General features: G+C 37.0%; 3 protein-coding genes across 4 annotated transcripts in view; 1 reads left to right on the forward strand and 2 right to left on the reverse strand.

Annotated features, from left to right (window-relative positions):
* Positions 1–3,622: 3,622 nt before the first annotated feature.
* On the reverse strand, positions 3,623–35,769 carry LOC135156579 (uncharacterized). Its single transcript, XM_064109087.1, has 10 exons — positions 35,611–35,769; positions 35,118–35,172; positions 28,815–29,021; positions 28,161–28,262; positions 26,635–26,676; positions 25,616–25,867; positions 23,217–23,441; positions 17,913–18,087; positions 13,130–13,263; positions 3,623–4,521 (listed from the first exon to the last, which is right to left on the reverse strand). The coding sequence occupies exons 1-10, from the start codon at positions 35,620–35,622 to the stop codon at positions 4,238–4,240; spliced, it is 1,488 nt and encodes a 495-aa protein (XP_063965157.1). The 5' UTR covers positions 35,623–35,769; the 3' UTR covers positions 3,623–4,237.
* A 6,723-nt stretch (positions 35,770–42,492) lies between these two features.
* LOC129275953 (uncharacterized) lies at positions 42,493–55,386 on the reverse strand. 2 transcript variants are annotated; one of them, XM_064109549.1, is made up of 9 exons: positions 55,347–55,386; positions 52,029–52,414; positions 50,088–50,299; positions 49,193–49,282; positions 47,967–48,117; positions 46,645–46,827; positions 44,474–44,776; positions 43,808–44,010; positions 42,493–42,813 (listed from the first exon to the last, which is right to left on the reverse strand). In XM_064109549.1, exons 2-9 carry the CDS (start codon positions 52,396–52,398, stop codon positions 42,664–42,666), a joined length of 1,662 nt encoding a protein of 553 aa, XP_063965619.1. In that variant the 5' UTR covers positions 52,399–52,414; positions 55,347–55,386; the 3' UTR covers positions 42,493–42,663. The 2 variants fall into 2 exon arrangements, with proteins under 2 accessions (XP_063965619.1, XP_063965620.1); XM_064109550.1 differs by lacking the exon at positions 55,347–55,386 and adding an exon at positions 50,558–50,605 and having other exon boundaries at positions 42,581–42,813; positions 52,029–52,425.
* A 9,730-nt stretch (positions 55,387–65,116) lies between these two features.
* Positions 65,117–72,089, forward strand: part of LOC129276691 (MICOS complex subunit Mic10-like) — a 12,689-nt gene continuing 5,716 nt past the window's right edge. The window contains exon 1 of the mRNA XM_054913089.2: positions 65,117–65,255. Within this exon, the coding sequence (XP_054769064.1) occupies positions 65,171–65,255 (85 nt within the window). The 5' untranslated portion in view covers positions 65,117–65,170. The remainder of the gene's footprint in view (positions 65,256–72,089) is intronic.

Consider the following 72,089-nt stretch of genomic DNA (forward strand, 5'->3'; position numbering starts at 1 on the left):
TCACTCTCTCAGCTCATATGCACTTGATCGACTTCCATCGAGGATTCGGGCTAAATTCCGCCCGCCACTTCCGGGGACCAACCAACGTAGTATTTCGATGAAGAGCACTCCGTCGATTCACCGGTTGTCCCTACGATACACGCGCGCCTATGGGGATTGTGAACTGTAGGAAAAATCGTATAAAATTACACTTTTTGATATTTCTACGAAGACGAAGTTATATAGAAAATGAAGAATATTACAATCAGACCATATCCCTAGAAAATTGCTTCAAGAAATGTCATTATGAAGAGGAAATGGACAAAAATTTGTGAAGAAAAATCACGAAAAAGGAAATCGCATCATGAATATTCATATCATGGGCGGTCCTACATTTGCATGTTATAGCGAGTTTTCCATTATTTAATAAATAATGGAATTATTTAATAAATAATGGCATTATCTAATAAATAATGGCATTATTTAATAAATAATGGTTATTTGTATATAAATAATTATTATTTGTATATAATGGCAAACTGTAAAAATTGTTTATAAATAATGATAATTTATAAATAATGGGATATTGAAACAAAATTATTATTTATAAATAATGAAGTAGATATTTCATTATTTAACAAATAATCTTTATTTATAAATAATGGAAAACTCGAACATTAAATAATGATTATTTATAAATAATGAGAATAATGGTGCACTCGAAAAAATTATTTATAAATAATGAAGTAGACGTTTTCATTATTTAACAAATAATCATTATTTATAAATAATGGAAAACTCAACAAATTATTTATAAATAATGAAAAACAAATAATCATTATTTATAAATAATGAAAAACAAATAATCTTTATTTGTAAATAATGAAAAACAAATAATCATTATTTATAAATAATGAAAAACAAATAATCATTATTTATAAATAATGAAAAACAAATAATCATTATTTGTAAATAATGAAAAACAAATAATCATTATTTATAAATAATGAAAAACAAATAATCATTATTTATAAACAATGAAAAACAAATAATCATTATTTATAAAAAAATAATGAAAAACAAATAATCATTATTTGTAAATAATGAAAAACAAATAATCATTATTTATAAATAATGAAAAACAAATAATCATTATTTATAAATAATGAAAAACAAATAATCATTATTTATAAATAATGGAATGTCGAACTTTTATTATTTACAAATAATGAAGTATTACTTGGAATTATATATAAATAATTAGAAATTATATTTTATATAATAGTAGTTATTTACAAATAAAATGTAAATTATATATAAATAATAGTTATTATTTGATAAATAATGATTATATAACAAATAATTGTTCTATATAATATTGGTACATTCGGCGCCTCATACAGATCATAATGCTCACAAACTTACAGCGGCCGATTGTTCTGGGCCGACCTGACCAAATTTAGACGGCGGTGTGAAAGCAAGTCCGATCGGTCGCTGAGACCGTCCCCAGCTACCATGATGTGAAAGCAGTATGAGTCAATCAATTCCAGTCAGACCGCAGGTCCCTATGCTAATGAGCAAAAAGGCCAGATTCATCCAAATCATCTCGTGGCTGAATCCTCCTCCTTGCAAAATCTCGTGATTCGTGAGATTTTCTTTCTCTAAGAATTTACCTGTTTTAACCTCAAGTTAAATGAAATATTATTGCACCATCAGATAGAGTAAATGTTACTCTTTCATATTGGTCATTTATTTTGTATACAATATTTTGTTAAATAAGTAAATTTCTGGCCTGAAAATGTGCCTCAAAACTGAATTTTCTCCCTCGGTTTTCTTTTGCAAATTGTGCAAAACTTTTTATTTTGAGCCTCGATGATATCTATATCACCATAAAGCTGAACTTCTGTACTTTCTCACAATGTCACTCTTGATATGCGGCACCTTTTAATCGGGTCAAGATCACACTTTTCCCACCAAGGTTCAAGACGAGATTTCTGAAATTTTGTACTTGCATGAAATCCAGAGTTCTGATTGGCTGGGTAAGGTTCACAGAACAACAGGCGCGGGGTATTTGAGGAGATTACCACATGGGAAGTGTGACCTTCCCATGAACCCAGGCACTGGAACCGTTGGAATTGGCCAGTGTGTGGTCTCTTTGACCAATCAGAGTGCAGTATTCTTGTTTTCAAGCTGCTTTATGTACTTGGCAAATGAAAAGTGTAATCTTGACCCGATTAAACCAATTTTTATTTTGAAACCTATATCATTTTAAAGCATACATATTCAGCTTTATCATGATCTAAGAATCATTTGGGCTCAAACAAAAATAAAGTGTGAAAATAGCAGCTTTCGTCAGGTGAAAATAATTATTTTGTAGCATATTTTAGATCAAAATTTTAACCTATATTACAAAATCTTTGAATAAATTCAAACACATGACCTGAAAGAATGATTCTTCTTTTTTACAATGATACCAAATTCATGAAATTCGATGCACAAGTAGAGCAGCAATGACCGAATGAAAAGAGGTGTTTTGGTCCGCATCAAGCTCATTAAATATGCAAAACATCTCAAGTCATGAATATCACTTGGATGAAAGAAGCCACTTTCTTGGGACCTGCCGTCTGACTGATTCAAAGAAGATCTGACAACTTGTCAGAAAACAAAATGTTGATGAAATGTTCCTGTGCAACTAGACCAGGGTTTAACCAGAGCCTAAACGAGAGGTTTAGTTCATATCCCGAGTGGATACCATGCGCGACCAAAAAAACCCCCACGTATTTAAAGGATGTCTTTTTCAAGATAGGGCACGTTACGTACGTAACGTAATAAGGGTGTCAAAAACACTAAAATAATGAAAAAGGGAATCTATTTCGCTAGGAAAGCTACGCGTGTTTAGGGTCAGGGTAAAAAAGACTAAAAATGTTTTATAAAGAATGTACTTTTTGCCCCAACAGTCAACGTGTTTAGAGTCCGATTTGTGCGAGGTGGGAGGTGGGGCCGTACTCTAAACCCAATGATGTAGGTATATGGTAAAACCGACGTCCGTGACATATAACAAGTATATCTGCTGTACTTGTTTAGGGGTGCATTTTCAGAATATGGAAAATACTTGTTTAGGGTGCTTTTCGAGACCCCATGGTCGCGCATGGTATCCACTCGTCAATGGAAGTGGCACCCGGGGTTCATATTGTGTGGAATTGTCACGACTGCTTATTCTTAATATTATTCACGGTAAAATACGCGTATATACCAAACAATTTATTCTCAGTGAAATCTATTTGTGTTGATCCTCATATGATCCCATATGACCCCCGGGAAAGGTGACTAATGGGTTGGTCATTTACATCACTTTAGTGACGAAGGGTACAGTCATTGTATGCCTTCTCATTTGGTGCGTCACAACACTGCCCATGGTATGCGTCAGTACCTTGGGTGCGTTATCCAGGCTTTTCGCATCCACAAAACGGGGACATTATCGATATGCTCTCAAGCAAATCGGCAATTGTGTTACTAGCATAGGCGGCGGAAGCGGGGGGGGGGACGGGGTATCCTGTCCCCCCTAAATTTGAGATGGAGGGGACGGACTCCCCCCTAAAATTCATGTTGATAACCTTTTTTTTTTTTGCTTTTCAATTTTTTTCCTGCGTCCCCCCTAAATTCATGTAAAACCCCCCCCCCAATTTTTTTTGTGGTCCCCCTTAATCTTTTGTTGATTACCTTTTTTTTTTGCTTGTCCAATTTTTTACCTGTGTCCATCGAAAAATTTCAGGTGGTCCCCCCCTAAATTGTTTTTTCTTTATACGGACTACATCAATTAAACTAAGGATACCAAGCTCATTGGTTTAACGCAAGTAAACGTAACGTTCGGAATTAACCAGTTCTATGCTAGCAATTAGTCGGCTGCAGTCATTTAGACAGGTCTAGATTTGAGATAAAGTTAATGCCATAGCCTAGCCTATCATTTTGTCATTAATGATAGTGTTTAAGAATTGGATCTAGATAAAGATCTAAGCCTAAGGCCTACAAGGGTACCGGCAATTTGAGGGTGCCGATTCATTCATGGCAATTAATCGAGGTGGGGGAGGGGGGGGGGGGTCATACGGTGGGTCATACATATGACAGGTGTATTAAACTAAGTTATTTTTCTTTATCTTTTGACCATAATGTTCTCGGTGAATGAGGTGAAAAATGGCAACCCATATAAGTGTAGTCTAAAAACGCATTGGCTTGACCAGCTGGACCCCCCTTGCCATCCCTAGGGTTCAATATAAGCGATGTGCAGTTGATAAGGTTCCTCGAATTGATCGATTTCTATCAAATAATACTCTCGATTGATACTGTCATAGTTCTTCATTACTGCAATCCCAATCGGTTTAAATTCCTTCAAGAAGTATACGTCGTCATTGTTGACGCTGATGTCTCTCGTCTGTATGTTACTAATTAACAAAGTGCGATTGTTGTAGTAGCCTAATGGCCGCACATCCATGTAGAAGTTCTTTCCCGTATTGGAGACGGGAAAAAAGGCACGTCGTGGGTTCCCTGAAGGAGAGAATATACCCAATAATACCGTAATATCCCATTCATTGTCATTTGATGTAGGTACAGGGAATTGGAATTGGTCGTAGCTATTGATGCAAGTTAAAAGGTAAGCTTAGTGAATAAATTAGGCCTAATATTGATGTAGGTACACCGACTCGGTCGAAGCTACTAATGAAGTTATTAATGTATTAGCTTAATGTATTACATAAATTAGGCCTAATCCTAGTTTCCCGAGGGGTCACTCTCCACATGGACTGCTACCCACCCGTGTCCGACAACCTCAGAAATGCACCCTAAATGGCGTAATGACAATATGACCTAAGTGGCGTAGACATCAAAATTGTAAATTTGCAACCCTAAACGGCGTAACCCATGAGAAAAGCCACCCTAAGTGGCGTGAACAGGGAAATCTCCTAATTTGATACCCTAAGTGGCGTAGACATCAAAATTGATTAATGTGATACCAGCTGTGGGCCGTTTGGGTAACGCGTGCTGCCTAGTATAGAGCCATGTGTAAGAGACCAGCTAGAACTCTATGGGGGTAACTCTCATCATGGACCTAATAGGTCCATGCGCTCATTAAGTGCTGCGCTGGCCGCGCCGGCATGTAGGAGGATTATTTTGTATCCTTTAAAATCGCCCTTCATGGTGTTTATGGCTTAGGTCTGCTCCCGGGGGAGCGTTTCATGAAATGGCTTGTCGGACGTTTTATCCGACAAGTCACATTTTATCCGACAGTTACCATAGTAACAGTACCTCTCAGCCAATCAACATTAGAGAAAGATGTCAGATCTGACAACTTGTCGGATGAAAATGTTGATGAAACACTCCCCTGGTCTCCTCAAATTTGCCAAAATTTGCACCCATAAATGGCGTAATTTTCATAACCAAATATATAAGCAACCATAAACGGCGTGAAGAGAGAAAGAAATCCGCTCCAAAGCTTCGCATATTTTCCGTTACGCCGTTGATCAGCTACAATGAGCCGCAATTTTGGTGAAAAGCGGCCGCAAAGCGCTGCCGGACCATCGCCTCTGCGCTAGCGCACCCGGCGCCCGTGCCGCCGGGCTAGCTGCATGCACGTATGCCCGTTCCATAGGGATGAATACGCACTCACACGCAGTTCCAAGGACCCCCGTTTTCACAAACATTTGTAGTTTCAAAGCCCGTTCCGAGGACCCTCCTTTTTACAATAAGCCCGCTTCAAGGTCCCCGTTTTTTGTCTCGCCCGCGGCACAGACCTACTACTTTTTTGGTCGTCGAGTACCCCCCCCCCCCCGGTCGCCTTCCCGCACAAAGGCCGACGTTTGCGCGCACTGCACGTCGCCTTCCCTCGAAAAGGCCATTAGCGTGCAGTGAACAGTGCACGCTAATTGCCTTTGTGACGGGTGCGGAAAGGGGACGTGTGTTAAGGTCTTAAAAGCGACTCGAGCTTAACGTGTAACTCGCCGGATAAGTTCGCGATAAAGTGTTCCATTGCAATTATAATGTACGCGCGCGCACTGAATGGCGAGTTTGTGCGAGAAAATCACTTCAGTTCAGTTGTACACAGTACCACGACGGTACCATCAATATTCCATAAAACACGTGAGAAAGAATAATACAATTTCAGTTTATGTAATATAATTCGGCGCGTGAATTTATACAATCTACGGTCTAACGCATTTCATTCGATATTCGTATGTAATTGCCTTGAATACTCTTGCCCAGGCGCGGACCATGGGGGGGGGGGCCGAGGGGGCCTTGCCCCCCCCCTTCGGCCAAAAAAAAAGAAGAGAGGGAAAGAAAGAGAAAAAAGAGGGGAAAGAAAAGAAGAAAAAGAAGAAAGGAAGAGGGGGAAGAAGGGAAGGAAAAAGAGAGAGGAAAAGGGGGAAGAAAAGAGGAAAGGAGAGAGGGGAGAGGGGAGAGGGGGAATTAAAGGAAAAGGAGAAAAAAGAGAGAGGAAAAAGGAGGAAAGAAGAAAAGAGAGAGAGAGAAGGAAAAAGAGAGAGGAAGAAGGGGAAGGAAGAAGAGGAGAAAAAAGAGAGAGGAAAGGGGGAAGAAAAGAAGAAAAAGGGAAGAGGGGAAATGAAGGGAAGGAAAAGGGAGAGAAAAGGGGGAAAGAAAGAGAAGGAAACAGAGAGGGAAAGGAAAAGGATAAAAAAAAAGAGAGAGAGGGGAAAGAGAGAGAGGGAAAAAGAGGAAAGAAAAGGAGATAGAGGAAGAGAAGAAAAGGGAGGGGAGAGGGGGAAGAAAAGGAGAAAAAAGGAGAGAGAGGAAGAGGGAGGAAAGAGAAAAAAAGAGAGGGGAAAGAAAAGAAGAAAAAAGAAGAGGGGAAAGAAAAGAAGAAAAAAGGAGAAGAGGGGAAAAAAGAGGAAGAGGGGGAAGGAAGAGAAGAAATGGGAGGGGGGAGGGGGAGAAAAAAGAGGAAGAGGGGAAAGGGAGGGGAGGGGGGAGAAAAAAAAGGAAAAGGAGAAAAGAGAGAGAGAGGAAGAGGGAAGAGAGAAGAGAAAAAAAGAGCGAGAAAGGGGGAATGAAAAAAAGGAAGAGGAACAGGGGGAAGGACGAGAGGAAAAAAAGAGGAAGAGGAGGAAAGACAATGATGTTCGAACTGGGGGCCGATTTGATGTTCGAACGGGGGGGGGGGGCGAATTTATGTTCGACGTAGGGGCGCTATATTGATGTTCAAACTAGGGGGCGCCAAATTGATACTCGAGTTAGGGGGGCGAAATGATATTCTAACTAGGGGCGCCAAATTGATGTTGGACCTACATGTAGGGGCGCCGAATTGATATTCGAACTAGGAGGGCGCCGAAATGATGTTCCAACTTGGAGGAGACAAATTGATGTTCGACCTAGGGAGGCCAAATAGATGTTCGACGTAAGGGGGGGGGGAAGGGTTGCGCCGAATTGATGTTCGACGTCGGGGCGCAAAATTTATGTTCGACATCGGGGGGGGGGGGGGGGGGGTGCCGATTGAATGTTCGAACTAGGGGCGCCAAATCGATGTTAGAACTAGGGGGCGCTGAAATTGTGTATGGGTAGCCTATAGCTTAAAAAAGAATGAAACTAGTATAAGTTATACAAGTTGCATTCTTTTTAAGCCATATAACCTATAATTGCATAGGTTACAAAGCACATGTTAACATCGTCAACAATGTTAACAATTATGTTATGTTACATTACATCACATAATAAAAATGTTTACATTTTGCCCAGGGCCTACGTCTTCATTGTTCCGGTGCTCGCATTGTCTGTTTAACGAGATACAGTACATAATCCTGGGGGCCGTTTCATAAAGCTGCTCGTAAGTTAAGAGCGACTTTAAGAACGACTGGTGATCATTTCTTGTGGTAAATGATATTCACAATTAAATGTTCATTGGTGATTATTTAGCATGCAAAAAAGGTTCACCAGTCGCTCTTAAAGTTGCTCTTATCTTGCGAACAACTTTATGAAACACCCACCTGTTCTACTAAAACATCCCGTTTTCAAGTCAATATAAACCAAATATTTTTCCTAGCACTTGAGTTATCATTGTTTTATGTAGTGACATATGCTTCTTTTTCATGACTCAAAAAGTGATTGCCCTATGTTAAGATCTTCGTTTATATGAAACATTTCCTGTCCGTGATTACGTTCGCATTAGTGGATTGGTGAGATATGTCTGCTCCTCATAATTCCTAAAATCAGTCCTTAAAATGTCCCTTCTGATCTGAATATCAACAATTTTCAGCTCGCGCTTCGCGCTCGCATCAATTGGTTAGTAACGTATGGTCCTAGTTAATTCCTTCAAAGAAACCTTAAAATGCCCCAGGTCTGAATTGTCTAAATTCTCAGCTCGCGCTTCGCGCTCGCAATATTTGATTAGTGAGATGCGTATGATAATCATGATTGCAATGACTACAAAAATTGTTTCATGCGTTCAGATGTAATTCTAATAAAATCAGCAAGCGCTTGGCACTCGCATTAGATGGCTATGGTGAGATATGCATACTCATAATGGATTCCTAAAATATATTCCTTAAAATCTCGCTGTTTGGGGTCAAAATATACGAAAACTTCAGCTCGCGCTTCGCGCTCGCAATGTTTAGCGAGACAGGTACCTGTCATGATTACCAATTTGATTACGGTCTATGAGAAAAGATGAGCATGAGAAGACTGAGAAAAATCTAAAATTATCTTTTAACCAAGACGGCGATTTAGCTAATTTATAGAGAAATGCTATGCGCTGAGCTGACAAATTTCCGAGGCCAAAATCAGAATAAACTAAGAGAACGATATCTTTGCAGATCTTGCTTTTCTTCTTTTACAAATAAACAAGTTTTCCCATAGAGTTTTTCACCTTAATAAGAATTTGTTTTTCTACTATTTGAAATGTTAACTTTCACCTCTGACATGGCAATAAATCCCCACGTTTACAACGTATAATCCTACTCTGTTTACTATTATGAAAAAAATAATCAGTTTATTAATGATTCAAACCACTGGCGTAACGAAAGAGACTCTGGCTCTATTCTCAAAAGTTCTAAAACTGGGGGGGGGGGGGGGAGGAAATAAGAAAGAGAAAGAGCTTGAGAAGGGAAATGGTTCAATGAGTCATTTCTTTTTTTATATGTGCACTAGGTACCAATTAGTACAAGTGCAGTACACAGGGGAAAGGCGTGCACCCCATGAAAGTTGAGGCTGATAATAGAGCTTTTCCCGCTCAATTTCAGATTCAAATCTTTTATTTCAATTTTTATATGTTAAGCGTCAACGAATTTAAAATCATGGTGATTATTCGGCGATTGTATTTCATGTGCATACCTACTTTTCCTGTTAGTAATATTTGAAATAATGTGATGGAATGAACTGGAATATTTTTTCTATAATAAAAACACGGGTTGATGGAGACACCCCTTCCGAATACGCCATGATTGACATACAGATGATCACCCATGAAATTTAATGAAGTTGAAAATATTTTTGAAAGGGACAGCAGTGGCGGATCTACTTTCGCGAGGCACAATTTTCTTCTTTTTTTTACTGCAGCAATGTGTCTTGCGTAGAAGTAAGCATCAATGAAAATGCTCACATAGTCAACATTGTCATGATTGTCGGTTGAAATAAAAAATATATAATAGTATTGCTCTTAAAACCTTTGTAAACAAAACGTAAAAACCCATGCATAAGATGCCAAAAAATGTTTTTATGGTGAGAACTATGGAAATTGTAGAAACACTCTATGGGCTTCTGGTTAAGTTTTTTCTCCTTTTTTTCGTTTGTAGTCCATTCTAAAAATAAAAATAAAAGAAATTCAAGACATATAATAACCTGATGAATATAAGTTCCCTTATGTGTTTGCCTCCCCCCCTCCAAATGAAAATATGTTAAGCATTGCCCCAGCCTTTACTTTTTCAATCCATGTTATTCTAATTTGTAAAATATTCACGCACAAACCACTCTATATGCTTCTGGTTAAGTTTTTCATCCTTTTTGGTTTGAAGTCCATTCTAAAAATACAAATAAAAAGAAATTTAGGACATATAATAACTTGTTAAAAAAGTGCAGCATATTTTTCATTAAGAGCAAATCATACATGTAGGAGGCAATCGTGTGCTTGTGCATGGAGAGGATCCTATGCGTGCATCCGATCCCAAACAACACAGAGGCAAACACAGAGGCAGTGCGCGCACACACTGGACACATTTTCAATAAGCTAGGGAGTGAGTTACGCTATAGCAGTAGTTAACACTTTAAGACCTTAACAGACGTGCAGTCCGCGGCCCGCCCTTGTACGGAAAGGTGGTGACGCGCAGTGCGCACTAACAGCTTTTTTTCGGGAAGGCGACGCATAGACGGATAGTAGGGATTTTGTCTGGTAATTCCACTCGCGTGTAGGTTTTTTTTAAGGGGGGGGGGGGGGGTAAGCCCTGCAGCTATTACACTAAGTTTACGGCCGATTCTGGTCGCGGAGGCGAAACATCGAGCCTCCAAATCAGTTCTATGATGTCACCATGCTAAATGATTGTCTCACTACTTCCGCTGCGAGCTCCTGGCGGCACATGATTCGACGTGTATACTCCGGATATTAATTTTGTTCTACAGCCGTTTCCTATCGGATTTCTTGCAGCAGGGTTCGGGTCTGGTCAATACAATTTTGATTCGATGGCAAAGTAAGCTATTCTCTTCATGATTACCCTGCTCTGAATTAATGAATCAATCCACTCTTCAAACAGCGGACTCATGAATAAAATATAGCGTTCTTAACCATGACAACAGCCAGGAGTAAATTTTCGGCGCACGTGTCAAGGACGTGCATCAGCATTGGACATTTGTTTGATATACGCAATAAATAAGCGTAATTTATACAGGAAATCTGCATAAACCATGGGTTCAACCGAGGGTTTTAAAAACCAAAGTTTGTGAATTCGGGCCATTGGATCCGACTTGGCAAGTTAAACTCCGAACTTTACGCATTTACTACGGGCAAACTCTATAACCATGGACCTTAATGCTATAACGTATACTAAATCCTTTGGAAATGCAAGTCAAATCACAATTGAGATCTGAGAGGCTACGCAGGCGCGGATCTAAGGGGGGGGGGGCAGTCGGCTCCGGATCACAAACATTGCACAGAATGTTCAATTTTCAGGACAAAATACATAAAATTTCCTAAACAAATGGAACGCTACTGGCAGTCTCCCCTGCATTACGCGATTCGATATAGCAGCAGTGCTGACTTTGACAGTTATCGAATAATTATTCACAAAATAAAACATTCAAACGATAATAAAATATTCCATTCAATTCAAATAAACATTTATTTTCTTCCATTTCATTACATTTTTCGTAAACATTGATTCATACAAAAAATCAATTTCTTCTGAAGAATATAAATATGTACATGTAGGGTTTACAGAAGAAGGCTATATTTGGGTCCATTGACCCAAATAATGTGTCCATTGACCCAAATACTGTGTCCATTGACCCAAAATGACCTTTGACCATGATCATGTAATCTAAGATGTGTGCAAAATAATCATTACCTTGATGTCTATGTTACATGAACTAGATCAATAAACTTTCAAAGTTACGATGGTAATTCAACAAATACCCCCAACATGGCAAGGTTAATTGACCCTAAATGACCTTTGACCTTAGTCATGTGACCTGAAACTGGCACAGCATGTTCAGTGATATTTGATTACTCTTATGTCCAAGTTTAATGAACTAGCTTCTTAAATATTCAATGTTACGATGGAAATTCAACAAATACCCCTAACATGCCCAAAGTTCATTGACCCTAAAATGACTTTTGACCTTAGTCATGTGACCTGTCACTCAGGCTCAATTTTTTAGTAATACTTCATAACCCTTGTGTGTAAGTTTCGTGAACTAGGTCTATATACTTCCTAAGTTATGATGACATTTCAAAAACTTAACCTAAGGTTAAGATTTCGATATTAATTCCCCAACATAGTCTAAGTTCATTGACCCTAAATGACCTTTGACCTTGGTCATGTGACCTAAAACCAATGCAGGATATTTAGTCATACTTGATTATCCTTATGTCTAAGTTTCATGAACTAGGTTCATATACTTTCAAAGTTATGATGTCATTTCAAAATCTAGTAACCTTAGGTTAAGATTTGATGTTGACGCCGCCACCGTCGTCGGAAAAGCGGCACCTGTTATATAGTCTCGCTCTGCTGTGCAGGCGAGACAAGAATTTATTCGCGCTTCACGCTCGCAATATTTGTGTTTCTGTTTATGGTAACTCCTGTAGGAACTCGGCAGGACAGCTTTTTTGCTGGTAAACGCCAAGCTGGAATCTAACCAATTACTTATAGTACGTCTAGTTTAATCAGTCACTTGGCTGATCTTATAGACGATAGATATTGCTCTCGGGCGTTTTTTATTGAAGTGGAGACAATGGCAGAGTGGGGATTCCAACCCACAACCTTACGATTATGAGTCCTATGCTCTAACCACGAGACCACATGATGGTGGATAGGGACGGTTCCATCGGAATCCCTTGACTCTGGTAAAACGACATATTTGCAATTGTTAGTCCGTGCAAATCTTCCGACGATCTGCTGTGCCAGTCCACCAACTTTCGACAAAGCCTCTCAACTCTCTATTGTGATTTTGATTGCATTTTCAAAGGAATCAATGTGTTGTAGAGTTTCCTCGTAGTAAACACGAAAACTACCTGTAGTCGAATTCGGATTGAGTGTTGTTGGCGGCCTTGACTGGGGGCTTTCAGAATGCGTAACAAAAGAAATGTACATACTCATTGCTGATTGGCTGATAGCCCATTGGTAACCCACAGCTATGGCTGCCATAATTATGATACATCGCTCTGAAGTGGGATTGGTCTATTTGTAAGTCGACTTAAGTTTTATCTTGCCATGTTGACGTTTAACTTTATTTTAAATTTGACAAGATATATCTCGCTTTACGCCTAGGCTATCAATTCGACTTCACAAGACAACGTATCTCGCCATGTTGGCAGACGAAATGACAAGATAATGTACCTTGCCATCTCATCAGGTAGATGGCACTTTAAAGCTTCTGCATTTTCTAATACAGGTTGGTTAGGAAAAAAAGAACATTGATATTGGATGTATACCGATATACTCACTGGTAAGATCGATGTTCAGACTAGTGATTATCTCTTCGAAAATTCCACCCTCTAAATATTCAACAATTTGACGAAGCCTGGTTCCATTGAGAAATGTACGATAAACAAAACTCAGTGATGTCCAATAAAGGTACCTGAAAAGCGGGGGAAAACAAATGCGTTTTCTCAGGTTCAATGCCATAGCTATTTGGGATTTTTAGCCAGCGACGTACGAAGGATTCTAGAAGAGAAAATAGTAATGCCAAGTGCCCTTGGTGACGAAGACAATGAAGAATGCTTTGTCAAGACTTCGTGTATAACAGTAGTTTAGTCTTTCATTCTGGTAAAAATGATACATTAGCAATTTTTCATCAGCTCGGAAACTATGGAATATATGCTAGTGCTTGCCTATCATGATAAATGCCTACTCGTAAATCCAGAAGCGAGAAACTCAGCCCGGATTTCGCAACGTCTTTAACCAAACATCCAACACTAAGTGCCTTGTTAACTCCTCCAAGAAACTAAGCCCCATACCATATTCTGAAGATCTCCTGAATAAAGACATGCCCGATCAATAAACCCATTATTCCTTCAAAAGCAATACCATAAATCATGCATTTTTGCAATATCATATTTTTTATTGAATGAGGAAAGCATCACTTTTATTTAATATCCATATTTATTTTTAATGATATTTTAAAACTTGCTTAGCTTGCTTTTATTGTTCTTATTTTACCACTTCCTCGTTGTCTTATGTATATTTATTCTCATTGTCCAAGTAGCAGTGGCGTAAATACGGGGGGGGGGGGCATGGGGGCATGTGCCCCCCCCCTAATCGGCTGGCCCCCCTCCCCCAAAATAAAACGGGGGGAAAGGAGAAAAAGAGGAAGAAAGGAAGAGAAACGTAGTGAGAAAGAAGAAATTATTGTTCATTACAATGTTATATAATATTATAATTATGTTATGTTAATGTATATTACATAAGTAACATTTTGTTTATATAACTTTATGAAACATAATTTGCTCAGGGCCTACGTACTCATTGTTACTGGTGCTAGCATTTTCTGTTTAACTAGATATTATATAATAGATAGATAGATAGATAGATAGATAGATAGATAGATAGATATATATTTTTTCGGAGCACTATAGTTTTCAAATATATTTCAGAGACCTGACGTTGTCGAATCAAGTCAATATACACCAAATATATTCCCTCGCACTTCGAATTATTGTTTTATGTAGTGACATATGCTTCTTTTTCATGACAACTTAAAGTGATTGCCCCATTTTAAGGTCTTATTATAAAACATTTCCTGTCCGTGCTTATGTTCGCATTAGGGGATTGGTGAGATATGTCTGCTCTTCAAGAATTCCTAAAATCAGTCCTTAAAATGTCCCATTTTTAAAATCTGAATATCATAAATTTCCAGCTCGCGCTTCGCTCTTGCATCATTTGGTTAGCCAAAATACGTTTGGTCTTAGCGAATTCCTACAAACAAGCCTTAGAATGCCCCTCTTCAGATCTGAATTTCCTAAATTTTCAACTCGCGCTTCGCGCTCGCAATAATTGAAGTGAGATGCGTGTGATAATCATGATTACAATGACTACAAAAAGTGCTTCATGTGTTTAGATGTAATTCTAACAAAATCAGCAAGCGCTTCGCACTCGCATTAGATGACTATGGTGAGATATGTATACTCTTGATGGATTCCTAAAATACAGCGCGTCCCCCAAAAAAATGTCCCTCTGACAAAGGACTGAATTAATTCTAAAATGTGGTAGTATTCTCAAATAAATGTTCATGAGTATAAGAAAGCTCATTTCATGATCTAACTTCTATGAAAATTTCATTGGTCGCGCTTCAGCAGTTTTGAATACACACTTTGTTACGTAACAGTGGTGCATTTTAGTCCATTCCAAGTCTGCATCAATGATGCTTATCTGCATTGTCTATGGCATGTTAACCCCCATTTTTACATCCAGGATCTGAGCAGGGACATTTCCCTTATCATATCCAGGCTCATCAAATTATAAACTTGGGCATGTTCAGAAGGACAAGAAACATTTTTTTTTTAATGATTGATAAGGGGAATCAGTGCACCAACTGGAAAGAAAATGCATGTGAATGATCGATGAGTAAAATAAGCTGAAAAATAAAGGGGAATCCACAAATTAATGACCCTTTGCGAAAAAGGAACTTATCAGAGAAAAAAATTGACCTTTTTTCTTTAAAAAGTTACATTGAATTAACTTGACCACAGTAGCTTATTAACTAAAAAAGTAATAAAACAAAATGCAGTATTAGGCATGAATTAGGCATGAAACAGACATTTGTTTTGCCCTTCTGAACATGCGCAAGGTTGTGATTTGATGAGCCTGGTTAGATCATGGAGATTTCCCTGGTCAGATCAGGGAATACCTTGGTCGGAATGGTCAAAGGGGGTTGATATGCTAGAAAGTGCAGAACACACATGTAGTGCTGCATGCATGCAAACTTGGAATGGGCTGAAAAGCACCACTGTTACATACTAGACTGTGTATTCAAAACCACTGAAGCGAGACCAATGACATTTTTATAGAAGTTAGAACTTGAGATGAGCTTTCTAGATCCATACTTTCATTGAAAATAATTTTTATTTTTTGAAGTAATTTAGCCGCATATAAGAGGGATATTTTTTGGGACGCGCTGTATAGTCCTGAAAATGTCCGTCTGGGGTCAATATATACACAAATTTCAGCTCGCGCTTCGCGCTCGTATTGTTTGTTTAGCGAGACAGGTACGTATAACAAAAAATTGCTTATAATGTCCTTGTTAGGTCTGAATATCAACAATTTTCTTCGCGCTCGCATTGCCTTTTAGGTGATTTATATATCTTGCTCAATATGGAGCTTAAATATCAGATTTTATAGTCAATATACAAAACATATTTCAGCTCGAATATTAGAACTTTCATTATTTCGTTTTATTTGCAGATTGATTTTTAAAAAGTGCTCTGTAAGAATTTATATTTTATCTTCTGAATATTAACATTTTCTGCTCGAGCTGCGCGCTCGCAAATTTTGATTTGTCAGGTACCTATTATTTCCTGTATTCCATAAAGTTTCCAAATATCCCTATTCAGGTCAAATTGTCAAAACGTAATAGCTAGCGCTGCACGCTCGCATTGTGATTGGTGATTTCAATAATTTGATATGTATATCTCAATAGTAATTCTATAACAAACTACTAAATATCCCCATTTCATGACAGTTTATCAACAATTTCTGCTCGCGATTTGCGCTCGCATTGATTGTTGAAAATATATTAACTAATGCATCTTATTTTATAATTACAAAAGTGCTTGAAATGTCCAGTTTTCAGGTCATAATAAATTAACAGATTTCGCGCTCTCATTAGGCTTATTAAATTAATAAATAAGACATTAATTGCCCCTTTTTTCAGAATGGAATATCGACAAGTTTCATCTCCCGCTCAGGAAGAAAAATAGAAAGATAGTCATCATTTTCGTATTATGACATAATGATCTTAGAATGTCCCTGTCCTATGTCAAAACTCAAAGTAATAATAATGAAACATATCAGATCTTTTATGATTCATATCCACCTCATAATTTTCCTACAGAGTGCTTGAAATACAGAGCTTAAATTGACCCTTTTTTCAGATTGGAAAATCAAATGTTTTAAGCTCGAGCTTCGCGCTCGCTTTATTGATTTTCATGATGAAAAAAGGTATTTAGAATGCCCAGATTCTAGGTCGAAATCTGAAACACGCGCACGCATGTTTATTCAGATACGTAGCTGTTCTCTATTTCAATCATTATGAGCCTATATATCCAGTTTCAGATCAGAATATTATAAAGGTTTCTGCTCACCCTTTGCGCTCTCATTATTAATGTAGGAAGATACCAAGTTACACCCAATTTTTTTCATGATTTACAAAACATGAAGAGAGTGTCCCGTTTTGAGGTTTGAAATCTCCTTTTTTCCGCTCGCGCTTCGCGCTCGCATCAATTGTTTGGTTATATACTTATACCGTTCATGATTACAAAAAGTGCATAGAACGTTAATTTTTTAGGCCAGAACGCATTATAAAATTTTCTGCTCGCGCTTCGCGCTCGCAGTAATTATCTGGATACATACGCATCTTCTTCAGGTTTACAAACATTGCCCAGAATGTTCAACTGGACAAAATACATGAAATTTCAAAATTGTTTAGCTCGCACTTCGCGCTCACACTCTTTTAATAGGGCTTATGAAATTATTACACATTTATGTTGTTATAAGAATAAAGCTAAGAAATTACTGTTGGGACATGGGCGTTTTGCCCCCCCCCCCCAAACAAAAAGAGAAGAAAAAAATCCACGATCACGAAAAAAAGAGAAAAGGAAAGGGAAAAGGGTAAAATATAATATTATTTTCCAAATATTATGTTGAAATTTATCACGAACTTGGATTTTTGTAATAAAAATGTCAAAATTTTTGCTCGCTCGTAACTTCTTATTAATTTTACGCGATACGCCATTTCAAGCCTCCTCAAAATTTTTGGCTCATTACGCCACTGGGACAACCCCTTCAAAGAAACAAACAAAAATCAACTTTGAGCGGCCGATCGGGGAAAATATGGGTGAACAAAATTTCGGCCCCCCCCCTATTGGTGGAGGCTGGATCCGCCCCTGTTAAGGTATTTTTTTCACTATATGGGTTATGATCAATCCCAAGGGCGCAATTTTGACATCTCAGGGTATGATCCTCTGTGGACAATGTTAACACCCATTTTCCATGCATGGTTACAATACATACCCTTGGAATTCGTCAACAGTCAAGGCTCTCGGCATGAACAGTGAATCGATCATATCCGTTTCGGTTGGAGGAAAAGGACTGCCATCTCTTACCGACATGTTTGTAATTCTATCTCCTTTTCGATAAGCAACATAAAGTGTCCTTGCATTCCTCGCGATAGCAACGCCATTCGGTTCTACACACAATGTATACAATTTTATATTTAAAAAATATAATTTTGGTGCACTTTTATCAAAGGGACACTCAAGGCCCGGGGGGCCACTTCTATTTACGAGTGGATACCATGCGCGACCATGGGGTCTCGAAAAGCACCCTAAACACGTATTTTCCAAATTCTGAAGATGCACCCCTTAATAAGTATTGGCGTCTGAAACCCTACCCTTAACAAGTGTCGGAAATAAAACGATACTCTTGGCAAATATTCCCTGAAATGAACCCCGAAACAAGTACAGTGATGGGTCCGTCGGTTGTCTGTTTACCATAGAGCTATGGTTTTACCTTTACACTCCATTTGGTTTAGTACGGCCCCATGCACCTTCTACACCTCGCGCAAATCGGACTCTAAACACGTAGTGCTGGGGCAAAAAGGACATCCTTTATAAAACGTTTTAATTTTGTTTTATCATCCCCGCAAATATGACCCTAAACACGTAGCTTTCCTAGCAAAATAGATACCCTTTTTTCATTATTTTTCATTGTTTTTGACACCCTTATTACGTACGTACGTTACGTACGTAACGTGCCCAATCTTGAAAAAGACATCCTTTTTACGTGGTTTTTTGGTCGCGCATGGTATCCACTCGTCAATGTAAGTGGCCCCCCGGGGACTCAAGGCTAATCATTGACATCCGAAAATAGATAAATTGATCGAGCAATTGTAGTCTGACATGCTTTTCACACCGCATTTTTTTTACCCCAAATTATCCTTCACCCCGGAATATCCTTTACCCCATACTGTCTTCATTGGTTTCACACTGTCTTTCTTAACCCCATACTACATGTATTTGCTTAGCCGGGGCTAACGCCTTAACACAGCTCATGAATATTGATGATTTTACCATACAGAGCGCGATTAACGTGCAATTTCCACTTCTGTGATTGGCTAATGCTTAGTCCCACTTTTCCTTATCCCAGTTTTTTTTCACACTGCATCTCTAAGCAGGGGCCGCGTAAGCGGGGGGCTGGGGGGCTTAAGCCCCCCTCTTTTTTCCAAAAATATGTACAAAAACGTAAAAATTACCATACGATTGTAATTTTTTGCATGGTCAGCCCCCCCCCCCACTTTTGGCTCAGTCCCCCCCTTTGAAAACCGTTCCGCGGCCCCTGCTTAGCACCGCAATTGTGGTGCTAGCACCACTTTAAGCCGGCTAATCCTGCTATTTACTGTGCTAGCCCACTTTGTTAAAACGTAGTGTGAAAACGAATTTGGTGGGGCTAAGACCCCCCCCCAACCTTAGCCCCACCAATTTCCCGGGGTTAAAGAAAAAAGTGCAGTGTGAAAAGAATTTGAGAGTTTAATTAGAAGATTAAAAACAACGATTTTTTTTTTTTTTTTGGGGGGGGGAAAGATATGCAAGAATATATGCAAAGTGAGGCTTGTTACGATCGTCTGCGTTCGCGGAGCGGGGATGGCCGCACCCTTTCGAGAAAACCGGGGGAGCTTTTCTCGAAAGGGTGGGTTAAGGGAGGGGAATTAAATACACGCACCTTTTCGGGACAACCGGGGGAGCTTTTCACGAAAGGCTGTGTTTAATAGTTTTCTGAACCAGTCGTTTCTATGAAAATTTTTCATCAAATAATAACAACAATGTGATATTAATAGACTATTGGTAGAGGTGCACAGATGGGGGGGGGGGGGGTCTTTGGGCGCTCCCCCCAAAAAAAATGACGACTAAAAAAAGAGGGGGGGGGGGAAGAAAAGAGAGAAAAGTGACATATGATGTCATTTTCTCAATATTTTTTTGTCAATTTAAACAATATAATAGCATGGTGCAATGCCAACAAATTGACAATCAATGTTACGAAAACTAAATATATGTTGTTTAAAAATAGACGAAAAAATATTTTGATATCAGGACAATTGTCACTGAAAGGAACTTTATTAGAGTGTGTTGAATCAACATTATTTCTTGGTATATGTATCGACAAAAACCTTACATGGAAGAAAAAGGTTGACATTGTCTGCAATGTGCTAAGCAAAAAAGTTGGAATACTTTATAGATTGAGGAATTATGTAACAAAGAGAATCTTAGTTATGTTATACAACTCATTTATTATACCACATATAACGTATGGTCTGGAAGTATGGGATGGGACGTGCAAAACAACCATGAACCCTATATTATAACTTCAAAAACGAATAGCTAGAATAATGACGTTCAACCATCACTTATCACTCTGCTCCTTTATGTTATGATCTAAATATTCTCAATATTTTCTCAGTATTTATGCACGATTTAATTAATAATCGGTTGCCGCATAGTTTTATTGATTATTTTTCATTTATAGACCATCCTTACAATACAAGAAATAGAGAAAAGCGAAATGTTAATCTTGACCAAAAAATACCAATTTGGGAAAACAATCAATTTCATTTTCTGTTCCTACTTTATGGAATCATCTACCAAGTAATATTAGAAACACCCCCAGTTGTAAGATATTTAGCAAATCGTTAAAATTAATGCTACTGGAAGATTATAATTAATTTGGTATGGTAAAATACTGCCTGAAAACAAATAATTCTTTATAAAGATTTTGGGAATAATTAAGATATTTTTTTCTTGTAAATAATGTAAATATGTTCACTGAAAATGATCGAAATTTTCTGCAACAGTAATAAGTAGAATTAGTACTGAATTTGATGTACAATATTGAGATTGAGTTAAATTTATTGTTTAAACTATGATAATGACATTATTTGGGGCTAACCTCTATTAGCATCTTGCTATTATGTTAGCTCCAATTACCAAATGTTTTGTTTATATGTGATGTACTATTCCTTGTAATTGTACCTGACAGTGATATTTGGTAATAAATTCAATTCAATTCAATAAATAAGATTTTCATTAATTCCTAATAATTAAATTGCCTCTTTTTCCAAAAAGGAATATCGACAAGTTTTGTCTCGCGCTTAGGAAGAGGAAGGAATAGGAAGAAAGTCATGATTTTCATTGGATGACAAAATGTCCTTAGAATGTCCCGGTCCTAGGTCAAAATAATAAAAATATCAGCTCGCGCTTGATCGCGATCGCATAATATTAAGTGCGATCCACATCCATTTTGCAATTTTCCTACACAGATATTAAATTGGTGTTAACCCCTTTTCAGATCGGAATATCAAATATTTTCGCGTTCGCATTATTGATTTTCATGATTAATATGTATTTAGAATACCCAGATTCTAGGTCTAAATCTAAAAGACGCGCACAAATGTTTCAATATGGAGACACACAGCTTGTGTTAAAACATGCTTAAATTGTCCAGTTAAAGATCAGAATATCAAAAATTTTCTGCTCGCGTTTCGTGCTAGTGTTATTAATGAAGGAAGACATCCTATAACCTATCATTTTTATGATTAACAAAACATGAAATGTGTTTTCCGTTTTTAGTTCTAAATCTCAAATGTTTTCCTCTCGCGCTTCGCACACGCATTGTTGTTTATATACGTATCCTGTTCATGATGAAAAAGAGTGCTTAGAATGTCAATTTTTAAGTCGGAATGTCAAACATTTTCAGCTCACGCTTCGCGCTCGCATTATCTGATTGCTGAAATATGTATCGTCTTTATGGTTAACTGCGAGTCCTTAACAGGTCCCTTTTCGATCAGGCCAGAACATATATTAATATTGAAAATTTCTGCTCGGCTTCGCGCTCGCAGTAATTATAAAGTTACATACGCATCTTAATGATCAGGATTACAAACATTGCCCAGAATGTTCAATTTTTAGGACACAAAACATGAAAAAAAGCTCGCCCTTCGCGCTCGCACTATTCATTAAATAGGGCTTATGAGATTTAATGTTGTTTTATATGCATATACTGAAGAAGTGACTGTTGTAGGACTACCCCTGCAAATAAAATCATTTTTGAGCGGCCGATCGGGGAAAATTTGGTTTTACAGGTTTCGTAAAAAAAAAGTTGTGAAAAGTTACATTGAGGGATCTTCATGCTAAATTATAATCTCTGAGGTTAAAAAGCAAACTCCAGGGGCGGCCCGTTTCATGTGTCCCCTAACTGCCCCCCCCCCCCCCCCCTCTGGGAAATGATTTGAAGCTTTCTTGATACCTCAGATATTGGGATTCAGTGTGAAAGTTGTTCTAGAACACCGACATGAGAGGGAATTTATCTCCAAGTTAAATTCTGGTGGCGTTTTTACGGAAGGGGGGGGGGGGCAGATGTTGATTGCGATTATGACTATGGGGGGAAATAATAAAGCTGAAATCATCGAATCAGTGAAAAACAAAATTTGGTCTAGTACACCGACATGCCCGGGGGGGGGGCCACTTACATTGACGAGTGGATACCATGCGCGACCAAAAAAACACGTAAAAAGGATGTATTTTTCAAGATAGGGCACGTTACGTACGTAACGTGATAAGGGTGTCAAAAACACAAAAATAATGAAAAAAGGGTATCTATTTCGCTAGGAAAGTTACGTGTTTAGGGTCAAATTTGCGGGGATGATAAAACAAAATTAAAATGTTTTATAAAGGATGTCCTTTTTGCCCCAACACTACGTGTTTAGAGTCCGATTTGCGCGAGGTGTGGAAGGTGGGGTCGTACTAAACCAAATGAAAACCGACACCCAAAGGACCCGTGACATAACAATAGAATATTCTTGTACTTGTTTAGGGGCTCATTTCAGGGAATATTTCTTAAGAGTATCGTTTTGTTCCCAATACTTGTTAAGGGTCGGGTTTCACACGTCAATACTTGTTAAGGGGTGCATTTTCAGAATATGGAAATTACGTGTTTAGGGTGCTTTTCGAGACACCATGGTCGCGCATGGTATCCACTCGTCAATGGAAGTGGCCCCCCGGGCCGACATGAGAATAATTCCATTCCTAACTCACGCCTAAGTTATTTTGGGGACGGAAGAGAAAAAAAAGAGGAAAAAGGGGGAAAAGAAAAGATCAAAATAGTGTAAACAGGAAAGACATGAGACCTTACTTAAGTAGGAAAAGTAAGTTGTTCTTTCGCCCCTTATCAGAATTATAACTTGCCGCTGCCAAGTGCTGTCAGATGTGTTTGGCTGACCAGACCCAAACGCGGTGTCTGAGCGGTTTTGGATTGACTGTCTCTTACCAGATTCAGCGTTGCGTGCGGTAACTGCCTCCATGTTTCCCCCATTCCAGTCAGAGCGGTAGACCCTTCTACTTGTCCAGTCGGACCAGTACAACCTCTTATCCACATCATCATATGTCACGAAGTATGGATCGCCACTTGAGGGGATTTCATTGAACACCAAATCGTCTAGATCGGCCATGAACATACGTCCATAATCCGTCACAAATATCTTTCTTGATGGTTCTAGATTGAATGAAAGGACAAGAGCCGTGTTCCTGGGATTCTATTCCTGCCTATGTAAACTAATGATTAGAAAATAAAATTGTAGACCTATATTTTGCGCGCAATAGATTTTCATTTTGAAGACCTGAACTCATGAATACAAATTCGCCTTTATATAGTCCTTAGGAATTGTAGAAAGAACAAAATCTAGACATATTGATAGCATAGCGCATAAAAAACAGCTTTGGATCGATCGGGGGCTGCAATCATGCACTGCAAAAAATCTGGTGTTGATTTAACACCAGCCCGGAATCTATGTGTGTCCTCACCAGAGAAGTGTTAAACAACACCATTTTCGTTTTGGTCTCACCAGATAGGTGTTTGTACCACACCAATTAAAACAGCATCGGTTTGATTCCAAACTGGTGTTGTTTCAATACTTCTCTGGTGTGGACATATATAGAGTCCAGGGGAGCGTTTCATGAAAGAACTTGTCGGACGTTTCGTCTGACAAATCCTGTTTTATCCGACAGTTACCATAGTAACAGTGCCTCTCAGCCAATCAAAATGAAGGAAAGATGTCAGATCTGACAACTTGTCGGACAAAAATGTTGATGAAACACTCCCCAGGCTGGTGTCAAATCAACGCCGGAGTTTTTGCGGTGTGCCGCGCCACGCTTATGTCGCCTGTGGACACCATGCAGTCTTTTGCGTCCCGATATACAGTGGGTATAAAAACAAGTAGAGCGCCTTTGGCAGTCTGGCCTGCAGTCCGCGATTCAATATAGCAGCAGTGCTGAATATAGAATAATTATCAACAATTAATAAAAAATACTATGTTCATTTACCCTAAATGACATTTTACATTGATCATGTGACTTAATAGACTTGTGCAAGAAGATCAGTGATATTTGATTACCCCTATGTCCATGCACATTTCCTGAACTATATCACTAAACTCTCAAAGAAATGATGGCAGTTCAACGAATATCCCCAATATGGCCAAAGTTCAATGACCGTAGATGACCTTTGACCTTGGCCATGTGACCTGAAACTCATGCAGGATATTTACTGATGCTTTTATTACTCTAATATGTCCAAGTTTCTTAAACTAGATCCATATGCTTTCAAAATGTTGACATCTAAAAAAACCCAACTTAACCTTGATTAAGATTTCATTTTGATTCCCCCAGCATAATCTTAGTTCATTGACCTTTGACCTTGATCATGTGACCTGAAACTCGCACGGGATGTTCAGTGATACTTGGTTACTCTTATGTCCCAGTTTGATAACTAGATCCGTACACTATTAAAGTTATGATGGCAATCCATGGCTAAAGTTCATCGACCCTAAATGACCTCTGACCTTAGTCATGTGACCTGGAATTCAGGCAGGTTGTTCAGTAACACTTGATTATCCTTACATCCAAGTTTTATGAACTAGGTCCAAAATTCTTAGTTATGATGACATTTAAAAAACTTAACGTGATGTTGACGCCGCCGCCGCGCCGTCGGAAAAGCGGCTCCTATATAGTCACGATCTTCTATGCATGCAAGACAAAAACACTTTGAAATAATCCTATACAATAATACTTTTGTAATATGCTGAAACCTTTTCAACATTTATAAATGGCATAGGCCTCTTTAAGTGAATGACGATATGACTTTTCCGTTTGACTGAGCTCCAATTAAATTATTCAAAAAAAGTTCGTGAAAATGATTTTTGCAAAACTTGGAAATATTTATATGGATAAAATCAGCGAACTCCAATTATTAAATCAAGCTTTCCAAGGAAGAGTGCCGATTGCAGCTTTGTGAGCAAAAGATACTTCTTAATAAACCATTTATCCACTTAATAGACGTGGATATGATCATGAAACTTTGTAAAAAAATTAGAAGATGAATATGTAATTCTAATCCTCGCATGCTTCCGGAACCTTAAATCTTATGAACCGATGAGCATTTGTAGTAAGAGCAAATGTCGTGTTACCTTTTGAAACTCACAATAATTTGATATTTTGAGGACAGTTTGAGATTTTGGAAGAGGAGTAACTCGCATATTTGCATGATAGGAAACAAATTCGAAATAACAAAATCATTCAAAAAGTTGTTCATACATAACGCTTAGTTGGAGCCAAATTGAATGTTGGTTCGATTTAAAGGAGCATAATATGTTATGTGCTTACGATACATACTATAAAATACGGAGACGTGGAACGAACATGATTCATCAACCCAGCCAGTGCCATCGGCGATTGTATAGATGACTTCCACCGGTTCATCAGTGACATTGAAGAAAGATCCTGGGCTGATGTTAGGCACGATGGTTGGTGTCCCGGATGGATTGGAGATGTTCGGTGGAATCCAGAATACTTCAACGCCATCATATCCTACCTTCACTGATTGGTTGATGTTCCTTGGGCAGTTGTACACCACGGGACTAGTAGCTATAGCAAGATACGAGAGTTCAGCGGGAATATATTTTTGATTCGATAAGTTTACAATGTCAGTGGTTTAAAAATAAGGCCAATACACACTCTTTAAAACTTGAGACCCAATCATGCCACTCTATAGGACCATCTTTAAGATGTTCTTGGATACGGTGGAGCACCTGTCAGACCAAGAGGTGCCTAAAGATCACCCGTATAAGATTCCCCCAAATCTGACATTGCCTAAGTGAACCTTTTCTTTCGTCTCAGTAGAGTGAATATTGATCCTTGATAGCAACCCACGTGCTCATACAAGAAGCATGGGTTCTGGTGCCATACCCAAACAAGACATATGAAAGTAGTGCTATCTTCACAATTATATCATTCTTATTTATATTTATATTGTTACTCTATACCTGTTGCATATACTAACATTATGATATGTGTAGATATATAAAGAAGATGATGATGAAATTATGAAGAACTAAAGAATAAATGAGACAAAGACGAAGAAGGAGGCAAAATTAAAAAGGAAGAAAAGGGAAAAGAAGAATAAAGGGGAATAACTAAATGAACACATATCCCTAAAAAGATTCCAAAAAAATTGATAATGATTAGAAACGAAAGAGGAAAAGAACAATAAAGGGGGAGAAGAAAGGAAGAAAACGGGTAAAGAAGAATAAAGAAAAGCAACTAAAATGAACACATATCTCCTAAAAGATGACAAGCAGAATAAGACGGTATAACATATACAGTATATAACTTTTGTTATATAACACAACTACCTTCTGTTTCCGACAAGGATGAAACGGTTGAGTTTGGTAACACTATACATCAAAAATAAAGAAAAGATAAGAAATCAAGTTCAGGTTTCTTTTATTTCATTTCGACTCAACATATTACACAAATATGAAATAATAACCATACAACTCAATTCAAGGGAATATAGTACTATTCAAACAATTCAATTCAATCTATTTTTTCATTCTTCAACATAATACAAATAAATACAAGATAAATTAATTCAATTTAAATAAAAGCATGAAACAAAATTGAACATTGAATAAATTATATACATATTCAAATATAAATTAACATGCATGTCAAATTTAAACCACTATAATCAATATAATTAAATAAAATTAAATCAATATAATTATATATCATGAGAAGAATGGAGGGGTCCACTGAAAAGCAAAGCTTGTAAATTGTGGACCCCTCAAAAAGTAAGGATATAATGAATATTGAAATATACGTAAAGGAATACATGAAGATAACGAAAAGGGCAAAAAAAAAATTATATACAGGATTGTGAAATACAGAGACAAAAGACAATAACACAACACAACACAGGTACATGAGGGTGGACAATAGTACGATGACAACTGCCTAGAATATAGAAAGAAAAATAGAGATAGGGAGAGGGATGCAAGGCTAATCTGCTGCATATTATTATGTCTACACATACATACACATCATGTATATGACCATATATACGCATACACATACATATACACACATATATATATATATAAATATATATATATATATATATATATATATATATATACATACATATACACCCATGCACACGCAACCTTACACACACACACATTATACGGACATACACACATACACGCATACACATATACAATATAAAAAGTAGAATATAATGTATAGACAAACTATAACTTTTGTATTTTAAATCTTATGTCTAACTGGAAAAGGCTTCATGTTCTGTATAAACATAAATAATAGACTAGCAATAAAAGATATTTTAGATGTATGTGACCATACAGTTATGATATATACGGTGAGAGTAAAACAAAATGTAGAACAATCTCAATGAAAAATCTGCAAGACTATTTTTATTTATCTTTTTAATAAAATAAAAGTTGAGGAAATGGAGTTCCATTGTTTTATCTATAGTCTTATAATCAAGAAACAAAGTGAAATTATGGATAGAGTGAGGCACACCAACGAAACCTACTCCAAAGATTTTTGAAATATTCATATTATATTCATTCTCTAATGTTATTATCTAATTGGTGTAACGAGTGCGCTAGTCAGATTGGGAAAAAATAGTACTGGAGAAAGTCTTGTACTACTGCGCGGAGTACACTTTTATTTGAAAATGTAAGTGCATTTCTCCAGGTTAAAAGAGGATATGCTTAAACTTAAAGACAAACATTTGAGTCTCAGTAGGTTTTATTAAAAATGACACTTCAAAATACATTCATGGCATAGACTGAAGCTAACCAGATATGCATTTAATTACGTCAAGAAAATTCATCGTATTATGAAAACTTACTTGATTCACACCTCCCTCCTGTGTAACGGGGTGAACAATGGCAAATGTAGCTAATGACAGACTCCTCACACCAGCCGTTTATACATGGATTCATGAGGCAGTCTTCAGTGACCATTTGTGAGAGAAATAGGTAGCATTTGAAAAGGCAGTCTAAGGACATTGCATTTAGTTCTATTTCACCATGTTCACTTCATTGTGTTTTCCAATTTAAAGAAGAAACAAAGGGCCTTGCAAGCATCTAGCATAGGGTTTCAGTAGCAGTATTGAATTTATCAATGTACAATAAAAAAATAATAAATACCCAAAATAAAACCGTGCATGAAAAAATGCATACACTTATATCAATCAAGCGTAAGGATGGACAGGAATGACTAGGCTTATACAGTTATATATGAATTTCCCTAGAAATGCATGTACATTTTATACAGCCCAATGTTAAATATATCAATTCATCGTTTTTTAAAGATTTCCGTTTTAACAAAGCTTGAAGAAATATTTCAACAAAGATTTAATATCTTAATCGCCGACGTTCATTTTATAACATTGCCTAGAAATGTAATATCGCCGTTTCATGTTTGTCTTTATTGGGACTCCGGATCAGAAGAACCAATTTGCTGTTCTGTAATGGTAAATGATAAACCGTATCTAAAATACCTGGAAACTGACAGATGCGCAAACCGCTCTTATTTCGTCTGCCTGAGCATCCTGAGTCAAACTTGAGAGTCGGGATGAGTTTTGGAATGGTTTTAACAACCCCCTTCTCGGGGTGTTCTCTCTCAGAACATGTTTCGAACATCGGTAACGTGTAGTTGAGATTGTATCCATCGCCGATGATCTCTTCTGCAAATGCGCCATTGCAGACTGATGTTTTTTTTAATTAAAAAAATAGGTGGAAGCGGTAGTTGATTGATTTTGATGTTTCCAAAGCTTCCGATTATTTCTATGTATATGTAAATATAAATATATATATATATATATACAGTCAAACCTGTGTTAGTGGCCACCTGTCTATAGTGGCCACCTGCCTATAGTGACCACTAAAACTGATTCCCATGGCGGCAGATTGTGTGTATAGAACCTGTCTATAGCAGCCACATTTTGTCTTTCCCTTGGGTGCATATAGACAGGTTTCACTGTATATATATAAATATATATATAAAAGAAGAGGGCCCTTTGCATAACGTGTATTACAGCGCGTCATGTTCTATGTACACTTGTAAATAATTGTATAAATATATATATATATATATATACATACATATATATATATATAAACCCCTCAAAAAGTTTGGAAATCTGAGTTTGGCAATTAATTTCTCCCAGCGCCCAATTTTACACAATGCATATTTGACATCATTCAAAAGATAATTCAATTTTCTTTAAAATGATACCATGCTTGTTATGATCATGCCATAACGAAAAGAGCAGGATCAAGTGTTTAATGATGTCTGAATTGAAAAGCTGCAAAACGAGCAAAAAAAGTTTGGAAATCTGAGTTCGGCCATTAATTTCTCCCAACTTCCAATTTTACACAAAGCATATTTGATATAGTTCAAAAGATCATTTAATTCTCTTTAAAATGATACCATGCTTGTTATGATCATGCCATCACAAAAAGAGCAGGATTCAAAAGTGTTGGATGAGGTCTGAATTGAAAAGCTGCAAAACGAGCAGAAAGGGTCAATAAAAAACATGATTCTTTTGTCTGTGTCAATAGAGATGAAAATCCATTCAAGTCAAGCCCCTGCTTCTTCATTTTTGATGTTTTGTTGTGGTTTATGTAGTGATCGTTCGGTGAGATAACATGGTTTAAGTCGTGGTTTGAAACACCCATGCATGTTTGTTTATTTGTTATGTTTTTGCTTGTGCAGAGGTGTATTTGATTCCATGTTAAGCTGAGAAACTCACTCATCACCACGGAAAAAAGAACAGTGACATTCAATATTGTGTCATTTTGCAACTTTTGAATTTTGACCTTGCCCCACATTTCAAGGCACTGCACCCCCATGTGCACCATAATCATATCATGTAGGGTATCATTTTAAAGAAAATTAAATGATCTATTCATTGACATTAATTACACATTGATATCTACTAAAACCCAGGAGGGGTTATCGATCAAAGTCAGATTTCCAAACTTTTTTGAGGAGGTTATATATATATACAGTGCGTCCCAGAAAAAACGAAACCGATATTTAGCGATGATTTATCATAACTTAATCACAAATAAAATAGACAAATGACCTACCAATGTAAAGCTTAGAATCTCCTCTTTCATCTGATATTACTTAGATTATTCCTCATTCACGCATGAGTGAGCAAAACCAATTTGTAGGACGGATACCAAAAACTCATTTGGCGGGGGGTATATGAATTTCAAAAAGAAAATCACATGTCCTAAAAGTTCAATATCTGCTCTTTAATTTGATAACTCAATTACAGAAAATGGTCAAGAAATAACAAAGTTCTGGTTATTTGAAATAAGGCTTGAATTTCAATAATAAGGTCACATGATCAAGGTCAAAGATCATTTAAGGTCAACGAACTTTGGCCAAGTTGGGGGTATTTGTTGAATTACCATCATAACTGAAAGTTTATGGATCTGATGCATGAAACTTGGACATAAGAGTAATCAAGTATCATTGAACATCCTGTGTGAGTTTCAGGTCACATGACCAAGGTCAAAGGTCAATGAACTTTGGCCATTTTGGAGGTAATTATTATTTTGCTGTCATAACTTTCAAAGTTTATAGATATAATTTATAAAATGTGGATATAGGGGTAATCAAGTACATGTATCACTGACAAGTCTTAGGTCGCATGATCAAGGTCAAATGTCATTTATTGTCAATGAACGTAGTATTGTATCATTATATGAATGGTGTTTTTTTTGAATAATTATTTTATAGTAGTTTTCAAAATCAGCACTGCTGCTATATTGAATTGCGCGATGCAGGTGAGACTGCCAGAGGCACTCCACTTGTTTAAATATAACATTGGATTTTGATGTTGACTATAGACCCTAGCCACTTTTCGCAACCAAGAGTACGGCAGCATTAGATCTGCAGTTCGTGTGCAAAATTCTTATACAGCGACATGTCGAGATCAACGCATGCGACACGAACCGCAGATCTAATGTTCCACGTTGCGGTTGCGAAATTCCAAATTTTCACATGTCACTATACAAATTGCGTTGCAGGACAGTTTTTTTACGACGGCGCTAAAATTCTATTCCAACATCAACTAGCGTCGTCCGTTTCCATCGTCAGGCGAAACGTGGGAATAAAGGTTTACACGGTAAGCATACAGATGGGTAGAGTGACGGGTGCCGGGCTGACAAGATCATTTAAATGTCTTCATTTTGATCATAAAAAGGTTTTAACAACGAAAGAAAAAAAAGAAATTAAAGTTTGTACAGTTATGATTTTTATCATCGGCGTAGAGCCTATAAAGGTAGTTTGATACTCAAAAGTACAAATACCCGACTACTGAACGTGATCGTGAGTATAATACGCCTTACCAGATGATTTACCTGAACTTTATCACTTATTCTTTGCCGACAGTGACGAAGAAGAGGATGCGTGACAAATGTATTGGCGCCGACAAAACCCAAATAAAAACAGATCCGTGTTTTAATCCTACTCACAAACGTGATGTTTTACTGATATCAAACACAAAATATACTTTTACTATATACGCTTCGGCAGAGAATGGATTATTTATTTGTTTTTTTATTTATTATTTATTCGGCACTTCAAACATATTTAAGATTTACAAAGCAATATCAAACATTACCTAAAATGACATAAAAATTATACAGGTACGTGCAATATTTGATAGCAGTTTGCCCAGTGCATCACTTGATGGCCAGGGCAGAGGAGAGCAAACTTAATCACTGTGGCCTAATGGTCCCTCCGCCCAACCAACCGATGCACCATGTAATGTGAGCTATTAAATGCCCTAATCGCAAATGTACAAAACTATTAAGATAGCGATTTGTCCTACATCTTGCAGACTGGAGTCGTTTCCATTTTATGAATAATATGATATATAAACCACACATTTTTCTGAAAGTTTTTGTGGTGGAATCATTGCATAAACATGAACACGTTAATTATAACTATAGCCCGTTTCATAAAGGACTTGCAACTGCTGTAAATTTGCCATTATGGCAACTACTATGGTAACCTTGATTCTGATTTGCTCATGAGCCTTGTTACCATGGTAGTTGCCATTATGGTAAAGTTACAACAGTTGTAAGTCCTTTATGAGACTGGCCCCAGATGAAGGGATACCATAGTAATACCATGGTTACTATGGTAATACCATGGTAATACCATAGTAATACCATGATACTTAATGGTACTTTTGTACAAACGAATGTATGGTACTCATGACTCATGACATGGAAGTACCATGGTAATGAATAGTACAGCCTTGGTAATACTATGGTATTACCATGGTATTATTACTATGGTAGATCCATGGTAACTGTACTGCCTTCATATGTCAATTTACCTTACTATAGTAATATTATGGTATTACCATTGTAAAAATACTATGGTAAAACCATGGTACCTTTTTATAAGTGTACAGCCATATTCAAAACGTTTAGCAAATTTTTATTCCGTGCTACAAAACTTTTCTTCAGTATAATATTCAATCTATATGTATACATCATGTACCATCCTAAAAATATGATAACAGATCATGTATGCAAACAACCGCGTTATTATTCATCCGTTGTTTTTTTTTTCATGAAAGTACTTTGCAAGGTTATGGTAGTAGCATGGTATTACGATGACAGTCAAACAAGTACCATAAAGAACCACATAGTTCTCACAGAAAACAATGAAAATACTACGAAGTACCATGAAAGTATCCATGTGTGAAGATGGCACTGTGTTCAGTATATCAACATCAACCTCGGAACATATGGTACATTCATGGTCATGATGGTAGTACTGTGGTACATTATGGTACTTCTGTATTTTCAACTAGTACTTTCCGTACAGTACTTCTGTGGTAGTACTATGGCCGTACTATAGTACCATCGTTACTATGGTAATACCATGGTAATTAATGGTACTTTTTACAAGGGCTATTTTGTTACGAAGATACATATTTTTACACATATATCAGAAAAATATAAAATAATCATGAGTTTATTGTGATAAAATACGAAGGGGGAGGACCTCGCATCATCATCAGCCCATCTATTTAATACCCATGATGTCATGCGCATGTCTTCACCAAATATGAACTTGAAGTTCATCGTGTTCATTAGACAAGGGGAGTGTTTTAGAAAGCTGTTCATAAGTTAAGAACGATTTTAAGAACAACTGGTGTGAACCTTTCTTATGCGCTAAATAATCACCAATGACATAATGAATCTACCATTTACCACAAGAAAGGATCACCAGTCGTTCTTAAAGTCGCTCTTGAGTTACGAACAGCTTTGTGAAACGGCCTCCTTGACTACATTTTCAGCGTTTTGCTGAAGTTGTGTGTATAGGGGGTAGGAAGAGTCCCGGTTCGCGATTGGCCAAAATTGAGTTCTGTTAGGGGATACAATTCAAGTTTTGGAGGGTAAGAAACTGGAAACACAAGTCCCCAATTTGGCGATAAAGAGTCCCCGATTGCCAAGTTACATGACCTAGTATTTGTGTGTGTATTTACAATAGGTGTATGGGTGGATGTGAGGGTGTGGGTGTGTGCGCGCCTATTTTTTTAACCGAGAAGGCTTATATTATCATTTTCTTCATAGTTTGAATCATACTCCGAAAAAGCCTCACATTAAGCCAGAGTCTTTGAAAAGCTTTAATAATTAAATATTTATTTTAAATATCTTTTTAAGTTTATCTTGGAAATGTTTTTGTTCTATTAAAAAAAAGAAATACTGAACCCGTATCATTATTATATTTTAACCAAGTTAGTAATTGCATATCAGAAAGGTAGAAGGACGGATAATATCCTGAAATTTCAAGTCAATCCATGCTTGAAAATGGTATAGTACCAAAATAGGGAGTACAATCTGCAATGTTTATTCCTCTTTAAAATAACCTATCCTCAATACCAATAAAGAAAACAAAGCCTTTTCTATTTTTATCAGATGCCCGATCAACAATCATTTGTATATATAATAAGAAAATAGATTCGTTATATACGTTTGATTGATGTCATCAATATCATAACACTGTAGTAATTTACTGTAATAGTGAACAATAATTTTTGAACAATTATAAAAAGTTAAAGTCGCAAGCTAAATTACTTTTAGGCCTACATTATTTTGTCTAATTTAAAAAGAGTACTAGATTTGTTTTGATTTGTAAACTTTGATTCATGTTTTGATATTGTATTAGATATTGTTCAACAGTACTCTAAATATATGAAACAGACACCTCTAAGGAGAGGCAGAAAAGACAATTCATGCAGACACCTTCAAAATATCTTTGACTGAAAAAAGGTCATTTACCATGGGGAGATCAATGATAACATGTGTTAGTACATGGGCTTATATTAAGATGGCGATTCCTGTCATTTCTATTTTTGAAGAACTAAATAATGATTTTTGCACCCTTCTTTTCTGTGCTTGATTTTTACAACATATCATGGACACCAGGTGCTTGGGGGAAAATTGACAAGCAAGAATATAGAGGGTTTTACTCTAAAATGAAGGTGATTTCGGTCAAATTTCTACATTATCGCGTGCTGGTTATGGTGTAAAACATACGCAGCGGCCCTTGAAGAATCAGAGGGGGGGGGGTACGTCATTCAGCACCCCCGCTTCCCATGGCCATAATAGGCACAAGTGTCAAGTGGGACTTTGTCGCGGAGATATTTTAAAGTCAAATCAATGGTTACCTATGGCATTGGAGAAAAATATTTAAATTATTTCATTCACATACCGTAATGAAATTTAGTTTGCCCAAAGTGGTTACAAATATCAGAACTTACCTAATGAAAGAAACAAAATCATCTGGGTAAATTCCACATTTCCCATTTTGACTTCCTAAAGATAGACATAAGATAAACATATATATCATTTAGTTTTTTTACCAATCAAAGTGATTGTGGAGACTGGACACCTAAGATAAGTCCGTGTTTTTTTTATTAAAAAAGAAGGTTCATTATGTACGATTGACACAGCTCAACTATTATGCTCTTTCAATGTTACTAATTATGCTAATATGGCTTCGTTAAAACAATAAAAAAGTACATTCTAAAGCTGCTCAAAGAATTACTTTAAGAGAGTCTCAACATGTAAATTGAATAATTGCAGTTTAAAAAAATGCATAGTTTTGGTCCGATTAAGATCCCTAAAAACGAATTCCTCTGTGAAATGAACTTTTTTTCATTTTAATATTTCGGAAGAAAAATTAAACAAAATATGCAAAATACTCCTACCGCTCTTTAGCCAAAATAATCAGTTTTCAAAAATAGATCTTACTTTCAAAACCATCTTTCTACGAAGATTGCGAAGTGTTGCTTCGTTATGTCTGCAAGTGAAGATGTTGCTTCGTTTCGTCAGCAAATGATATACTTTTACTTAAAAGTTTGATGTAAACATTGACTTCAATTCTCCGCTCTGGCGAATGCTGATATGCTTGTTGCATTTAGATGGTTTTTGAAACCATAATAGTGCGCACTCTCTGCGTGGGTGTGGAACGCGCACATTATAATCAATCGAGTAACGTAACCTTGTAACAGCCACACCAACGAAACCGACCCAAGACCAATCAAGGGGGGGGGGGAGAGACAGAGAGAGTGGGGATTATGGGCTGAAATTTAGGAAAAAATGCGTTTGGTTGGTTGGTGTTGGAGTTGTGTTGGCGCTCTTCAATCTGTATAGATTATTATTTGGGGATGGGTAGGCCGTTTTATACCCCCCCCCTCATCCGGAAGTGGAATCAATTACCAAGATGTCTAACTTTCATACTATCTCACTCGATTGTAATTGTACTAATCAAAAGCAATTATATTTGTCCTTATAATGATCATGATGATGATGATGATGACAGTATTAATACAGGATATTTTTTTAGCGCACATATCCACCCACTTAGGTGCTCGAGGCACTCTTATGTTTATGACCGGCTTTTCAAGTCAGTCGATTCCAGTGCTGAATGCTTTTTGGGAATTACTTTCTGCCAGTACCGATTTATCTCACTCAGGTTGAGTGCAGCACATTGTGGTTAAATTTTTTGCCGAAGGAAATCACTCCAAGGCCGGCATTCGAACCAACGACCCTATGTTTTAAAGAAAGTTTGGGTCATAATATTATGTTGCTTTCAATGTGTTTTGCAAATAGCATTTCTTTTCTCACATGCGTCATAATGGAAATAAGCTCGAAGACATGCCAGGGGTTATTCAATATTCGTGAACTGTTCCACTGAAGCTAATCAGTGGAAATTGAAACAAAATCTCCCGCGTCTTCCTCCATTTCATTAATTTTTTCTCGCCTGCATAGCAGATCTATAAGGTCAGCCACTATGACTGATTAACCTAGACGTAAAAATGTTTCCTAGGTAATTGGTTATATACCAGCTTGGCGTTTACCAGCAAAAAATGATGTCCTGCCGAGTTCCTACGGGAGTTACCATAAACAGAAACAGATCGAGACTATAGGCGGCGTCGTCAACATTGAAATCTTAACCAAGGTTGTTTTATTTTTTTAATGTCATCATAACTTAAAAAGTATACAGATCCAATTCATGAAACTTGATTATAAAGGTATCAGGTATTACTAAAACTCCTGCCTGAATTCCAGGTCACAGGACCAAGGTCAGAGGTCATTTAGGGTCAATGAACTTTGGCCATTTTTTTTTTGAATTGCCATGCCATATTTTTGATAGTGTATGGATCTAGTTCATGAATCTTGGACAAATTAGAGTGATCAAGTATCAGTGAATATCCTGCAAGAATTTCAGGTCACATGATCAAGGTCAAAGATAATTTTACGGTCATTGAACTTTGGCCATATTGGTAGTATTTGTTGGATTGCCATCATTACTTTGAAAGTTTATGGATACAGTTCATGAGATGTGGACATACGGGCAAGTATCAATGATCATCTTGCACAAGTCTTAGGTCACATGATGAAGGTCAAACGTCATTTAGGGTCAATGAACATAGTATTTTATTATTATATGAATGAAGATTTTGTGTATAAAAAAAAAGTTTACACTTTGAAAAAAAACTTGGGAATAAAAAATATACAACATGTGGGTAATTTTTTTTACATATAATCTTGGGTTTGGATCTCATCTATCCAATGAAAGTAAAAGTTTTGATAGAATGTTACACTTGAGTGAGCACTGTCAATTTTAGTAAAGCTCGCAGAAATCTGTTTGCGCAGAAATGCTCGTTTTCACGCTGTGTCAAGGGGAAAGGGCGAAACCAAACCTACCCTGCGAAACGTTTCTCAATACATCTCCCTTGCACTTTTAGTCAATTGAAATAAAACGGATACATTCAAGCATTTTGTAACAATTTTGCCACCCAAATTGAAATTTCAACGCTTAGTAAGCACAATCTGTACCCTTTTTGTGCCAGCTGGATCTGAGGACATAACTGAATCTGAAAAAAAAGTTTGTATCAGACATCTCCAGCATTTTTTCGCTAAGTTCTTATCATTTAAAATGGGTTTACATTTCATTTTTCATTTAATACTTGTTTCTCCACAGTTTTCCAAAGCTTGTCAATGATTAACAAAATGAAAATCAAGCCTAAGCCATTTCATGTAAATCACAGCTCAGTGTAAAGCAAATATCGTCACGACGGCCTCGTGTGGGGGAGTGGGATGGGGCGCAATGCACTCTTCAAAGTGTTTTGGGCAAGGAAATAAGTTTAAAAAAGGTAAAAGATATTTTCAAATCAATTTTACTAGCTAAATTCCACGTGTTCTTCATGATTAAGGTCTACTTTTATTCGCATATCTATTTCAAAGTTCTGCGCAAATCATTTTTCACTAAATTTTCAAAAGTAAGTGGTGCTCACTCAAGCGGAAATATTTTTCGACAGTTATATCGTCATTTGCTTAAATGTATCTGTACCAATGCTAAAATTTGGAAAAATCTTCAGGATTAACAAATGTATAATTTTACAGGATTTTTTCTAAGTGTTTCTAAGTCATTGTTCGAAACCCACCTTCACCCGACAAAGGAAATTATAATTGGTATAGTGTCGAAAATCTGTCTATCTGACGGTCAATCGGATCGGGGTCGCCCTAGCCACTAACCCGTCTCTGTGGTCTAGTGGTTAAGGCACCTGCGTTCAAAGCTGGGGGCCCGGGTTCGATTCCCGGCAGAGACATTTTTTCGGCATCACCAATTTTTCCAAAGGGTAGATAGCTCTGGGGAACCTTGATTTAAGCTACGCCTACCATTGTTCTCTTCATCCATTTCTTTACAATATATATATATATATATATATATATATATATATATATAAATGTGTGAAGTTATACATGTACAACAGCTTTGGCAACTCTTTTAATTAAATATTGTGTGAAAGAAATGGATGAAGAGAACAATGGTAGGCGTAGCTTTAAATCAAGGTTCCCCAGAGCTATCTACCCTTTTGGAAAAATTGGTAATGCCGAAAAAATGTCTCTGCCGGGAATCGAACCCGGGCCCCCAGCTTTGAACGCCGGTGCCTTAACCACTAGACCGCAGAGACGGGTTAGTGGCTAGGGCGACCCCGATCCGATTGATCGGGCCCGGGTTCGATTCCCGGCATCACCAATTTTTCCAAAAGGGTAGATAGCTCTGGGGAACCTTGATTCAAAGCTACGCCTACCATTGTTCTCTTCATCCATTTCTTACACACACTATATATATATATATATATACATATATAAGACAGCATATGACAATAGTCATTCTTGTCCCTTAGTAGTAAATTCACAATCGTTTTCTGCATATCGCTTGTGTTGTACTATCAAATGTAATTATATATTAATGATTATGTGTTGTTGTTTTTTGTTGTTGAATATGCATATAGCTTCGAAATTGAATCTGATATTGTTATTCTATCATCAATATTTCCCTCTCCATTTCTTCCTTTCCTTCTCTCTCCCCTCTCTCTTCTCCTTTTCTCTCTCTTCTCCATGCTCTCACTTCCCCATTCTCTCTTTTCGCCTCTCCTTTCTCTCTGTCTCTTTCCCCTTATTTTTGTCTGCCCCTCTCTTACCTTTATTTTTCTTTGTATTCCCCTTCCTTTTCCTTCCCCTCTCCCCTTCCTTCCTGCCCCTTCTCTTTTTCTTTCTCTGTCCTCCTTCCTTTTCCTTTACCGAATCCTTTCATCTCTTTCCCTTTCCCCCCTTTTCTCTTCCCTTGTAGACATGATTACACAAAATGAAGATTTGTAAATTTTGTTTAATTGTTCATCTTGCGGTTTTGTAACTTATTTTGGATAAAATTCTTAATAGAAAACATGTAAGGATATAGGGGTTAGGTTATGTGGATAAGTTGTGTGTAAGGTAATGTGTGTGTGTAAGGTGTCTAAAACGGGGGTGAAGGTGTACGTGTGTGTGAGGTTTATATTTACATATATATATATAGATATATATATATATGTATATATATATATATATATATATATGAATGATTGAAGAATGATTTTCATAATAATTATCTTGCCATGATCTTAGATCGTGAAAATGTAAAATATTAATAGGTTTAGTCTTCGATTCGTTAGCATGCCATCGTTATTGTAATTCTGGGATATTATTCTGAAATAAAACACCTCATATATACCTTTCGTATAACAAATTCGAAAAAAATATGATTCAACAAATCTTGTTAGACGAAAAACGGAAAAATGACTAATTTATTACTATATTATTGTATTACAAAATTATGTTTGTAGTTGTTTCTACTGCAGCCAGGGCCAATTTTAATGCATATACCGTCGCCGAATCCACGAAGTGGCACACGCGACCGTAGATGCGCGAAATCACTTTTCGAGATAAACGCGATTAAAGATTTTTCCTTTTTCAATTGCTAGTTGCGTAGAAACGGCGCGCACGTGCGTGCCATTTCGTGGATTATTTTACAACGGATTTTGAGGCTATAGTGTCGTTTTTTCCACTTTAATTATCTCATTTATTACAGAGAATTTGATTCTAAATTTCGGTGAAATGATAGACCATAGCCAAGGCATACTAAAGCTGAAAGATACTTGAAATTGAATACTAAAACAGAAAGATACTCAAAATTTACTTTTCACGTGATTTTGGGACGTTGTGCCACTTCGTGGAATCAGAGACGTCACAGAATCCACGAAGTGGCACACGCGATAGTTGCTGCGCGTAATCACTATTTGAGATAAACGCGAATAAAGATTTTCACATTTTCAACTGCCCATTGCTATATGATTGTGAAGTTTAACAGAATGAAGAATGCACATACCAAGAGCCAGGTATCTACTGCTGCATTCCATGTTAAAAATGTATCGAATGAACATCAAATCTTGACGTAGCAGTGATTCAAACACAAGTGTCGTTTTGTGCGTAGATACGGCGCGCATCTGTGTGCCACTTCGTGGATTTTTTTTACAAAGGATTTTAAGGCTTGTGTCGCTTTTTCACTTTAATTATCTCATTAATTAGAGAAAATTGGGTTCTAAATCTCGGTGAAATAACAAACCATGACTAGAGAATACTAAAACTGAAAGAAACTAAAAATTGATTTTTCACGTGATTTTGGGACGTTGTGCCACTTCGTGGAATCAGCGACGATACATGTAAAGGGAATCAAGATCGTTTCCTGGATTGTATGCGTGATGTATTGTCACGTAAATAGACATTACAATATAAAAGACGCACAACCTCCTTACTCCGTGCACCAAATTACGAAATATCATGTTTATGTATATCATATTGCCTTTTACCAATATAATGATAAATTTAGAGCCCCCAAAGTATAATTGCATGACATAAAACTGCACTGTTAGAAAATTTATCCTTAGAATAAAAGGAGTTCCTGCAGCAGAGTCTCGAGAACACCTGTAATCTTACCAGATTGCGTAATCTTACAGGAAATTGGTATTTGGTGTATGGAACCTTACACATTTCTTTTAATAAAACACACTTTTCCCCTTTTTAAACAGACCTGTTCTGTTAAATTGCAGAAAAAATCCCGTTTTATGAATTTACAGAATGATTCTGTTATTGCTTTCTGCAAAATCTTTTTTCCCCCCTGTAAAATCAGTTTTTTTTTTACAGTGTACGTCTCCTTCTCCCACAAGCAAAACATGTAATAGACAACACCACCAGACCGCGCAGCAGTCTATTACAGACAGAGAAAAACTTCTACCCTTAAACCTAGTGTAGGAGAATGTCAACTCCCTGCACTTTTTTGGAAAATACAATGTGAAATTGAAAATTCAATCATAATAATCCAGATCGAAATAAAATTGGTTTCAAAGGTAACCGGTGGAGCATTAATGGAAGGGCTTGTCGGACGTTTTATCTGACAGTTTAGTATCGATGCTTCTTAGCCAATCAAAATCAAGGAAAGTTGTCAGATCTGACAAATTGTCGGACAAGAAAAATGTTGATGAAGTGCTCCCTCGTCCTTCCCACACCTGGAGGAGCCCCCCCTCCCCCCTCCCCCCTCCCCCTCCCTCGGTATGGACGTTATGCTATGTACAGTCACACCAACGGATCCAATTCTAAGCCGATCAATGGTATGTCATTAAAATTCATTCGATAGATTTGGTCGGTCTGGAGACGGTTACATCGGTGTGACTGCTACATACTGGTTTCCATCAAGTGGAGGTGCCGTGGCCGAGTGGTCTAAGGCGCCTGGCTATACATGGAAAGTCCGGGGTTCGATCCCCGGCCGCGGCACCTATGCCCGTGAGCAAGGCAATTAATCGACAATGCTATTTTATCCTGCATCCACGTAATGGAAACTCTATACGCATTATTGGTGACTAAGTGTGCACTTGTTGAAACAAAAAATCAAGCTCATCTTCATTTCTCTACCCCCCATCTCACCCACTCCCCTCAGTCCCTCACAATTCATTTTATGTAACTAGCCACGCCAAAACCAACCATAAGTTGCCAGGGAAGGTTCTCCGTAAAAAGCCAAAATAGTATTAATGTGTATTCAAACAGCAAAAATTTGGAAAATCTGCTTAATTTAAAGATTGAATAATCTTCTTCACACTATCAAAATTTAAAGTCGCAAAGTTGAAAAAAAAGGTACAATATTTTCTCTGACACTTTTTTGCGGACTGCTGGAAAGTTTCACTGAAAATGCACAGTGTGATGATCTTATGCTGAAGTGAACCCCGAACCTCAAACCTTGTTTTTTCCTTTTTTCTGAAGCTCTTCCGGTCAGTTGCGGAATTTCTTCTCCATTCAATCAGTATTTGTGAGGGTTAGTGCTCATCAATTTTGGCAAATTATATATCATAGCTCAATGAAAATCTCAAAATTCATTTTGGGCGAATTATCGTTGGTTCTGGGGTATGTAGAAAGATATCAGCTCTCTTAATTTTGCGGTTGATAGAAGCAGTACTTGATCATGACATTATGACCTGTATTGCCAGGCCGAGGGTGTACTCCATCCTGCCACTGTGAGGGTCTCGCTTCATTGGTACCCCACTCCAAAGACTCTTCTGTTACAGTCATTCCAAGAACCTAAGACAGTGGAGAAAAGGTCCAATAGCATTGTAAGATCGGGCAACATTTCGGTGATTGCAAAATATATTTAGGAGTGGGCTATAAATGGCTGATTTTTGGTTTACTGTGGCAACAGTTTTTTGTGTTCCTTTTATCTCAACATGAATTGACAATATTTTTTGTCTCGGTCCGAGAAAAAATGCTCCGGGCCAAACTCCTAAATGGCCGCCAAATCCCCCCGAAATCACATTTTTGGGGCAGAACTTTTTTATAAAGAATTCGTGGCAAAAAATGCGATTTTTTTTTTTTTTTTTTTTTTTTTTTTTTTTTTTTTTTTGGGGGGGGGGGTGGCGGCCATTTTGGATTTTTGCCCGGCACACTTTTTTCTCGGACCCGAGACAAAATATATTGTCATTTCATGTTGAGATACATTACAAGGAATAAAAAAAAAACTATTGCCATATTGAAATGAAAAGAAAGTATTTTTGACCCATGTATAGCCCACTCCTAATATAATTTAATTAATGAATTGAACTTTGTTTAAAAATCCAAAAATAAAATTTTGCCGTATTAGATATTGTCAGACATCTTTGTGGAACAGTCAAAATATATACATCAATAGTGACTCACAGATTGCAGAATATTTCGATGCAATATTTAAAATACAAGACTTTCATCCTTATTATGATTAAAACAAAAAGAGAAAATATGAAGTTTTTTCTCTGCAACGTACGGAAGGTTTAAGAGCAGAGAAAATGTATTGTCAAAAGCCCTTCATGACGAAAAGCAACCAAGGAGTCTTAGTCGAAAGTTGGTTAATCAACACATTAGTTCCGTCCATGACCCTGGACAAACGAAAGATTTGCTGTTTTTCGTCGGCATCCAAACTTAGGACAAAACTACTGTCCCGGTTCACAAATTTCGATAAAGACCTACCAGCTGTTGGTTGTCATTTAAGGTGTTCCTGAACCCTCCGTGCGTCACGGAGCAAAACTGCATGTTAGCTACAAACCTCCTGACAAGCGCTGTGATATTTCATGAGAAAGAAACTCTTCTGAGTTGGTAGAATGATAGGGATTGATGCACTTCCGTCCTCACGGCAGCAGTAGTTGATTTCAGTGGGCCCTTCCTCGTAGGTCCCGGTGGGCATTGCAGTATAAAATGGGTCGATTCCTCTCTTCACATCGTTCCATCTGATAGAACCAACATTGAACCCTGGAATACAAGCGAGTGCAGTAAAATACTCCTGTATCCTGTATAATAATTCCCAAAAGCTTTTAACAGTTCCAGTAAGCAATATGTTAAAATTATTATATGCATATACAGAAATATGAACAATAAAGTCAGTAAATTTTTCCACGTCAGTGTATTTTCAAAAGAGTTTTGACGATGATAACTTTTGTGTAAGAGGCACAATATTGGACCATCTTTCTGACATCGTCTATTAGTCATTAAAAGAACCTACATGGATTGGTATAAATCTATGTTTCATTCACTCAGCCTTTTGGTCGGATGTGATCTTTTTTAATTTATCTTTTAAAAGTAGTTTCCAAATCAAATTCATATACCAACTCAGGGATAAAAATAAAGTAAGTTTATGGTCTTAAAACATAGTATACCACGGTATTCAAGGACGGAAAAGTACACCACTTTAAACTGATTGGGCTCTGATACGTACCATTTGGACAGGTTTGGCCGACCTTGAAGACGCAGTATACACCGGGCATCCAAGGCCAGGAACTCGGTGCTGCTTTGGCAGTGTTCTTCGTGCAGTAGTAGGTCCGGAAGTCTTTGGTACAATAGTTGGTCAAATGGTTCCCTCTGGAACAGGTATTCCCCGAGTTAGTTGTTACCTGATATAGCATGCCGAAGTCCCACGTCAAGTGTTCCGTGTTGGGGCAGGTATCTCCCGACAATGTCGCCGCTTCTGGAAGCGCGTACTTTCCATCTGGCCACGTTAGCTCCAAACTTACATCAATGTCTGACCAGAAAAAATCAAACAAACGAGGATGATAACGAAGGATCATACATGCACTGGCGTAAATCCGTGTTGATGGGTGGGGGGGGGGATGACTGAAATATTTGGGCATTTTTTTTGCAATCATGTTTTTAGATATACAAGGAATTGTCATTGATATGTCCACAGTGGCGTATCGTGGGTCACGGCATTGGGGGGGGGGCACCAGCAAAATCTTTGAATCACTGAGTGAGTGCGCTTGTGAGCGCGCGAAGCGCGCTCAGTTGCCAGTTATACTGACCTAATAGAGACATAAAAAGGACAATGTCATTAAACGGATATGTATCTCACTGATCAAATAATGCGAGCGCGAAGCGCTAGCTGAAATTTTGTTTTATTCACACCTAAAAAGGGACATCATAATCAAATTTGTGTAATCATGATAGGTACCTGTCTCGCTAAACAATGCGAGCGCGAAGCGCGAGCTGAAAACTTAGATAATTCAGACCTGAAGTGGGGCATTCTAAGGTTTCTTTGTAGGAATTTACTAGGACCATACGTATTTCATTAACCAAATGATGCGAGCGCGAGCTGAACATTTTTGATATTCAGATTAGAAGGGACATTTTAAGGACTGATTTTAGGAATTCATGAAGAGCAGACATATCTCACCAATCCACTAATGCGAACGTAATCACGGACAGGAAATGTTTCATATATACGAAGACCTTAACATGGGGCAATCACTTTTTTTAGTCATGAAAAAGAAGCATATGTCACTACATAAAACAATGATAACTCAAGTGCTAGGAAATATATTTGGTTTATATTGACTTGAAAACGGGATGTTTTAGTACAACAGGATTATATATCTCAATGCGAGCACCAGGAACAATGAAGACGTAGGCCCTTGTCAAATTATGTTTCATAAAGTTATGATAATTTTTTTTCTTATTTTTAATGTAACATAACATAATTATAATATAATATAACATTATAATGAATAATATTTTCTTCTTTCCCACTACGTTTCTCTTCCTTTCTCCCTCTTTTCTCCTTTTCCCCCTTTCCCCGTTTTTTTTTGGGGTCAGCCGATTGGGGGGGGGGGGGGATGTGCCCCCCATGCCCCCCGTAGTTACGCCACTGTATGTCCATATGGCAAATACCCCTCCAATATTATTATATTTTTTACCCCATGATGGTTAATGGTTTTATTAGAGATTACATTAAAAATGTTTTGACATTCCATCTTAATCCCTTCCCAAAGACAAAGAAACGGGGGTTTCTCTTCAATGTTATAATAAGGACATAATTATTTCGTTTGGAAGTGGTGAACTGGCTCTTTATTTGCATTTTATGATTCAATAATTTTGTTTTATTTGTTAAATCGGTATTTTAAGAAGAATTTTCACCAATTAAGCAATTATCTCTTGTCATTTTTTTCATTTCTTTCGTAAAAACTGGGGGGGGGGGGGGTGTTTGTACAGGCCATCCCCCCCTCCTCGAAAAGTGGGGGGGGGGATATATCCCCCCATCCCCCCCCCCCCCCCGGGATTTACGCCAGTGCATACATGTATCTTTTAATTCATAAAATGTGTTTCATTATTTTTGTTCTCCTGCTCAAACAAAATTGCAAGTCATAGTGAGGTTACAGAAGTTATATCTTCTTCAAAATATCGAAGGACTTTTTATAGCGACCGCTTTGAATTTTAGATATTTCAATCAGAACAGGGGGTTAAAAATTTACCAAATAAATTCCAGAGCTTTGCTGTGTCTTCACTTAACAGACTTAGCAAATTTAGCATGAATATTTAAGGCACTATTTATGAATGTTTTTATTTTAAAAGAGAACTTTCTTCCCAACACTTACTGTTCTATATACATTGTGTTACCTTCACTTGGAGTGACACGACGGTGTTCTGGGTAGTCACCAAAAGCTTCCAGGATATTTGCTTGGATAGTACCTCTCTGCCAGTTGGTTGGACAATCTCCGCTAGCTTCATACTCTTGTTGTTTGGTCCAGAATTTGTCGTCCAAAGCTTCGTTTATCCCGATGAGCTTTATGCTGATGGGTTCTGCGATTAAAAAATCACAAAATCACAAAGTCAGGGGATATTAAAAGGTAAAGCTGAAACCCTAATACCGGTAAAACCAGCATTTTAATTCGTATATCAAATTGATGTTTGGTTTCTGTTTCACCACTCAATATTCATTGCTTGCCCATATGTGTTTCCCATATTTTTTAAAATCAATATTCTTCAAAGTAAAAAAAAAAAAACCTGATTAAAATCGCTCAGGACCTGATCATGATGACGTTGTTGTTTGGAAGCGCCCATCACAGCACGTGCCTATACAATTCTGGTACGCAGGTAATAAGCACCCTTACCTGGTATGGATGTTTGAAACATTGATAATGGTCTAAGTGGGTGTTCACAATATTGAGACCACCACAAACACAATTTGCTGCCCCGATTGAGAGGGACCTATTGCACACGAGTCTTTGGGATGGATGGACTTTAGCTTCAGACAAATTTCCTCTTTTCACAGAAAAAAGGGCACATTTTATCTGGTATGGGTGGGTATTTCTTTCAATGATCAGGAGAGTACCTAGGTTGAAGTCTAGGTGGTTAAGAAAACTGGCACTTGAACTTTCGCAAAATGTATATAATCACAGACTTTGCTATAATCTAGCTCCTTCAAATTTGAAGAAGGCTACTTTAAAAGCATGAAGGTCTCCATCAATCTGCCAACACAAATGTGAAAGCGCTATCTTTAAATATGCGTTTGTTAAGTGGATACCGGGAGAAAAATCTATAGGAGCTCGATGTTTTTCTTGACTCCCTTTTCATTTAAAAATAAATTATCATTACGATTGTTCAGTCCATTTTTACAAATGAACAATTTCTGCGCATAATATTAACGCAAAGAATAGTTAACAAATAAAGAAATGCCTGCGCTCGCTCGCAGACGTAATGCCGGATTCCATCAAACTTCCTTACTAGTCGTGATACCCTGGAAAAATTTAAGGAATTTTAATTGTTCATTTCAGGATTTAACTTTGTTTGAGAAGTGAAAGCAATGACAGTACGTTCATCGTAAAACGTCAACAACTCAGTCCTGTTGTGAATGCCTTCAGAAAGACGTTGGGACCTATCCTAAGTTTCTTTAGATTTAAAGATGGGCCCTTTTCTGAACCATTTCATAGTCTACATACCATTATGTTCCGCAGTGCCAACACTATACTCTTTCTGCACCGAGCCAAACTTCTTTTGAGATGATCCGTCCTGGGTAAACCGGTCCATGTCCAGTGCCAACGATCCTGATACTATCTTGTAGCTACCTGAAACACTCAAGCTATTGGACATCTGTTTGAAGAACAAGGTGCAGAGTTATCATTTTCTAATTCAAGCACAACAAATTATTATGTTAAAATTAAGACCTGTTGGTTTACCTATAGGTGACCACAACGTGAGGTTTTGAAGTTTACAGATGGACCTTACACCCAAATGCCCGTATTCTGAAGTCGGGATAAATTAAAACTGTGGCCTAAAGTTGTGTCATAACTATGGATAGCAAATTGCGACATAAATCAATAGAGGTTCATAGCTCAGATCATTTGACTCTCAACTTGTTCTTAACTGTCGGGGAAGGATGGATAGGATAATTGTCTTCATCATTAAAGAAGTAGGAAAGAACACAGTAAACATAAGAAACATGCCATGTGAACGATTTTTTACATATTTGGCTTCACATAATTTTAGCAAAGAGTTAGACCACGGCGTAAGTTACATGTAAATCAACCTTAGTTCAGAATACGGGCCAAAGCGTGTAAAAGTATTGAAAGATGTGAAAACTAACATCCATTATGACACCGAAGTAAAATGACCGTTGTGGTCATCTACGTACACATGCATGTATCAGCACCACAGTTCAGTTTTGATGTGTAATAACGTAAATGTAATACTTTTGTGAGGCAAAATGGTTTAATGGGAAATAACTTTCGGATTAACTTTCAACCTGATAACGGCTAAGGATAAAGGGTACATGGTTTCTCAGGTATCGGGAGCTTCCTAGGAGCAGCCCATTTTATACATAAAGTTAATGTTACCCATAGCCTCGACATCCGTATGAAGCACCAAATTGCCCGTCTACTTTTTTCTGGATTAATTTTGAAGTATTACATTTGCTGAATTGAGGATAAACAATATATAATTCATTCCAACAGTAAGAATATAATAGTTACCTGCATGTACGAACTTAGTCGAGCTATTGCAATCATAATAAACTAATGGCAGTTGAATCATGTTAATAGAGAGTTAGATTGTTACATCTAATCCCGAGTAAAGTTTTGCTGTGCGTAACTATACAAACGGATCAAAACACCTGCCAAGTATATCATTGCTTCATAGGAAACTAGAATTGTTAGGTAAATTTACTTACATCTGTAGTCGAGTCTTTGATGAAAGATGATTTATCTTCGCGATATGTTGTACCAGAACGAGCTCCTAAGTCCGCCTTGATCACAGCGTGCTAAGTTTGGAAAATGGGGGGGGGGGGGGGGGATTGTCAACCGATGATGGGAAATGTTAGCAGAAGGTCGAGGAGCATTTCATGAAACAAACAGTTAGAGAGTTCAGTGACAATTTTGTTTGGAACCAGTCAGATGCAAGGATTTCAGTGGCTTAAAACAATAGTGAAAATCTTTGTTACATGAACTGATCCATATCGTGCCTATATGACTGTTGAATTAAATGCAAACTATATCCATCGTCTAAGATGTGAACTTATGCAAGTTAAAGTTGAGAAAAAAAGATAAGTATTCTAGGTTATGAAGATGAGATAAAGAATCGCTGGACTCAATTGGAAACGTTATTAGTCTTATTACCATGGTTACAGATACAACTGCAATAAAAACTTCCTCCAAACCGTAAACGTCAAATTCCAACAATCCGAAGAGCGCTTGAATACTTTGCCACATCTTTGCCACATCCCACCCCCCAAAAAAAAAATCCTACGCGCAGCCAAGAAATTTAAAGATTATGAGTTGCCTATCATCATAATCATCATCATCACCATCATCATGATAAAAATAATCATCATCATCACCATAATAATAATCATCATAATCACCATCATCATTTTTATTATCATCATCATTAATCTTTATCATCATCATCGTCATCATCACTATGATCATCATTATCATCATCAATAACATCAATCTCCCTCATAATTTAATCATACATGAATAATATATGATTTGTATAGCGCACGTATCCACCTTGTTAGGTGCTCAAGGCGCTCCTATATAATTGAGTGCATTCAGAAGCATTACCGTCCCCCAATTGCTGAGGAATTCCATGTAGGCATCGCGATCATAGTTAACCGGCAGGTCGCAGGCAGTGGCGATGAACTCTCGACTTGGTTCGAATCCGGCATCTCTAGCCAGGCCCATTTTATAGCGGATACTGCCATAGTTGTTGATCGTTTGCTCGGAAAAGTACACAAAGCCACTGGTACTTTCATCGTTCTGGACCGACTTGTATTCTACCAATGCAGAAATATAAAATTAAGATATATGATAACGTACAATAATGATATAAAATTAAAATATTGATCAATAATAAGGACACCTGATATAACAGTGATGATGACGATAATGATAATTATGATTCTACATGTTCGAAACCATCATGAATACTTCAAACTGCTATAATTTGCAATCCAAGGTTTGGTTATCAGATTATAAATCCCTTCCCCTCTTCCGTCCCATCTTATATCATGTATATAGGAAAAATTTCTTACGGTGACTGGCAGCAAACTCCACTTGAGCAAAGACAGCTTCCACGCTGGCTACAGAGATAAGAAACAACGGACAATAAAAACATATTAAAAAATAGTTCATCTTTCCTATGTCGAGTCAAAGTGGAATTTAAGGGGAAGATCACCCTAGCTGACGGAAAATTGGTTTTAAGAAAATCAGAAAAACATGTTTGTGAAGATTTAGCGAAAATCCATTAAGCTTAACGTAGTTGGAGATTATTTACCTTCTTATTCCGAGCAGCTCACTCGTGTGTCATGCAGGGTTTGTACATTTCCTTAATAAGGCATTTCTATGAAAATTAAAAATGTTGTTCCTCAAGCATTTGTTATATGATTTCATTGAATAATGGAAACTCATGGAATGTATTTTACAGCTTCTTGTATAGGTCTATAAAAGTTAAAACATGTGTTTGTCTGCATTTATTGGAACACATTATTGTAAGGGTGAACCTTCCCTTAAAGATTTTACCATTATTGGTCATGTTGGTGCAAAGACAATTAATATTGACAAAATATTAGAACATTTATGCTTGTTTTCATAAAAGATTGCATTTTATAATTCCTTTACTAGTAATGTTTGTCCAACTGTTGCACCTGTACAAAACAGGAACAGTATTTTTCTTTCAATACATCGGACTATGACACTTTTCCCTCTCTTTATTTCTGTGTTGTCCAAGAAAAAGGGATCGTAACCAAAACTTTCTAGCGAATAAATCACAATATTTTCTGACTTTAGAAAAAGGCTTTGTTGATAAATCCCAACTTGTCTACTAAATGATGTACATGCAGCCAGTACTTATGAAATGCTCGTAACTTTTTATATAGAGCTCGTGGGAAAGCCAATGTTCCTCCAAATATAAAATATAACATGTAAACGAAAATAACCAGGGAATTACTCATAGTATCATTAGATTCATTATAATAATTTCATTGAGAAGCCACATAAAAGTGTTATAAGCAGACCATAATCACCCTTGATACATTTTTTTTTCTTCAAATTTTAGTCAGTATCATATTCCCCAAAATACAGCATCTGTCCTGCCCCCTCCAATCACAATAAATCACACGGTGCTTACATATAGCGTGAAAATTGAAAACATAGTCTTTGTCGTAAACGTGTCCATCTACTATTCTTACAAGATCGTAAGACTGACCGCATAATGGCAAGTATATAGGGCGTACAATATGAACAACGTAAAATGTGACATCAACGATTAGTTTAAAAGGAGCAGCGATGTGCGCAAGACCAGAAAGACAAGGCCAGGGTCAGATTGTGTGGGGGCAGAAGACAAGGGCAAGACCCAGGTCAAAGTCCTAAGTCTATGGACTTCAGACCTCCGTGACCAAGGCCAAGGCCTAGATGTCCACGACCAAGGCCAACTATTTATCCTTGAGACCTGATAGGTCTTAAGGATAACAACGGTCCAAAGGAGTAACAAACGAATAACCTTACCGTCAACGGCAACCTGATGGGACAGTTTCTTGGCGTAACTTTTCGTCCCGTAATATGTGTCCTTCTCTTTGGACGTGTAGGAGCTGCTTCGACGCTCGTAGTCCACCTGATCAGGGATACGGTACTCGTTGTCTTTCGATAATCTTCCTTCGTCGTAGGTTAGCTTTAGGACGCGTCGGGTCGTCATGAGCCCGGGGTCGACCCCTCCGGAGTTCTTGTCACCCTCGGGGTTTCCCCTGATGATATCGTAGGAGATGCCTATATATTTCATCTGTTCCGGGATGGGCTTCGTAGACTCTCCCCACGAAATGACATGCATCAAGAACAGGATGGAGATTGTCCAACCCAAGGTAGAACGTGGTGTCTCCATCTCGAAAAATAGTGGACTGAAAACCCCCAGACAATCACAATTGCTTAAAAAACAGCATTTCAGGTGATCTGAGTAACTTGGCCCGACATATGTATGACCTCAATTAACTGTTGAAATTTGATCGGTTGAACGCCTGTCAGGGTCCGATAACTATATACCTTTGCAATTTCAATAGGAATTCATGATTACATTGCATTTTCTGCTTTCATTTTAAAAGGCGAAATATCACTGATTATAAAATAACTTGATTTTGAAAAAGCATTTTTACTCAGATTCCCATGTTTTGTATAAAACTTTTAAAATGTTTGATGAAAACCCTTTATCAGTGGATTTACACCTTTTATAAATAAAATATCTGTTCAGTTTATATTGTTTCTTATCAGAACGTTTTTCTATCAATAGAGGATGTAGACAAGGGGATCCGTTATCGCCATATTTATTTGAATGTGTGGCAGTTATGATTTGCATAGACAATTATACATAGAGAAAGTAAAACAAAAACGCAGTATGCAGATGACACAACCCTTTTTTCTAGCATGTTTAGATGGTTCGGATGAATATTTAAACAGCTCCCTTTCAGTCATTTATAATAACTATTATCTGTCAGGATTAAAAAGTAATAAAGGTCAAACTAACATTGTTTCGATAGGTTCCAAAAAATATAGTCCTTACAGAACAGAAACCATAAAGAAATTATCTTCGGTTGATAATGGTTACTTAACATGTTTAGGTATGACATTTTTTTAAATAATTTTGGTAACATAATTGTTTTTGTCATCTCTATATAAGGCAAACCGCTTAGTCTAGTTCTGGTCAAACAGGAACACACATGCAATTCCTTTAGGTATGGTAACTGGTCGAATCACCCAGTCTCTTTATCTGATTTTATCTTTACCAAGTTTATCACCATTATTCGTTAAATAGCTTGACAAACTTTTATCTATTCTTATGGAATTAGAGACCCGATCAAGAGAAGTCAATGTGTGACTTATATGGACACTGGTGTAAAGATGGTTATAATCATGATAATGAATGCTTCTTTTTCGCTTAAAACAACTTGGATACAAATAATATACAACAGATTTTCGACAGTGTGTGTTTAAGTTCTTTTCTAAACCTGGGTTTCGTCCCTTTCTCAGATTGCAATTTTCTGATTTCCAGTCGTGGTTATTTTGTATGTATTAACGAAGTATTATTGGAAAGGTATAATTAATTCATGATGGTGAGGAATGGAAACACATGCTCTGTTCCAAACTCCTTTGCAAGAATGATGACATTGTAGTTTATTAATACAAATCTTGTTAGTTAAACGTGATCGAGCCAAAATGGTGTGAAATTGCTCAATGACCTTATTAGGACTGGTCGATATTTAAGTAGACAGAAAATCAGCCCAATCTATAATATCTATATTCATTACCTGGCATATTTTATTACAGAAAAACAGATAAGTGAATAATCAGATTTTTTGTCAATGTGTGAAGTAAACTAGTCCAAAGCAAAGAGCAAAGCAAAAGGATGTGAAAACATTTATACAAAACAGTTATGAAAGAAATGTATCATAAAATGAAAATAGAAAATAAATTGGAAAAACGAAATCAATCCTCCAAATTCCATTAAAGAAACCATGCAAATGGTGTAATTAATTTTCTTCCATAACAAACCATTATTAGTGAAAGAGGTAAAGTAAGCACACTTGTGTGACCCAGATGAATAACCAACAATATGTTAACGTTTTCACAAAAGGAAATATGCATGTAGATATAAAATAATTTATCACTGTTTTCTTCACGACCGAACTACTTAATTGAATCAAGCTACATCAACTTAATTGAAATGAGTAAATTTGACCAACGGTTCACTGTTCGGTTGTTTTTTTGTCACAATAAAAGTGGTAGCTCTCCACTGACATAATTTCACTTTAAATTTGTTTAAAAACATGATGCTGATATACTTGATCATATTGACCAGTGCATGAAAACAATGTACCTAAATCTTTACAGAACTTCCGAATGAGCAACTATTCAGTGTTGCTCTATACATTTTCTTTAAAAATACACTAGTTTACCTACCATATTCATGATATTCAAGTATTTCTAAAAAACAACCCAGAGATAATGCAATTATTTAAAGATTTATTTGCTCTTAGTGATTATATCTATTAAAAGTGTAATGTAAATCAAACGTTAATTGAAAAATACAAGTACATTGAACATAAAGGCCCGTATTCTGAAGTCGGGTTTAACTTAAACTCAGGTTTAAAGTTGTGGTTTAAGTATGGGAAGCCAAAAGTATCAACATTTTTATTAAGTTGTATGTTTCTTATGTTTACTGTGCTCTTTCCTGATTCATCGATGGTGAAGACAATCATCTATTTATACTTTATACACAATTATGAATGATTTGAGAGCCGAATGGGCTGAAGTTTGATATCTCTACTGTTAGTAATTATGTAACAATTGGCTGTCCATACTTAAACCACAACTTTAAACCTGAGTTTAAGAACCCGACTTCAGAATACGGGCCAAAATATTTTAGAAAAAAATATATATTAGTATTTGATTCGATATATATTTATTGAATTGAAGCAGGTTGGGATTACTTAAAGTTTCTTAATTTGTATATTGTAGTTAACATATTAAGTGAAGTCACTCTAGCTTGTGTTAGAAAGACCTAATTCGAAGTGTAGCGGAAAGTAAGTAAACAATGGTAGCTTAAAATTAAAGGAAAATTATAAAGGAACATGTTTTGTTTACAATGTACAATATTCATAGGTTGTAGAGAAAAAAGGCATTTTATTGAGCGGGAGATTTCAACACAGTTATCGAATAGTTTAGTATCTCCATTTCTCGGATCGAGATAACGCCACTGATTTACGAAGCGAACGCATCTTGAAACAGGCAAAACCTCGAGCCGCCAAAGGAGTTTAATCTAATAAGAAGAGCACTTACCTCCGATGCTTACATCAAAAGGGATGGCCAGAGTTGTGATGGTCTCCCTCGATCTTCAGGTCCATATATGCATCTCGTGTGCGCTGCAGACCGTGACTTTTTCTATTCCTCCCCTCGCCTGATTGGAAGGCGTTTTTTTTTTCTTCAAATGCTCTGGGCTCCGTAACAGAAAGATAAGCGATTAATCGCTAATTTGAAAGAACAATTCTGATTGGTTCCTAGTCAGTCAACAGAGCAATATGCGCATGCAAGGATGATCTTGATAGGCCATTTCATTTAGCGATTAATCGCTAACCTTTGTGTTACGGGCCCCAGGTCTTTTTTAAATTGATTTCTTAATTTTTTTTCACGCTTCCTTATTGTAGTATCTGATTTCGAAAATATTTTTTTTGCAACTCTGTGCTGAAACAAGATGTATCTCTCTTAATATTTAACTTGCACATTATAGGCACGGCATTTCAGAGAGAAATGAATTCTGCATTGCCCCTTTTTTTTAATCAAATATAGTGGTGAAAATGTATGCATGTGTATATCAAAAAACGATAATTAAAAAATGCCTATTAGAATCAGTTTAGATCGAAAAGCATCTTTTTGCCTCGAAGTCTATAAACGAGCAAGACGGTGATGATGAAATACCTAATAGATGTATTATAGTACAGAGATTAATCACACCAGAAAACATTGTTCAGAGTATTCAATTTTATTCATGCCAGGTTCTATAGGCATGATAAGTGGGTTTTGAAGTAAAATTAGGTTGGTAGCCTATAATTATACACTAATTACAGAGTATTTTTATATATCAGACCTGTGGTGCTAATTAACCAAAAGGAGCATTGAAATTAAGAAAATGTGCCTATTCAATCATTATTTGACAGAATAAATTTGCTTATGAATCGAGTTTTCATTTCCCTGTTTTAAAATTGTCTTAAATGATAAGAATAATTTGCATAAGGGTGATATGTGTCTATTTTTTGTAATTCCTACGTTTTTATATGCTCTTGTTTTTCGTTACCTATACAGTGCAGAGGCAAACAATTATTTTAATTATATACATATATATATATATATATATATATATATATAATGTATATAATATTATTCATTTCTTTTTTTATTGATTAATTTTTGTTAGGGGGGGGCACATTACACAAATTATTATTTTGAGTGAATCCACCTGTTTCTATGCAGAATTTCATGTACACATTTTCCTTTATAATGTGTTTTTCTCATTTTTTTAAAAATAAATAGTAAGCTATGCTATGCTTATGTTTGCCTGTTCTTAGTTATACTAGCTATAGTAAATTATTTTATGTTACCTATCTGTTGGACATTAAATATAGGATTTGATTCCGGAAATATACTGATATCATATTTTTATAAAGACTGAGAGCGTGAAATGATTCAACTTTAAACGTGTTTTTATATAATATAAAATGCATTTATCTGTTTACGTCATACATCAACACCATAATTATATAATTTTAGAAAAACACATGACAGTACAATTGTTAATCACTATTGATATGATGAATTGCATTTCATAGGAACGTCGTTATCGTGCTCTGGTCATTTGTTTACTTGTTGTTGTTGTTTTTTCAATCTACTCCGTTCAAGGTAAAAGGGGAGCGAACGTAGTAAAATTTCTTAGTGTGTATAAGTAATATTAACCTCCAATTACTTTTACTCCATGTTTATTAAGTTTAATAAGTTTATTAACTTGTGCCCAGTATGTTCATATCGATGAATACACTTTAATGACAATTGCTCATGATGGGTTCACAGCATGTGTATGAACAAGCATGCGTATCATCTGATTACAACATCAGTTTCGGAAAAGTAAATTTCGAATAGTATTGTAGAGGCTTCGAGAATCCATGAATAATTACTTTAAATGCATTTTACTGTCTTATCTATATTGTGAAATTCACAGTGTGAAAATCTTCTCATTAAATGTTAATATTATTCTTTTCTACAAACGATTCCTGCATAGGGTATATTGTTCATCTGTTGACTGGAATATGATCTTTCATCTATAGTGACGAATACTTGCAGTATAATTGCTTTATTATATTTTGTTATTGTATTTCATTGTCTAGGCCTATATCCATTATCGCCACGCTTCCATATGTTCTTACAGACAGATGTCGCAAAATATTATGCAGTCAAACAAAAAAATATATTTGTTATTGTATTTCATTGTATAGGCCTATATCTATGATCACCACGCTCCCATATGTTCTTACAGACAGGTGTCGCAAAATATTATGCACTCAAACCATAATTGCTGAATTTCTAAACAGATATAACAGGGAAACTATAAACAGAAATCAATACGAAAAAAATCTTGACATTCTTGATTTGATGGTAGAAAATAAATTAGAATCGCACTTGTTTATGGGATCACACTTAATAGGACATGGAAATCTGCTGGTCTCCATTTATCAAATTTGATTTTTTTTAAATGAAGTGGTCAAACATATTGAATACTGAGGAGCATATCCCTAAGACATTCAACTACCTTTTTAGATGAGAATCCTGAAACTTCATTTTTTTTTCGTCAAAACCATCTCTAGAGGAAGGTTGTGAGACAGGGCGCAGCCATGCAGTTGTGGCTAGTGTTCCTGTATAAAATACAGGAACACTAGTTGTGGCCACCAGAATCAGCCCTCAGCGGTCAGATGTTGCCATTTATCATCTGCCAACACCGAGCCAAAATCTAATTAGTAGCAAGTCATCAAATGTTATTCATGCTACATCATCGGACTTCCCAAATGTACACAGTCATAAGCCTGAAACTAAGGGGTACTAAAAAAAAAATGAAAATCAGCTCGCGCTTCGCGGTCGTATACATTGCTCTTTACTAGTCACATGTTTAAACTGTCCAGAATTTTGGGTCATGAAAACTAAAAATCTTCAGCTCACCTCAATAGATGACTATCCTGTTTAAGGTTACAAAAAGTGCTTAGATTGTCAAGTTTTTTAAGTCGGAATATCAAGATATTTTCAACTCGCGCTTCGTTCTCGAATGGTGTTGGTGAGATATGTATACTCTTCAGTAGTCACTGCCAAAAAATATTTAACTGGTCAAGAAGGTGCTCACAGTATATTGAAATTTTCAGCTCGCGCTCTTATTTATTGCTTATTTCGATACACATCCTGTTCATGCTTACAAATAATGCTCATAATATTCAATATAATCTATACCGGGATCTATACATGTAATAAAACAAATGAAACCGCGCTTCGCGCTCTCATTGTTTATTGCGCCTGTTTGTCTGTGTGTGTGTGTGTGAGGATGGGTGGGAGTGTGCAGTGACGTGAAGAGCCCCGTTGCAAATAAAAAAATAATGTCACTGGTAGTAGTAGGCCTATACATTGTTAACTTGATTTAGAGAGGCTTTCGAGAGGACACTGATCGCCCTTTATGAAGCAAAACCTCCAGCATAAAACATTCATAGGGCGTTGCAAGAAACTTGCGATCGTCATCGGTCTCTAAATCAATCATAAGTTTTAAAAATTAATTGCAAATTTGCAACAATTTGTAATTGGTTTCTAATCTGCTTCTTGAAACAAGCAGTGTTATAATGATCTGCTACTAGTTAAAATTGATCTTTCAATCGTAAAATTGCGACAGAATATTTGCAATTGATTGCAAATATTATCTTGCAGCACCCCTTAAGAGTGTTTCACAGAGATATTTGATGCAAGTTTGCTACCTTCAGGTTTCACGCGAATGTAAAGTGGATTTAGTCGGTTAATCATAATTAATTGGCTAGCTAAATGTCATGTAGACCCTAACAAAAAGTTACATAAGAAGAGAAAAATCAAACGATCCGCAATGCTGACAATTTCAACAAAATCCGGTGGAAAAAAGAAACAAATTATGACATCTAGAATTCGCTTATTTGACTTTTTATTATTTATTATTTTTTTACATAATATAACAGTTACATGCTAAACCCAGTGATATGCAAATGGGAGAGTTGTAACGTCACTCAATCATTATTTCGTTCGTATTTTATTGTATGAGTTCTACAATATTTAATTTTGCAGATTTGACAGTAATAAGAAACTTCATCAAATGCATATATACAACAATGACAATTCCACACTTTGAGGGGAAAATAAATATTTGTTTCATATTAAAATTCTAAAATTGAAATGTTTTATTTCATACCATAAATCATAATCGGTTCCCTTCTCTCCTTCTCTTGCCTACCGACCAGGATATGTTTTATGAAATTAAACAAAACTTACTATGTAGTTTTTTTTTTACATCTGATTCTGATTACATGATCAGCAATTGGATTGTTTGGTTTTGTATTTTTTATCAAAATCAATTTTTAGTTATGATGGTCTTGTCCTGTAATAGGCCTAATGAAAACAATACAACTATTGATGATGAAGATTATGATTATGATTATTATTATTCTTGATTTCATTTCTCACGATGAAAGCAATACAAAATATATACTTTCAAACAATAAATGCATTATGATTGAATCAATAATATTAAAAAGTGCAAGTTTATGAATTTGAAATTATAAAACGTATGTTATTAGAGAAATATGGGAAAAACCAAGTAGCTACAAACAGCTTGATGGGGGTTATCCCAGTGAAAGGGTTTATTAATTATTATTATAATTATCATTATTATCATTATCATTATTATTGTTATTTTTATTATTATTATTATCATTATTATTATTATTATTATTATTATCATCATCATTATTGTTATTATCATTATTATTATCATTGTTAATATCATTATCATTATTATTATTATCATGATTATTAGTATTATTATTACTATTATCATCATTATTATCATCATCATTAATTGTCATTATTATTAGTACTAGTATTATCATTATAACTGCTTGACGGTTATGGTCATACAAATATTACGTACCCAAAGGGGTCCTACCAGATATGCACTTGAGGCTATATATACCCTTCACCAGTGGCGGACCGTGACCCGGAGGAGACAAAGCATTGGGGGGTACAGCATTGTTCACAAAAATACAGTGCCCCTCCAATGCTTTGTCTCCTCCGGGTCACGGTCCGCTACTGCCCTTCACCCCCCCCCCCATATTTGTTATCGGGAGGGCCGGGGTGCATTTTCAGCGGGTGTCAATTTGACACCCGCTGAAAATGCACCCCGGCCCTCCCGATAACAAATATGGGGGGGGGGGGGGTGAAGGGCAGTAGCGGACCGTGACCCGGAGGAGACAAAGCATTGGAGGGGCACTGTATTTTTGTGAACAATGCTGTACCCCCCAATGCTTTGTCTCCTCCGGGTCACGGTCAATTTGACACCCGCTGAAAATGCACCCCCTCCCGATAACAAATACTGTCAAACCTTTGTGCTCACAACTCTAAAAGTACAGGCTGAAAATAATATGGTGTGAGCCCCGGGGGGGGGGGGGGCACTCAGTATATAATGCATAGTGGGTATGTGCCGCGGGGGGGACCCCCATTTTTACACTCAAATTTCCGTTCCAAGCTAGCATAGCATTTTTTGTCTTATTGAGAAAAAGAACAAAGAAAGCCGCTCCAAAGCATAGCATTTTCTTCTTATCGAGAAAAAAAGAAGAAAAAAATCCGCTCCAAAGCTTCGCATATTTTCCGTTACGACGTTCCAGCCGCAATTTTGGTGAAAAGGGGCCGCAGAGCGCTGTCCGACCATCGCATCTGCGCTAGCGCACCCGGCGCCCGTGCCGCCGGGCTAGCTGCATGCACGTATGCCCGTTCCATAGGGATGAATACGCAATCACACGCAGGCGACCCGTTCCAAGGACCCCCGTTTTCACAAACATTTGTCGTTCCGAAGCCCGTTCCGAGGACCCTCCTTTTTACAATAAGCCCGCTCCAAGGCCCCCGTTTTTTGTCTCGCCCGCGGCACATACCCACTACTTTTTTGGTCGAGTGCCCCCCCCCCCCCCCCCCCCCCCCCGGTGTGAGCAAATCAGACAAACAAAACTCTGAAAATTTCATCAAAATCGGACATGGAACAACAAAATTATGACTGACATTTTAAAGCTTTGCCTTATCGTTAAACAATATGCATGTCATCAACTCCTCGATGAATATGCAATGAACAGTCGCGGTTCTAGCCTAAAAAATATATATATATATATATATATTTTTTTTATTTTTTTTTGGGGGGGGGGGGTTCTGGGGACTTGAAAAATTTTCGATGTTGCTTAATTCAATACTATACCATGGGCAGCAGTACGGTGAGGAGACTATACGGACCATGCAGCTGCCCCCTCCCGCCCCTCTAAAAGCATTATGCGAGGGAGTGTAGCGACCGAGATAAACAGAAAATATCACATATTCAAAATGCTTGAAAATGTTTTTTCAAAACCAGTATATTTTTATTTACATGTCTATCGCCTATCAGAGCATATTATTTCACTTCACAATAATGGGGCAAGACTGTTAAAAAAAGTTACCTAGCTGTGTTGTTACCGCTATCTCCAGCTTGCGTTTCATGAGTGAGTTTTCCAAGCGACAGAGCCGTTTTTGTAAATAATTAAACCAATAACATCCTAAAGAATGTTAAAACTCAGAATTAAAACCTCATGTTTTACGGCTGATATTGTTAAATTCGTATAGAGGGTGAATTATTAGGGCACCACGGGGGATAATTTGAAAACAAAGCTAGCACTGTATTGATGAGGATTGTATTTAGATGTTAAGAGCATTAAGCTTAAATGTTATAGCACTTGACGAAACGAATGTGATTCTGCATTATTCAATACAAATTTAATAATATGTGCACATAACGTAATATCCATGCATATCTACTTTTTTTTCATGGGGGGAATCCCGTCCCCTCCACTAGAACCGCCTGGCAATGAGCAAGCTGATGATGTGAAATCATATTTATTACTATGAAAATCATTGTATTGACAACTGGTTTAATGCATAAGGTATTTATTGCTGCAACAAAAATGAAATAATTATTTCATGTACTAGTAACAACATATAAGAAAAAGGAAAGGGGGGACATCCACTATGAATATCAGTGCGTGTCTGATGATGATGATGACTGTATTTTCACATAATTTTACTTAACTTAGGGTGTGTGTGTGGGTGTGCGGATGTTTGTTTAAGGACGTTCCACAGTTATGTTTGTGCGCATCATGATCTGCGCATATAAACTCTGCGCGCTGACGTCACAATGGATGAACTGGTGATTTAGCCAGCTATAGGTAATGTGAGCTGATTTTTCTCCTTATCTGCTCTAACTTCAGATCTGATGTGTTATTTTATGAAGCTAATAAACTAGTATTATTCCATGGAGCATTTTTTTTATTCCTCTACAATTTCAAAATAGTTTCTCTGTATTGCTGCAAAGTATGATGAATATGACCCCGAGTTTGAATAAATGGAAAAGTGGTTCGGAATTTTTCCTCACATAGATACAAAGCTTTTGGCGCGTTTTCGGGTGTTTTAAGAAGCAAATTTGCTCTAATAGGAGTGCTGATAGTTTGAAAACAAGCACATGAACCCATATTTTTTTATGTTTGCACCTCTTCGGTATACCTTCCTCTACAACTTTTGGTGAAAATTGTGAAAATGGTGAAAATGACATGGGTTTTGACTAAAGTGCAGCATTTCTTTTACTTCTCAAGTTTGTTATTGAAATTTGAAATGTTTGACGTTGAGTATCTTTCCCGCAATTTCTGAGAACTGAGAGTGTTGTTAGACTTTAATGAGTAAACAATTGACAGCAATATTAATAAATTATCCATCTTACGGATACAATTATTAATTATATTACAAAATTTGATGAAATCTTCATGGATTTTGACTGAGTAATATAGCTTTAAACTCATTGTTGTGATCTCGTGAGGTCTAAATATGCCAAATACTTTGGGATGCACAATAATATTCTTAAGAACATCATCCATTTTGGGTTAACTTTGAAGCTCTATAGCAAAAAATCAAGCACATGGACCCATGTTAATTTTTGTATATTTGGAATATTCAGGTGCTAAAGTATCTTTGTGCAAAGTATGATAAAAATGACATGGATTTTCAATGTTTGGGAGCAAGACTGCGGAACTACTCGCATTTTAGACGGTATATCAAGAGACTTTTGCTTGTTTTCAGTGCATTTTGGGCTGTTTCAAGCCAACTCGCAATATTTTGGACACTGATAATTTAAAAAACGAGCACATGGACCCCATATTTTTAAAATTTCAACGTCTTCAGAATGTATTCCTCTACAAATCTAGAGAGTATGATGAAAATGACATGGATTTTGAATGATTGGGAGCAGAACTACGGAACCATTCGTATTTTAGACATTTTGGACGGCATTATCAGACTTTTACTTGTTTTCGGCGCATTTTGGGCTGTTTCAAGCCAACTCGCAACATTTTGGACACTGATAGTTTAAAAACGAGCACATGGACCCCATATTTTTAATATTTCAACGTCTTCAGAATGTATTCCTCTACAAATCTAGAGAGTATGATGAAAATGACATGGATTTTGAATGTTTGAAGCAGAACTACGGAACCATTCGTATTTTAGACATTTTGGACGGTATTATCAGACTTTTACTTGTTTTCGGCGCATTTTGGGCTGTTTCAAGCCAACTCGCAACAGTTTGGACACTGATAACTAAAAAACGAGCACATGGACCCTATATTTTTAATATTTTAACGGCTTTAGAATATATTCCTGTACAAATTTAGATAGTATGATGAAAATGACATGGATTTTGAATGTTTGGGAGCGAAATACGTGACCATTCGCATGTTAGACGGTATTATTAGACTTTTGCACGTTTTCGGCGAATTCGGCGCACTTTAGGCGATTTTCAAGCCAACTCGCAACAGTTTGGACCCTGGTAACTAAAAAACGAGCACATGGACACTATATTTTTAATATTTTAACGGCTTTAGAATATATTCCTCTACAAATTTAGACAGTATGATGAAAATGACATGGATTTTGAATGTTTGGGAGCAAAATACGGGAACCATTCGCATTTTAGACGGTATTATAAGACTTTTGCACGTTTTCGGCGCATTTTAGGCGATTTTCAAGCCAACTCGCATCACTTTAGACACTCATAGTTAAAAAACGAGCACATGGACCCCATATTTTTAACTTCCCTACACCTTCGATATGCATTCCTCTACAATTTAGCCGAATTTGATGAAAATGACATGGATTTTGAAAAAAGTGCAGCTTACAAAATACTTTTTTAATTTTTGAATAGAATCACGTCTTTGAAGATTTGTTTTTTCCGAGTTTTTGCACCATTTTTGCCAAATGAGGGCGCTGCTGACTCCAAATAGATATAGTATTACCAATTAAAAGACTTTCTCTTACTTTGGTATCTACTAAGTTACATATTCTGAAAGTTTGATGAAGTTTAAATGCGTTATCCACTGAGTTAAGATGACTTAAACTCATTTGGTGAATTCGTGAGGTCTAAGAGAGGCATAATTTTCTTGATTGCGCAACATTTCATATTATTCAAATACGGCGAATTTGAAGACCCGTAGAAAAAAAATAAGCACATGAACCTATATTATTTTTTGCATTTTAATAATGCATAGATACCAAAGTAACTCTCTGCAAAATTTGGTGAAAATGACATGGACTTCATTTTAACTGTGGAACGTCCTTAAGGGTGTGTTCGGGTGAGTGCATGTGTGTTTTGTTTTTTTATTAATAATTATTAGAATCTATGTCGTGTTTGGAATTTTCTTCTCAATATTTGAACTCTACTACACTTTGACAATACCATACTTTTTCACGATCTACATTAAAAAAATCTGAGAAAGACAGTCATGGCAGACAAAAAATCCACAGGGAGTGAAGCCGTTTTGGGCCAAAAGTGGGACAGATGTGTATCAGATACTTTGATCAAGATAGGTAAATAAGAATCAATCATTTTTTTTCCAGGATGTAATAACGCATGAGTGTCCAGTAGGTTTCAAGTTCATGAAAATTGCATGTGAAGAGGTGACGCGGGATCACGCGACACGACCTACCGAGTAGTACCGGTACGAGAAGTCGTAAGCGTCCGTCGCTACCCGGGTAGGCTACAGTTACATGCACGGTACCATGGCATGCCATGGGTACCGTGCACCCTATGCTATGCCCGGGGGGGGGGGGGGGGGAAGGGCACCCATGGTGCATGGCCATGGGTGCATTACATGCCGCCGTGTACAGGAAAATTGGAGGCACGGCGCATGCAAAATTTCAAAACTTACAATTACATGGCTTGGCCATTGCACAAATTTCAAACAAAACTGTTAATAAAATGAAGTCCTGCTTGAAGTTGAAACGAAGGGTCAAACTTAAGCTTACCCAGGCCTGGCTTACCGAACGTTACCTCGACTCCAGCGCACTCACACTATTGCGAGGTATATGCTATACGAACCTCGCACAGCCAACGTGTTTTTGTAGTGGATTTTACTTTTTAGTTAGAGTTGTCGTTAACATCGCTTCATAAATGTGAATGATGTTGTTAGCCGAAACCCATTCCGCTACTCACCAGGGCTTTTTCTGGTAGAAAGCGTTCCATTATCAATTTTTAACATATTTTTTTAATTTAAAAAGGACACAAAAAAGAGCAAAATCGCTTACCTCCGCCTGGAAAGTGGCTTCGCACGTCTCTTCCACGGAAATAAAAGGAAGGTCATGAAGGTCGTTGGTGGCGCTAATAGTACAGTTCGCAACCTTATTTAATTCAGCTTGGTGGTATTTTTAAAACTAGATTCATGATTCATTGTATGCGCAATTCCAATAATTGTTTGATAAAATAGAGACCCCAATAAATGCAATAACTTAAAAAACATACTTTTTATTATTTTTGCTGACGATAATACATTTTGGAAAATATTCAAAACGATGACAAATTAAACAAAAAATATAGAAAATTCTATGTACCTTGAACAAAGCCCCGCAAGTGCTACCGTTCGTTTGTCAATTAACGTTCCACCAAAGTCTTTACAGTAAAAAGATTGAACACTTTGCCGACTTCGCGTAACGCTTTGCATCGATTTACGTGTAAGTCTACTAAGATAATTTCTGTGTCTAGTCTTTCAATTGTAGTGTCTTTGATATAAAGATAAATCGCGCGCCCTCTTTCGCTCATTAGACGAAAAAATTGAGAGCTAGAAAGGTGGCTTTCGTATTTTGTCAACGAGAAGAAAAATCAACGCTTAAATGACGCATTTTGAGGGATATTCATCAAATTATAAGGAATTGACTTCACATCGTTTCGTAAGTTTTGTAGGAGGACTTCATTCTGTAAGTCCTCGTATTGATTTTTCGTAAATTAACGTTATTTGTTGAATGCGCCGTGCCTTCAATTATTCTGTAGTCGGCGGCTGAGATGTAGCCGTGGGTGCCTCGAGCGCACTCACACTAATGCGAGGTTAGTATATATACTAACCTCGTACAAGGGACCGTGTTTGACCCTGGATTTCGAAGTAGTCGGCAAACATCGCTTCATTGCTGAAGTAATATTTGCCGAAACTCCTCGCTACACACCGGGGCTCTTTCCGGTAAGTAGCAATACATAAAAAAATTATACATATGATTTGGAAATAATTTCATTACAAAAAGAGCAAATTTCGCTTACCTCGGCCTAGCAAGTGACTTCGTTTGTCTCGTCTACGGAAATACAAGGAAGCCCGTTGGTGGCGCTAATAAATTTCACAACCTTGATTCAGCTCCTCGGTAATTTTATAACTGTGTCTAAATTCTTTGAATGCGCAATTTTTATGATTAATTTACTAATTATGGGCACCAATAAATGAAATACCTTCAAAAACATAATTCAAGATTACTATTGGCAATGATAACACTTTTTTGCAATTAATTTCAAACGATGACTTTATATTAAAAAAAAAAAAAAAAATACACATGCCTGGAACAAAACCAGCAGTACAAGCTTTAACGAACGTCAATAATATGGTATACCAAAGTCTATACAATGAAATGAAATGAAAAGACGGACTTCGCGTAATGCCTTGCGTCGATTTGCGTGTAAAATAGTGTAGGTACCTAGTCTTTCCCTTGTCGTGTCTTTGATATGAATATAAATCGCGCGCCCTCTTTAGGCGAAAATTGATATCCACGCTGACCAATTTTTATCTCCGTGAAATCTTCACTATAGATCAAGAAAATATACATATTTTTAAAAGAAACTTCAAGGAGAAGTCACGGAAGGATCTAAATGATTCGGTAAGTGTCGGAGCAGAATGTGAAATACCAGATTATGGTGATATTTTATGTGGGCAAAAGCCCAGTACATTTTGGATGTGTCGTGTGTGTCGCGTGCATATGACTGATATTCCTTCGCACGCGAGATGATATGAACCCATGGGTTCCTCGAGCGATGTTCGTGCAGGCTCCACTTCACTACCGCTACACTACGCTCCACCTACCCGAACATCGAGCCCGTGAACCAATTCGGATATACCGAGTCACAAAGGTGGGATGGCAATCATGATAATCGTAAAAAAAAAAAAAAAAAAATATAACGAAAAAGATGAATGACTTAATATCTTACTCTACACCCCTTTTTCTCCGTTTCCATCCTCTGGTTATCCTCAAAATTGGTGATTTTGGGCCAGTATCAAATTCCTCACACGTTTTATTCACGGCCGATTTCAAAACGAGTATCGAGTGGACCTTCCTATAAATATAATAGCAATACTGATGTGTGTTGCTGCCCTCTACGTTCGTTGCATACAATGTTTTGAAATAGGCCGTGAAAAATAAATACGTGTGAGGAATTTGATACTGGCCCAAAATCACCAATTTTGAGGATGACCGGAGGATGGAAACGGAGTGAAATACGGGTGTAGAGTAAGATAATAGGTCTAGTTAGCTTAACAGGGCGCACGATTCATCTTCATATCAAAGACACTACATAGGAAAGACAAGGCACAAAAACTACTTTACCCGTAAATCGATGCAAAGCATTACGCGAAGTCGTCAAAGTGTCCAATCTTCTTATTGTAAAGACTTTGGTGGAATGTTCGATGACAAACAAACGGTAGCACCGCTGGCTTCGTTCAAGGCATGTAGAATTTTCTATTTTTTTGTTTAATTTGTCATCGCTTTGAATATTTTCCAAAAAGTATTACCGTCCGCAAAAATAATCTAAAAAGTATGTTTTAAGTTATTGCATTCATTGGTGTCTATATTTTATCAAACAATCATGGGAATGGCACATACAATAAATCTAGAATCTACACTCTTTCTAGTTATAAAATGCACATTCACCAAATTATGTTTAAAAGCACCTAAACTATTTTACACAAAATCGATGCAAAGCATTACGCAAGGTCGGTGAAGTGTCCAATCTTTTCATTGTATAGACTTTGGTGGATTATTTGTTGACAAACGAACAAAGGCTCGCAATGCTGGCTTCGTTCAAGGCACATAGAATTAAAAAAAAAAAATGTCAACTTGTCATTGCTTTTAACGTTTCGGGTACACGCACGGTCAAGTCAGTGCACGTGTACTAAATTTCATCACTGTGTACACGGTAGCATCTGCATAAAGCTTGAATGGGACTGTAAAGTCAGTGAACAAGCTCACAGTCTCACATTAATTCTTAGTTCTCAGACACATGTTTTAATCACTAATATGTCAATATATGTCAATTAACCTAGAGTGAGTTTACTTCCAAAATCGCCCATGTAATCCACATTCATTTTGGAGACTCAAGTTTTTTGTATCACGAAATGGGTCTGCTCCGGTCTCGAAAGCTCGAAAGAGTTGCTCAATCACACTCAGAGCCAATTTGAGAATCACCAATTGCAACAGCGATCATTGCTACAGTTACGTGTTATATGCTTGTACACATGTGCTACGAACAAACGCTCCTCAAATTGGCATAAAATAATGAAAATCAATCGATAACTTCAGTTACACTTAAAGGAGAATGAAACCCTTGAAACCAGCTGAATCCATATCAAAGAGAAAAATCAAAGAAACATATTGTTGAAAGTTTGAGGAAGATTGAATGGATAATAAGAAAGTTATGAGCATTTGAATATTGAGATCACTAATGCCATGTAGATCCTCCCATTGGCAATGCGACCAAGATCTGTGATGTCACAGACGTACAACTCCCTCATTACTTTAGTACTTATTTCACATATATATTCTCACTTTTATAGAGTCTATCACAAGGTGATGTGTTCTCTTTATGAGAGGACAAGTACAGAGGTTTCACAATATTATATCATTGATGAATCGTTTGTCATATGATTAGAACATAGAGATGTATACTTTAGAATGAGCAAAAAGAGATGTTTTGGGGTATATTTTCAGCGTCCAAAAGGGGAGAGTTGTTCATCTGTGACATCATAGATCTTGGTCGCATTGCCAATGGGAGGATCTCCATAGCATTAGTGATCTCGACATTCAAATGCTCATAACTCTTCTTTTGATAGTCCTATTTTACTCAAACTTTTGTTGATCTTATTCTTTGATTTTTCTGCTTTCACAAAAGCTAACTTGCTCCAAGAGTTTCATTCTCCTTTAATTCTGCAGCGATCTGTGCATTCATGTACGGTACAGTATGCAGAATGCGCATCCAATGAACGTCAGTGCTAGCTAGGGCCGTGCACTGATTTTCTTTTGCATTCTTTATTAATTTAATGTGCTGCTAAGCTGAGTAAACTTTAATTGCACAAATTTTTTGGATTGATACTTCTAACTTCTCAGGTAAGCTTTAAAACCATGACTTAGGCTATATAGACCCCTTTTTATGTTACATTGACATGTTGATGCGGGTCCGTGTCGACATGTCGGAAACACTGAAAACATAACTCGCTCTCAGTGTTTACAGCCTGTACACGACCGAAAAACATGCCGTGTACACGTGCATCAAAAATGGACTTTCAAAACGGGTCTACTTTTAAATGATTTCCATAAAAGTGTTATCACCAAAAATAATCTTAAAGTACATTTTTTAAGGTATACAGCACGTCCCCCAAAAATGTCCCTTTGATATACGGCTGAATTATTTAATGAATTGAAAATTATTCTCAATTAAATGTGTTGTATTAAGAAGCTCATCTCATGTCCTAACTTCTACAAAAATGTCATTGGTTTCTAGGGCTTGGACTAGGTCCCGCCCGGAAGCCTCGGGTACCCGGGTAGAAAAATCAATACCCGATACCCGAAAATTGATTACCAATAACGTATTTGCGTAGTGCATAGTGTAAGACATGATTGTAACTCATCACAAAAGTACACAAGTCTCATTTTGAATCTCGCCAATTAACCTCGAAATATCCATAAATATACAATTTTTTCAAGTGATGATGTGACTGAGATCGTTCGATCGTCGCCATGTTTCTTAATTGCAGCTTGAGCATACGAAGCGCCAGCCAACCACGTTTGTGTTACCATATTCAGTTAATCATAAACCGAAAATAAGGTTTATCGCTAATCAGAATCGTAATTATGCATCATGGGATAGAAAAGGCGGCCGGTTGCATAGCTCTGCGCACGTGCAGAGCTAGCTAACGGTCCCCCTTTCGATCCCGTGATGCATTGCGGTTCTGATTAGCGATATACCTTATGGTAACCCGATCGTGATTGGCTAGCGCATTCGGCGCTCCGAAACTACCCGGAAATGAATTGACTTTGTGCATGTAGTGATAGATTCTACAAACTCACGAACGCGATGTAATATCGACGCTACTTCGTAAGATTTTGACGGAAAAGCAAGAAGTAATCAAAATTTGCTTACCTGTGTGATATCGGTAAGAAAACAGATCCTCCGAGAATACCTTTCATAATTAATATGAAATATAGGAAAGTGGAATTCTAGGTCGAATTTGGTACGAGGTGACAGAGTATTGCAGACTTGTTTTGATGGAATACTGCGTGGGGCACGGGAGGCTTGCACTGCGCATGCTTACTATATTTTCATTCATAAGTTTGCTTGCGGCGCAGTGGCTGGATGACGTCACCTACAGTATGGGATTTTTCCACCAGTCATATTTCATGTGCTTGAATTTCGGGTACCCGCCCGAAAATTGCCACGGGTACCCGAAAACAAAAATACCTGAAATCCCAGGCCTATTGGTTTCACTTTAGTGGTTTTGAATACACAGTCTATTATGTAACGATGGTGCTTTTCAGCCCATTCCAAGTTTCCATACATGCAGCACTGCTACCACTGCTGTTATGTTCTGCACTGCCAAGCATTCAACCCCCATTGATCATTCAGAATCTGATCAGGGAATTCCCTGAGCTGACAAGAAATCTCCATGATCTAAACAGGCTCATCAAATCATTACCTTGCATGATCAGAAGGCAACAACAGTACCTGACAATTCATTTCAAGCTTGATAATGGGAGATGCACAATGATAAAAACAACAGGTCATGTCTGTTTCATGCCTATAATTCCAACAATTTTGCATTCTTGTTTTCATTTCTTTGTTTTAATTAAGTTTATCATGATGAGCTCAAGTTAATTCACCGTACCTTTTTTTAATGAAGAAAATCAATTTCCACAGCAAGTAATGTTCGCTTTCGCGAAGTGTAATACACTTGTGGTTTGCCCTTCATTGTTCAGCCTACATGTATGTACTTATCCATCATTTATATTTTCTTTCAAGTTGGTGCACTGATCCCCCATCAATCGTCAAAAAATATATTTTTGACGATTCTTACCCTTCTGCACATGCTCAAGTTTATGATTTTATGAGCCTGGATTGATTGG

This window comes from Lytechinus pictus, chromosome 14 (assembly GCF_037042905.1).
Source record: "Lytechinus pictus isolate F3 Inbred chromosome 14, Lp3.0, whole genome shotgun sequence".
Lineage (NCBI taxonomy): Eukaryota > Metazoa > Echinodermata > Echinoidea > Temnopleuroida > Toxopneustidae > Lytechinus > Lytechinus pictus.

Excerpts from the sequence above, each read along its gene's own strand:
- LOC135156579 (XM_064109087.1), bottom strand. Across the intron at positions 29,022-35,117 it reads GATTTTGTTTCTTTCATTAG|TCTGCAATGGCGCATTTGCA; the intron begins GTAAGTTCTGAT and ends AAAAAACATCAG. Across the intron at positions 25,868-26,634 it reads ATCCTTGTCGGAAACAGAAG|CTACTAGTCCCGTGGTGTAC; the intron begins GTAGTTGTGTTA and ends ATCTTGCTATAG.
- LOC129275953 (XM_064109550.1), bottom strand. The coding sequence starts at position 52,398 with ATGGAGACACCACGTTCTACCTTGGGTTGGACAATCTCCATCCTGTTC. Across the intron at positions 44,777-46,644 it reads TCGTGTCACTCCAAGTGAAG|ACATTGATGTAAGTTTGGAG; the intron begins GTAACACAATGT and ends TTTTCTGGTCAG. Across the intron at positions 44,011-44,473 it reads CGGCCAAACCTGTCCAAATG|GGTTCAATGTTGGTTCTATC; the intron begins GTACGTATCAGA and ends CTTGTATTCCAG.